The following is a 72,089-nucleotide window of genomic DNA, read 5'->3' on the forward strand; positions in this document are numbered from 1 at the left end:
CATGGCATATACGTGAGTAGGAACAACAATATCATGGGAGGCGGTGGAGACGTTGTTTTTGTTGGGGTTGTCATCTAGTCGATATTCGTGTATGATCCAATCTGATAGCTGCCCATAGTGTGCTCGACCTTACTAGAAAACAATAGTCTTCCGTATTCCAAATCTTTTAGAGTTGCTGTAAATGACCTTGTCCCGACCCGTTGCCTTCCAAAATCCAGCCGCAATTGCGCAATTTAGTCGAGTCCCTGTGGGGCATGATAAGAATATATTTTACGTATTTTTTAGTGTGTTTTATTAGTTAATTTTGGTTTGATTATTTAGTTTTATAACTAAAATAACTAAGATTTTGGTAAAAATCTACATTTTATGTTAAAGTGGCTAACATTGCATTTCTATTGATTTTTCATGGTAAAAACTTCATATTTTGTAGGTTTAATGATTCAATCATCAAATGAAGTGCATTGAGAAGATATTTGGATGATTGAAGATGGATTAAAGTGGTGAAAATAAAATATGAAGTGTAAAAGGAAAAATGCAATTTGAATCAAGAAAAGTCAGGTTTGACAACTCTGACACGTTTTGGTATTTTGACTATATATGGAGCTACACTGATCGGATCAACGTGATCTTGGTACCATTTTGAAGCTAAGAGATATATCTACATTTGGTATGAAGACATCAAAGTCCAATTCAGCCGTTTTCATAGTCCAAAAGTTGAAATACCGAAATTCAACTCAGCTGTCCAAAGTGGAAAACAGAGCTCTGACCAGTGTTTAGTATTTTGGTCATATCTCAGGCTACAAAGCTCCGATCTAGATGATTTTTAGAGCATTGGAAAGCTAATTCAAAGTGCTACAACTTTGGTGTTTTCTACAAAAGCCAGTTCAGCCTTTATGATAGAGAAAATCGTAGTTGAAGTAAGACAAAGTGAATACGCGAGTACACAAAACGTGACTTGTAACCGCGTTTTGTTTAGGCGCGTTTTCTGGACGCAATTCTGCAATTTGCTCAATCAATTTTCTTATGTTCAAACTACTTTCCAGCTACAATCTGCAAGAGAATTCGGTGCACATGCTTCAGAAGACAAAAGGGCAAACAAGGTGGCTTATTTTCAAGTCAAAAACCATTGTTTTATATAGAGAACAACCAGAGATCACTACAAGAAATTTGGCCATTTGTGACAACATTCTCTGTGACAAGAAAGAAACTTGTCACAATTGAAAACTTTACTGACGACTTTTAACGTCGTCATACTTGATCATGGGTTCACCCATCAACAGTGACAACACGGGATAAGTCGTCACAATATGGATGGCGCGCAACTAGCCGGTGTGGCGGGAGATCACCATTGTGACGACTGGAAAATAGGTTGTCACTGAAATTGGTCCTACAGTGATAACTTAAAATATCGTCACAATATGGTTGCCAGTTCTAAATTAGTGACAACAATTAGTCGTCACTGTCCAAAGTGTTTATTCCCAACTCACTTTCACTAATTCTACTATGTCACCCTAATTTTTTCAGTATGGCCCATATATTGTAAATAAATTTTATTAATTCTACTATGACACCCTAACTTTTACATTTTAATCCCATATGTCACCCTAATTTTTTCAATGTGGCCCATATGTTGTAAATAAATTTTATTAATTTAACTATATGACACCCTAACCATTACATTTTAGCCCCATATGCCACCCTAATTTTTTTTATATGGCCCATATGCTGTAAATAAATTTAATTAATTATGTTATGACACCCAAACTTTTATATTTTAGCCCCGTATGTGGTAAACTAATATCATTAATTCTACCATGACACCTTATCTTTTGCAATTTAGCCTCGTATGTGATAAATCGATTTTATTAATTCTATTATGACACCCTATGCTTTACACTTTATGTTGTATTTATCATTGGCAAAATGAGGAAGGTATTGTAAAAAAAATGTATACCTATTTTTTAATTATTCCAAACTTAGCTAATACCGTGTTACAAAGTTAAAAAATATAATGAATTCATTATCTAGTTCTCTTGACAACATATGGGAAATTACTGATTAACATAGTGTGAAAATAATGTCAACGAATAATAAAATTTAATATGAAATTAAGTAAAAATCTTGACAATTGCATGACTGGAGTTTGTTATGTATTACAATTTACAATAATCAAATTGTTTATGGTTTATGAATCAGTACTTGTATCAAATAGATTTAGTGTTTCATGCATGTATTAGTAAACCATTTTGGTTATTTGATCAACTAAACAGATTGTTTGGTCTTGTCAGACCACAATTCGTGCATAACTGATAAAATTATTAAATTGATACAAAAAATATTTGCATTAGTTCTATTATGGCACCCGATTGATAAATTGATAAATCAATTTCATTAGTTCTATTATGGCACCCGATGCTTTATACTTTAGGCTGTGTTTATCATTGCCAAAATGAGGAAGGTATTGTAATAAAAAATGTATACCTATTTTTTAATTGTTTCAAACTTAGCTAATACAAGTTAAAAAATATCATGGATTCATTAAAAAAAATTCCATTAATTCTATTATGACACCTTAACTTTTGCAATTTAGCTCTATATGTAGTACACCAATTTCTTTAATTCTACTATTACACCCTAACTTTTGCAATTTAGCCCCATATGTAATTCACCAATTTCATTAAGTCAACTATCGTACTCTAACTTTTGCAATGTATCCCCATATGTAATACATGAATTTTATTAATTGTATTATGGCACCCTATGGTGTTGCAATTTAGCCCCTTTTTTATTAACAAAATACATAAGGTATCTTAAAAAACTATGTATACATATTTTATAATTTTTCCAAACTTAGGTAATAATTTGTTATAAATATTAAAAAAATCATACATTTCCTATTTATCTTGATGGCAACATGGTGGAAAATTAATAATTATGATAATCTAAAAATAGAGGTAGTCAATAGTAGAATTTAACAATAAAACTGAATACAAACTATTTTGATTGTTCGATCAACTAATTTGGCTGTCAGGTTTGTTAGACTGCAAGTCATACATAATTGATAATACCATAAAATGAGTACCAAAAGGATTTTAATAAAAGAATGTTTATTTTTTTTCAAATCATAAACATATTTCTAACAACATTTTTAGTTTTTAAATTATTTTATTGTATAATAAATTAGAAAAGTCCTATATTAGTTAAAAATGCTAAAAAAATTTTGCCCAAACACACTAAATTGTCATATTCTATTACTTTAATGCAACTTGAGAGTAAAAAAAATAAAATTAAAAATAATAGAAAAACTTAATTACATAAAGATGAGAAAAAGAAAAAAGAGAGAGGCAGGAGTAAGGACAAACAAAGTGTGATTTTCTTGCATCTATATAGGAAGAATGTGTGTTATTTATACGTACAAAACAAAGAGCGGCAAACTAAAAAATTCAAGAGGCATGGCGGACTAAAGGAATTTTGAGGAAACGACATCGTTTGCTTCACTAGTATGCACTCTATGTCCAAAACACTTAGCCAAAATTTCAAACACTTTTTCCCTTTCTCTTTGTCCTTCTCACTTCCCCGAAGATGAACTCCTCTGTATCAAGCTCGCACTACCAAATCCATCATGAACTGAAGTTTGCCATTGTCATCAATTTGGGCAACTTTATCACGTTCGCACCGCCAACATACCTAATTCAGCTGTTACACTGGCTTCGTGGCAAGAAAAAAAAATTAGGGCTTGAAACTTTGGGTGAAAGCTGGAGTTTAGAGCTTGATGCTTGGGAAAAATAAGAAGTTAGGGATTGAAGGTATAGTTTGAGGTAATTTCAATATTATGTGTCCAATTTTGCAATGCATGGTATATATATTTGTGGGTACGGCTAGTTGCACCTTCTCTGTTTCGTCAGATTTAGTTTTTAGGTTCAATCTTGTTAGTCTCTGATTTAAGCATCAACAAGTTTTGAATCCCTTCTGTTCTGTTCTTATAGATTTGTTGGATTTTCATGAATTGATTCTTTGTTAGTGATTTTTGGCTAGAATGCTGTGAATCTTGATTTGGGTTCTAGCAAAATTTGGTCAAATTCGTCAGGTCTCTTTGGAAGTGCTATTTCTTATAGCTAAGAATAATGAACGAGCTGATCCATTTTGGCTTTTCATAAAATCTGAAATCTGAGTTATTTTTAAGAGGTGAACGCTTCAGTCTTGATTTGGTTTTTTGGTAAAAGTAAGAAAGATTGTTGCTTTTCATCCTTTTGTGGAGTTGGATATAAACGGTTGTTTTAAATGAAAACTTGCAGTTTACTTTTTCTCATCCCATGTGTCTGCTACTTCCAAATGTACTTTTATGATTGCTGAAGGGGCTAATTCTCTTTAAATGAAGGCTTTACAGATTTGGCTAGGGAACTTGCAATCATGCACTCACCGTATAATTGCTTAAAAACTGGCATTTGTCCTTGTAACTTCCGTAAAATAGGGTACCTTATATATTCAAGGACCAAGTTAGGCATGAAAGATCTTTTTGGCATATTGTTTTTGGTCATATCTGTTGCTCTCTCAGATTGAGTCAATCAAGGCAAGATATTTATTTACGGATAATAACTTAACAAGCACTATATCATACACATATGTGCAATTCCGTTTAACATAAATTATGGTCTCTCAAATAAGCTATGGACCAAGTCAATGAAAGAAACCCAGAAGAGGCATAACCATTCCATAATAATAATAACAACAATCTAAACTAAACGATTGCTGTGAGATGCGAAAGTTGGATGCTGTAAGTACCAGCAATCATCTTGCTTTGAACTTCCACCTCTTGAAAATGTATTTATCATCTTGCTCCAAATTATCTAGTTATTAACATTCTCTATTATGTCTCTTAAATGCTTGCTCAGATGGAAACTTTGATGGCTCCTAATTACTGCATTTTCTTTGGATAATCCTTTCTTGTTTAGTTTCATCATAGCAGAGTCTTTTTCATTCCCTTTGTCTCTGCTGACCAATGCTTCTGATTTCTTGTTGCAAATATGGTGCCTTCAAACTGTCAATCAGCTGTAGCATTTTTGGTCATGATTTGTGGCTATAATCCGCTGATTATTGTCATCAATTTGCTAATCTGTCTCAGATTCTTCATTTCTCGAATTAGCTTCTACTTAGTTGCAAAAAACTGTTGTAGTATCTTTAACTGTATAAACAGAACCACACTTAGGTGAAAAGCCTAAAGGAAATCTGCTCAACTTTTTCCGTGATGATTTTAACGTATTGAAGCTCAGATATGAAGTTAAACCAGGCTCGTATTTGGTGGAATTATGCTTTTAGGTTCAACTACAATGAGCTCTAGCCTGCGAGCATTGGAGTGAAACAAAGAGATGGAATTTTTGGCCGGATGCACTGATTGTTTATGTAGAACAATGAGAAAAAAAAAAGAAAGAAAGGAAAAAGAAGGTGAGATAAAAATTCTAGTGCCCTTAGATCTTCTATTTTTTTACTCTGCAATAATCCTAAGTAATAATAAACAATCCTTGAGATGCTTGTGTTCTGTAGCTTGAAGTTTGAACAAGCCAAGAATCAAAATCCATTGGAAATGGACAACATCAGAGGTCTTTGTTTTAAGTTTGGGCTAGTGTAGCTTACAGTTGAAAGTTTGGGTTTGTAAGTGTGTGTCCTTTACAATGTAGACATCAAAGAAAGGAAAAAAGCTGGAAACTTTCAAGCCTTCCCCTAGCTTGTTAGATATAGTTAAAATTTGAACTTCACCTTATGAATGTATCACAAATTTGACTCGGGTTCATACTTGAGCCCAAGGCAGATTCAAATCGATCAAATAAAATTGTCAAAATCATCAAAAGAGTGCTCAGATCAATTTGATTGAAGCTATACTTGGTGTTAAGTAGATGATTTTTTTTTTATATAACTAAAGCTTTTGGACAAGTTATAAATTTTTGTGGTAGTTACCATGAGGTGTACCCACTAGATTGCTCCATTTATTTGAATTGCATACACATGGGATCGCTTATACCTAGGGGAAACTTCATGTGTGATTAGGAAAAGGCCAGCCCTTTGTTTTGTCTGTTATTTTTCGATATAGCACTGTGCAGTTGTAGTCCTTGGTACCCTTTTATTTATTCAGAATCTGATTATGGTTATTTATGAAGGCTTTTATTTTTTTTTTCTTTACTTACATCCTCCATCAAAATGACATGGTGAAACTCAATTTGATGGCCTTGTTATTGTGTTTTAGTTCTACCTCTGGTTTGTATAAATCTTCCGTCCTATTGTTGGGGAGGCATTAAGGTGACAATAATGATTTTCTCTTTGGCAACCTTCTAGATCAATATACATTTCTCATTATCAGCTGCATATCTCCTCTCTTCTTGCTCCCTCGTTGGTTCTTTCATCTTCTAAGGAGATGCCACGTGCAGAGAGTTAAAGGATAAGTCCCGGAAGATTTCTTCATCAGAGAAGGCTTGTACTAGTTGGGAAGATGAATACGATGTTTCATCCAAGCAGGTAAACAAATTCCGACCTTGTGACTATAAATTTGTCTTCAGAACAGTTATCATGCTGGTTATCTGTTTTTGTTTTCTTGTTTGCTAAAGGATTTGGTGATATTGCTACAAGTGATATGACCAGTACATGAAGTAGAACATCAGTTATTTGATGACTGTCAGAAGTCCTTTGATTGTTAGATGGTTGTGTGAGTAAGTAATAGATTGGAGTTGCTTCTGATTATCGAATTTGGGATGGACCATAGCTAGCACTAAGAGTACATCTGTGCATCTGTGCTAGGAACCACACTTAGCAACAATCAGTAAATTTCCAAAATTACCTCTTTTTTGAGGAACTCCTTATGTATTTTCACAAGTGGATATTTACGCCGTATTGGCTAATTGAGATTACTTCATTGTGACAACCAAAGAGTTTGTGGACAGAACTCAAGTAAAATCACTTCAACTATGGAGCAACGCAAACTCACCCAATATGATCTAAACTTGTCCACTGACAAAAGTACTTGTTGTTCCAGGCCTCGAAGTCAATTACTTTGATAATCAAAAAGTTAGATGTTCTCATAATGTGATTTGAACAAGTTTTTTAATAAAGAAGATATCCAATATCACAATATAATGCTTGGGAATCATTAAAAATGGCATGTAGATGGTATGAAACTCAATTCATTGTCAGTTTCTAGTCCTTATAATCTAAACTTCTTGTTAACTTCTTGTACTTAGAGAATACACAACTTGTTAACCGTTTCTTGTACTTAGATAACTTGTGTAAGGTTGTAATAGCATATTTTTTTACTAAAGTCTATTCTAATGTATATAATATTTTATTCTCAATGCAGTCCAGTTTGATATTGATCACTAGGAGACTGTTGGATATGATGATAGAGATGGTTGAAGTCTGACATTGGTGGTGCAATCTTTGCTTTAGTTTAGAAATCTAGTACTCTATTTTTTGGGAAGGATACATATTGGCCATTAGTGCTTGAATTGATTATGTGGGTTTTGGGACACAATATTTCTGGTTAACTTCTATTTTGATGAATTTACAAATGTTTATGGCCATATATATGAATTTGTAGCTTCATTCTACATTAATTTTGCCTTTTGTCAAATTGAATGTTCTACTATAATTTGTTGAAATTGCTATGACAATGCTATATTCGTAATGGTCAATTTCAATTCTTCAAAACAAAGCTCAGTGTCAACCTTCGGAGGTTGTCACTGACATGCAAGTTCACTAAGTGACTATTATTTTTGTCACTAAATAATAAGACTGATAGTGACAAACTCAAATCGTCACTATAGACTTCAAATTTGTGACGACTTTTGCTATATCTATGACAAAAATATATGCGAAACAGTGACAAGAAAAGCCATCACAGAATGATATCCATTAGTGACGACTTTCTCCTCGTCATTGAATAACAAGATTCTGTGACGACTTTCAAAAGGTTGTCACTTGGACCCATTTGTGACATAGAATCTGTGACAACCACGTGACAACGGAAAAAGTCGTCACTATATCCATATAATGATGACTTTTTGGCTTTCAGTGATGACTTTTTATTGTCACAAAAGACCAATTTTCTTGTAGTGGATTCAGAATCATACGGGAGAAGATTGGAAGTGCAGAAATGTAGTTTTTCCATTCTCTTAGTATTAGATTAGTGTAGTATAGTTTAGCTAGTTAGTTCATCCACTCTTGTATATTGCTAGATTAGGATGAAGATTGAGATGAAGAAGGAGGAGTTGAAGCTCATGTGACAAGGGTTATCTCTTCTCCAATTCTTTATCTTTTGTACTTGATTCCAAATTTAGTTAATATGCAATTTCTGGATTTTATGTTATTTATGTGTCTTTAAAGTTTATACCTTGGGTTTGGTTGAACTTTCTATGATTGTTAGTGCTTATTATTTGGCTATTTAACTGCTATGATTTGAGCAAGTTATTTAGCACTTTGGCTCTTTAAATCATGATTAATCTGGTACCATTGATTGTGATTATCTAAGGTGTTATTTCTGCAATGAAAATTGAGATTTAACATTAGTTCAAGAAGTGCTAAACATAGAGAGTACACTCACGAAAGTAGAGGTGCATCTATGTGGTTTTTAGTGATTCATTTCAGGTAATTTCACTGAAGAAATGAACTTGTAGCTAATTTCATAACCATGAGAATAGGTATGGATTAGTTATAAGTATAATTGATTCACTACGAAAGTAGGATTCAAATGCATAAGGAAATTACACCATAATTAGCCTAGATGTAGTATTCAATGATCCAAATATAACACTTGCATGAGTAGTTAGGGATACCACAACCTAAGGAGCTTTTATTTGTTAATTTCTTGTATAAGTGCAGTAGGTTAAATTTCTTATCATTAATTGATAGTCTAAATAATAAAGAAACTTTAGTAATACCGGTAATTGTTCACTCTTCCCTGTGGGATCGACCCGATATATACCCTAAACTACTAGTTGATCTGTATACTTGCAGTGAACGGGTGTAATTCGGTATTTTTTAGCTTGCACGTATGTAAAATACCCGTCAGGGCACCTTTTGCCTTTCTGACTGAAGAAGTACCAGTCGTTTTGTGGGGTGGATCCTATTCTGCATCTCTCTGATCCCATAAAATTAATTAGTTAATTAGTGGGCAAGCAAAATGTAGTTAAGAAATTAATTAAGTTTATGTTGAGCAGGACCATCCCTTAACTACATTTTGTTTGCCCACTAATTAACTAATTAATTTTATGGGACCAGAGAAAAGCAAAATAGGATCCACCCCACAAAACAACTGGTACTTCTTCAGTCACAAAGGCAAAAACTTCCCCCACGGGACCTGAACAAATTGCACAATTGCGGCTGGATTTTGGAAGGCAACGGGTCGGGACAAGGTCATTTACAGCAACTCTAAAAGATTCGGAATGAGGAAGACTATTGTTTTCTATTAAGGTCGAGCACCCCACGGGCAGCTATCAGATTGGATCATACATGAATATTGACTAGATGACAACCCCTACAACAACAACAACAACAACAATGTCTCCGCCGCCTCCCATGAGATTGTTGGTCCTACTCATGTATATGCCATATCTTGCCTTTCCATGCAGTCATCATGCTTTTATATTTTCCCTGCCTCAATTGATTTCATGCTGCATGCCAATGATATTTTTAGTTAGTCTCATGATGCATCAACTTCCAGATTTACCACTGATCAGGACAATAGAATACTTATTTCATTTTCCTTTTGGAATAAAAATTAAAATACAATATGTATAGGCCTCCAGTTTAGTTGGAGATCCAACAAGTCCAGAAGAAGAGTGGGCCGTCTGCCTTGTTTACTAGAAGAAGAAGAAGAAAATTTACCAGAAGGCTGTGAAAAGTTGCCAACACGCAGCTGCCTCCATGGATTCAAGAAATCTTGGGTATAGTAGTCCAGCTTCAGATTACGATGGCATTCTCGACGGCATCCTTGTATACATGGGTAGAACCTCTAAGCAGGAAAGTGGGGCAATAAGTAGTAATATCTTCGACAGCATTGATGATAGCCATAGCATGCAACCTGTGATTACCAGTAACCCAATGAACACTAGTACCGTCATTATAAGATCCACATCGTCGATAACATCTGGATCAATCTTCTTGGAGCCTACTTTCTTCTTCAAGTAGTAACGAAGGAGCTCCTCCTTCGTAGGATGAAAACGGAATCCTGGAGGTACTTGAGACTGACCATTCACTGAAAGATTAATTTCTTCTAAAGGCACTTGAAATATATATATATATATATATATATTAATATATATATATAGACACACACATATTACGAGTTTGTAATCGCAGCAGAGACGATAAGAGCTCTGAGGTGTGAGTGAAGGACAGAAAGATATTAAGAAGGGGGAAAAGGAACAACGATAGGAAATAGTAGTAAACGAGAAAGTGAAGTGATGCGAGTGAGAAAATAAAAGGCAAGGAGAATTATTATTTATAGTTGTGTTACATGGTGTACCGTGTGGAGGAGGATAGTCCCAAAAATGTATGAAAAGCCTGTGGCACCATGGCCCATTTTGGGTACTCTAAGGCTGGGTCTATATATTGCTTCGAGAAGGACCAACCAACATGAAAAGAACGTAGAAAGGGGAAGTCTTTTTTTTTTTTTTTTGACGGAACGATAGGAATATATATATATCTTGGACCAAAAGTATTTACACTCGAGCAAATGCTCGATACATACATTGTGCATCTAGCGCATTAGATTGGGATTAACCCATTCTACATCTTGATGATTGCTCAAAGCTTGAGCACTAAATTGAACACTAAGATCATTACTATTGCCTATGTCTAGGAAAAAAGAGCATGTATGAAACATGGAGCTCAGCTCACGAATATCTTGTATCAAAGTTGCAATTTTTTCTGCCATTGGTTTTGTTCGCTGGATTTGCTTTAGAAGATTTCTGTCAGGAACTCCTATGTTAATCAGTCTCCATCCTTGTTCGGCTGCCTTAATTTGTGCAAGTTTGACGCCTTCAGCCAGGTGTTGAAGATGGTTGTTGTGAGGACTCGCAAATTCCTTGTATTTTTCCTCAAAAATACCCTTTTATTTGAAAATTAGTATTTATCAAAGGCCACTACCCAAATATTTCACATTAAGTGTAGATAAACCTAGAAAATAGGGTTTTACGCTTCGGTTTCAAGTTTGGAGCGAAATTAGGGTTTTCGCGATTTTTCGCCGAATGAATTTTCGGTACAGAGTAAGGATTATTTTGGGGATTAAAAGTGATTTTTAAGTGAGAAATAATATGTGACTAGTGGCAATGATATAAGGTTAGTGAATGGGAAGTAAAAACCCAAGTACGTGAGTTTTTAAGAAAAACGGCGCGATCCGGCGGGTCCCGCGTACTACCGATTGAACGCACCGTTTGACCACCATTTTTCTTACCAGACAAATTTATTGAACTTGAGCAAAAATATCTTCTCTCTTGGCAGCAAGCTTGACTGAATGTGAGGCTAGGAAATAACAAGAAAGAAAGAGAAAGAAAGAAAGGTGGTGGTGGTGACACTTGTCACCACCTCATGGCTTCTTAACCCAAGACAATTACCATCCATTTAACTCCAACACTTAGCAAATTTCTTCTTCATTTCTGCTGCTGCTGGCCGAGAGAGAGAGGAGGGAAAACACCAAAGGAAAACATTTCATTTCCTCTTCAATCCAACAACTTAGGAAGAAATCACACAAAGTAAACCGATTAAACTTGTTCTTGAGTGACTAGTTAGTGAGTTGTGGTGAGTTTTTTGAAGGAGAAAGCTTGGGCTACTCTTGGTGACCTCTAGTCAAGGTAAGAAAGCTTATCTCTCTAAGTTTTGCTTTCAATTTTGTCAAATTAAGCTTGGCAACTTGATTTTGTGGTGAGATTATGGATGATTATCATGTTTTAGTAGTTTTCCCCTTTTTATTTCATGAACTAGGGTTTGGGGAAATTCTGCCCAATTTGTTGTATGATGCTTATATGTTGCAATTGAGGTTTTATAAGGTGTTGTGGTAGTGATTAGACCAAGAAATTAAGGAAAGTTGTACTAGAAACTCAAAATTCCAGAATCTGGAAAATTTGTCCAACATTCTGTCCGAATTGTATCTGTGTGTTAGAGGCCGATTTGGCCTTAGGTCAAAGAACAAAAGTTGTATAGAATGGCATTTTATAGGTGCCTACAAAATTTCAGCTCAATCGGAGCAACGTAGAACGTGAAAAGTCCAAAATACCCTTACTGTTCTAAGTATTTCCCAGCAGTCCGTTTCTTCAGTTAAGTCCAGCTTATCACGTTTTTTGACCAGGATCCATTCTGATTTAGCTCTGGGCCAAAACATGAAAGTTGTAGTGTTCTGAAGTAGCTTTAAAATTCCTCTAAGAACACCTGAATTGGATTTTTGTACACTGAGTTATGACCATTACAGTGTTCTGCGTTTAAGCAGCCGACGAATTGGTTTCTGGTTTAGTAATTCGAGAATTTGACCAAGTTACATTAGAAACTGGACTAAGTGACCTTCATGAACATTATAGCCCTGTGTATTAGCTTCAAAACGGCATAGGTTACGTCTTAATCCGATAAGCGTAGCCTCGGATATGTTATTTCCGCATTCGCACGTCAAATCTGTCTTTTGCTAAATTGAATTTCTGCACTTGTTATTACTGTATTTCTTATTCTTATGATATTGTGAGCCTATGGAACGGCTCTTGACTTGAATTGCTTATGTGTGATGTTGGGTTGTGGTTGAGGAAAAATAATGAAGCCAAAATGGCTGGAAAATTAGGTAAACAAAAAGGGCGTGCTGCCCAAATTTTCGCCCGAGGGCTAGGTTTCTATTTGAATTTGTATACTTTTGTTTGGCCAATACCATGACCGATTTTCCATTTTAAAACATGATTTTTCATCCTTGGGTTCAAACAACCCTCTTCTTACTTGAAAGTCATCTTTACACGTTTTACTCCTAAATAGTCGGGTTTCTTTGTTTCCCTTAAATGTTTTGCTCGATAAACTGTAATACGTTCTCTTGTTCAACCTTAGGTTTCATTGGTGATTAAGGGTAATATCCGGAAGGATATTTTGCACGATATTTTGCATTTCTAGGTGAGTGTTCCTTATTTGATTCTATGGCTTGTTGTTATCATTTGCTAATGTGTTAAGTGCTTTTAATGATTTCCAAACGAGCTTCCTAGGCGAGTGTGTACTTTATCGCACTCGACCTAAATAACTGTGCAATTTTCAAGGATTTAATGATTGAAATGTTACTTGCGCATGAATGTAAGCCTTTTGGGCTGAACTGGCCATTGCCCCTTGTTACTGGTCGTCTCGAGCCAGAAGCGGACTCGGTCGGGCGATTAGGGACTTGGGTGAACGTTTGGTATACTCGAGTATTACCCTGTAGGTTGGTGGAGACTGGCCAACGGCCAGGACGGGGGTGAATGAATGAATGAATGAACGAACGATCGAACGAGGGTTATTGATAAACGAAAAATGCAGTTTCAAATGATTGGAGGAATAAGGGGAAATGTCAGGAGAACGAATGAACGAAATAACGAATTGCTCCTTGTGAGCCGTATCCTTTTAATGAATGTGTTACTATCGCTTTCCATTGTAAATGTTTCTTGAATTATTGATACTCCATGTTTAATGTATTGGATTGATTATCTGATTATGTGTTCGGAACCTCACTGGGCTTTTAGCTCATCCCTTTAGTTTTGTTTTCCTTACAAGGGAAGGCGAGCGAGGACGTGAGCTTGAGATAGACTAGCCAATCTAGTTTTGTTTCTTTTGTAGTGGTTCTCGCCTAGTGCTTGGCACGGGCTGGACGTATGAAGGATTGAGAACCCTTGTATATTTGATGTTTATATTCTCTTTTGGGTTGGCAATGTATATAAGTTCCGCTTTAAGTTTGGATCAATGCCCTATTTATTCTTGTGATTTATTTCAATTTTTAATTGAGGACTGTAGCGAACGACTGAGTCCCGGCGAGAGCTGGGCAGGCGGCCCGCCGAACCCTCTGGTACGCTTTAGGGGGAGGTGGGGTCGTTACAGTTGTCCACTGCCCTTTCTCTCATAGCCCAAGCCATTAGTTCCTGTTGTCTTCCATCACATGCTACAATGCCATACCCAACAGCTTTGTCCTCTTTGTTCCATTGCACTGCAATTCTCAAGCATGTTCTTGGGAGTGTGGAATGCTCTTGTTGTTCTTCCTCCTATCCCTTGTGTTGCTGAGCTACCCCTGGTTTCCCACAGCTCCATTTCCTGGCTTTCCCTGCTGCATTTTCAAATTCACACCATGCGTTGCATGCTTTGTTTACAACTGTAGCTGGATCCCTACCTTTGTTGTTGAAAACCTTGTTGTTCCTACTTTTCCAGATCTGCCACAAGATATATGCCGTGAGGCCTATATGAGCTTTCCCTTGAATTCTACACCTAGCTTCAGTAACTGCTGCCCACCAATATTGGAATTTATTCGACTTGTGTTCGATGCCATCCCAGTGGATAGGAGTTAATTTCCAGATGTCCTTTACCTTACAACATTTAAGTAACATATGTTCCAGAGTTTCCACTTCTTCTCCACACATTGTGCATATTGGATCTCCCACTTCAGTGACGAAGCCAGGATTTTTTTTTGGGGGGGGCCAAAATTTTTTCCTAATAAAATTATCTTAATATATTATGTTCAAAATAATTTTCTTCTATTTAAATATATGACATCTAAAAATATCAAATATTAAATTTAATTATAAAGGTATGTCTATTCATAAATATGCGGTATAATCATAACAAAAATTAACAAAAAAAATAACTTTTGATTAAATATCTTATAACATCACAAATCATCCAATTTGCACATTATGAGAAGATGCTCTCCAATATGTCACCCATGCAATTTATATATATATATATATAACCATGTAATATAAATGTAACTATTTTCAATTGAAAAAAGATAAAAGTTATGTTAACATAATTTGAAATTTCAATATCTTTTATTAGAAGTAAATTGAGTTCTACGCTCTTTCATAGAACTAAATTCATCTATGATTGAATCACTGCTAAATTTTTTAGCAACTTCCTTTTCTATATACACAGTTAGACAATCATTCAAGAAATTATCTTGCATCTTGTTTCGGAGTTTTGTCTTGATTATTTTCATAATTGAAAATGCCCACTCTGTAGTTGCAGTTGATATAAAAAGAGTAACAACAAGTCTAATAAACTTGTCAATAGAGGGATATCACTGATTTTTTTTGTCTTCACCAGCCTTTAACAACTCATGAATACCAGATAATTTTGCATTCATAATGATTTTGAATCGAAACAAAAATTGAAGTTCTATTTTTAGACGTAGTTTTGCTTTTAACAATTATGAATTGGGTCTTTTTAGCCCATTAACAATTATGAATTGGGTCTTTTTATTCTAATACATCACATTGGGTCAATTTACTATGGAACATCAAATTATATGTTTAATTTTTGAAAGTTAAATAATTAGTACCATAAAAAATAAATAACTTTTTCTAAGAAAAAAATTAATTCAAAGATGACTAATTATATATAATTATATATATATATATCTCAACTCTCATAATATAAACTAAAATTGTAAAAATTTAGGGGGGGGGCCAATTTTATTTTACGCACATATTTACATATTATGAATTAAAATTTTCAAAACTTAGGGGGGGCCATGGCCCCCCTCTGTCCCCCCCTGGCTCCATCATTGCCAGTAACCCAATGAACACTAGTACCGTCATTATAAGATCCACATCGTCGATAACATCTGGATCAATCTTCTTGGAGCCTACTTTCTTCTTCAAGTAGTAACGAAGGAGCTCCTCCTTCGTAGGATGAAAACGGAATCCTGGAGGTACTTGAGACTGACCATTCACTGAAAGATTAATTTCTTCTAAAGGCACTTGAAATATATATATATATATATATATATTAATATATATATATAGACACACACATATTACGAGTTTGTAATCGCAGCAGAGACGATAAGAGCTCTGAGGTGTGAGTGAAGGACAGAAAGATATTAAGAAGGGGGAAAAGGAACAACGATAGGAAATAGTAGTAAACGAGAAAGTGAAGTGATGCGAGTGAGAAAATAAAAGGCAAGGAGAATTATTATTTATAGTTGTGTTACATGGTGTACCGTGTGGAGGAGGATAGTCCCAAAAATGTATGAAAAGCCTGTGGCACCATGGCCCATTTTGGGTACTCTAAGGCTGGGTCTATATATTGCTTCGAGAAGGACCAACCAACATGAAAAGAACGTAGAAAGGGGAAGTCTTTTTTTTTTTTTTTTGACGGAACGATAGGAATATATATATATCTTGGACCAAAAGTATTTACACTCGAGCAAATGCTCGATACATACATTGTGCATCTAGCGCATTAGATTGGGATTAACCCATTCTACATCTTGATGATTGCTCAAAGCTTGAGCACTAAATTGAACACTAAGATCATTACTATTGCCTATGTCTAGGAAAAAAGAGCATGTATGAAACATGGAGCTCAGCTCACGAATATCTTGTATCAAAGTTGCAATTTTTTCTGCCATTGGTTTTGTTCGCTGGATTTGCTTTAGAAGATTTCTGTCAGGAACTCCTATGTTAATCAGTCTCCATCCTTGTTCGGCTGCCTTAATTTGTGCAAGTTTGACGCCTTCAGCCAGGTGTTGAAGATGGTTGTTGTGAGGACTCGCAAATTCCTTGTATTTTTCCTCAAAAATACCCTTTTATTTGAAAATTAGTATTTATCAAAGGCCACTACCCAAATATTTCACATTAAGTGTAGATAAACCTAGAAAATAGGGTTTTACGCTTCGGTTTCAAGTTTGGAGCGAAATTAGGGTTTTCGCGATTTTTCGCCGAATGAATTTTCGGTACAGAGTAAGGATTATTTTGGGGATTAAAAGTGATTTTTAAGTGAGAAATAATATGTGACTAGTGGCAATGATATAAGGTTAGTGAATGGGAAGTAAAAACCCTAGTACGTGAGTTTTTAAGAAAAACGGCGCGATCCGGCGGGTCCCGCGTACTACCGATTGAACGCACCGTTTGACCACCATTTTTCTTACCAGACAAATTTATTGAACTTGAGCAAAAATATCTTCTCTCTTGGCAGCAAGCTTGACTGAATGTGAGGCTAGGAAATAACAAGAAAGAAAGAGAAAGAAAGAAAGGTGGTGGTGGTGACACTTGTCACCACCTCATGGCTTCTTAACCCAAGACAATTACCATCCATTTAACTCCAACACTTAGCAAATTTCTTCTTCATTTCTGCTGCTGCTGGCCGAGAGAGAGAGGAGGGAAAACACCAAAGGAAAACATTTCATTTCCTCTTCAATCCAACAACTTAGGAAGAAATCACACAAAGTAAACCGATTAAACTTGTTCTTGAGTGACTAGTTAGTGAGTTGTGGTGAGTTTTTTGAAGGAGAAAGCTTGGGCTACTCTTGGTGACCTCTAGTCAAGGTAAGAAAGCTTATCTCTCTAAGTTTTGCTTTCAATTTTGTCAAATTAAGCTTGGCAACTTGATTTTGTGGTGAGATTATGGATGATTATCATGTTTTAGTAGTTTTCCCCTTTTTATTTCATGAACTAGGGTTTGGGGAAATTCTGCCCAATTTGTTGTATGATGCTTATATGTTGCAATTGAGGTTTTATAAGGTGTTGTGGTAGTGATTAGACCAAGAAATTAAGGAAAGTTGTACTAGAAACTCAAAATTCCAGAATCTGGAAAATTTGTCCAACATTCTGTCCGAATTGTATCTGTGTGTTAGAGGCCGATTTGGCCTTAGGTCAAAGAACAAAAGTTGTATAGAATGGCATTTTATAGGTGCCTACAAAATTTCAGCTCAATCGGAGCAACGTAGAACGTGAAAAGTCCAAAATACCCTTACTGTTCTAAGTATTTCCCAGCAGTCCGTTTCTTCAGTTAAGTCCAGCTTATCACGTTTTTTGACCAGGATCCATTCTGATTTAGCTCTGGGCCAAAACATGAAAGTTGTAGTGTTCTGAAGTAGCTTTAAAATTCCTCTAAGAACACCTGAATTGGATTTTTGTACACTGAGTTATGACCATTACAGTGTTCTGCGTTTAAGCAGCCGACGAATTGGTTTCTGGTTTAGTAATTCGAGAATTTGACCAAGTTACATTAGAAACTGGACTAAGTGACCTTCATGAACATTATAGCCCTGTGTATTAGCTTCAAAACGGCATAGGTTACGTCTTAATCCGATAAGCGTAGCCTCGGATATGTTATTTCCGCATTCGCACGTCAAATCTGTCTTTTGCTAAATTGAATTTCTGCACTTGTTATTACTGTATTTCTTATTCTTATGATATTGTGAGCCTATGGAACGGCTCTTGACTTGAATTGCTTATGTGTGATGTTGGGTTGTGGTTGAGGAAAAATAATGAAGCCAAAATGGCTGGAAAATTAGGTAAACAAAAAGGGCGTGCTGCCCAAATTTTCGCCCGAGGGCTAGGTTTCTATTTGAATTTGTATACTTTTGTTTGGCCAATACCATGACCGATTTTCCATTTTAAAACATGATTTTTCATCCTTGGGTTCAAACAACCCTCTTCTTACTTGAAAGTCATCTTTACACGTTTTACTCCTAAATAGTCGGGTTTCTTTGTTTCCCTTAAATGTTTTGCTCGATAAACTGTAATACGTTCTCTTGTTCAACCTTAGGTTTCATTGGTGATTAAGGGTAATATCCGGAAGGATATTTTGCACGATATTTTGCATTTCTAGGTGAGTGTTCCTTATTTGATTCTATGGCTTGTTGTTATCATTTGCTAATGTGTTAAGTGCTTTTAATGATTTCCAAAACGAGCTTCCTAGGCGAGTGTGTACTTTATCGCACTCGACCTAAATAACTGTGCAATTTTCAAGGATTTAATGATTGAAATGTTACTTGCGCATGAATGTAAGCCTTTTGGGCTGAACTGGCCATTGCCCCTTGTTACTGGTCGTCTCGAGCCAGAAGCGGACTCGGTCGGGCGATTAGGGACTTGGGTGAACGTTTGGTATACTCGAGTATTACCCTGTAGGTTGGTGGAGACTGGCCAACGGCCAGGACGGGGGTGAATGAATGAATGAATGAACGAACGATCGAACGAGGGTTATTGATAAACGAAAAATGCAGTTTCAAATGATTGGAGGAATAAGGGAAAATGTCAGGAGAACGAATGAACGAAATAACGAATTGCTCCTTGTGAGCCGTATCCTTTTAATGAATGTGTTACTATCGCTTTCCATTGTAAATGTTTCTTGAATTATTGATACTCCATGTTTAATGTATTGGATTGATTATCTGATTATGTGTTCGGAACCTCACTGGGCTTTTAGCTCATCCCTTTAGTTTTGTTTTCCTTACAAGGGAAGGCGAGCGAGGACGTGAGCTTGAGATAGACTAGCCAATCTAGTTTTGTTTCTTTTGTAGTGGTTCTCGCCTAGTGCTTGGCACGGGCTGGACGTATGAAGGATTGAGAACCCTTGTATATTTGATGTTTATATTCTCTTTTGGGTTGGCAATGTATATAAGTTCCGCTTTAAGTTTGGATCAATGCCCTATTTATTCTTGTGATTTATTTCAATTTTTAATTGAGGACTGTAGCGAACGACTGAGTCCCGGCGAGAGCTGGGCAGGCGGCCCGCCGAACCCTCTGGTACGCTTTAGGGGGAGGTGGGGTCGTTACAGTTGTCCACTGCCCTTTCTCTCATAGCCCAAGCCATTAGTTCCTGTTGTCTTCCATCACATGCTACAATGCCATACCCAACAGCTTTGTCCTCTTTGTTCCATTGCACTGCAATTCTCAAGCATGTTCTTGGGAGTGTGGAATGCTCTTGTTGTTCTTCCTCCTATCCCTTGTGTTGCTGAGCTACCCCTGGTTTCCCACAGCTCCATTTCCTGGCTTTCCCTGCTGCATTTTCAAATTCACACCATGCGTTGCATGCTTTGTTTACAACTGTAGCTGGATCCCTACCTTTGTTGTTGAAAACCTTGTTGTTCCTACTTTTCCAGATCTGCCACAAGATATATGCCGTGAGGCCTATATGAGCTTTCCCTTGAATTCTACACCTAGCTTCAGTAACTGCTGCCCACCAATATTGGAATTTATTCGACTTGTGTTCGATGCCATCCCAGTGGATAGGAGTTAATTTCCAGATGTCCTTTACCTTACAACATTTAAGTAACATATGTTCCAGAGTTTCCACTTCTTCTCCACACATTGTGCATATTGGATCTCCCACTTCAGTGACGAAGCCAGGATTTTTTTTTGGGGGGGGCCAAAATTTTTTCCTAATAAAATTATCTTAATATATTATGTTCAAAATAATTTTCTTCTATTTAAATATATGACATCTAAAAATATCAAATATTAAATTTAATTATAAAGGTATGTCTATTCATAAATATGCGGTATAATCATAACAAAAATTAACAAAAAAAATAACTTTTGATTAAATATCTTATAACATCACAAATCATCCAATTTGCACATTATGAGAAGATGCTCTCCAATATGTCACCCATGCAATTTATATATATATATATATAACCATGTAATATAAATGTAACTATTTTCAATTGAAAAAAGATAAAAGTTATGTTAACATAATTTGAAATTTCAATATCTTTTCTTAGAAGTAAATTGAGCTCTACGCTCTTTCATAGAACTAAATTCATCTATGATTGAATCACTGCTAAATTTTTTAGCAACTTCCTTTTCTATATACACAGTTAGACAATCATTCAAGAAATTATCTTGCATCTTGTTTCCGAGTTTTGTCTTGATTATTTTCATAATTGAAAATGCCCACTCTGTAGTTGCAGTTGATATAAAAAGAGTAACAACAAGTCTAATAAACTTGTCAATAAGAGGATATATCACTGATTTTTTTGTCTTCACCAAGTCTTAACATAACTCATGAATACCAGATAATTCTTGCAATTCATGATGATTTGGAATGTCGAACTCAAAATATTGAAGTTCTATTTTTAGACGTACTAGTTCTTGCTTTTAACAATTATGAATTGGGTCTTTTTAGCCCATTAACAATTATGAATTGGGTCTTTTTATTCTAATACATCACATTGGGTCAATTTACTATGGAACATCAAATTATATGTTTAATTTTTGAAAGTTAAATAATTAGTACCATAAAAAATAAATAACTTTTTCTGAAGAAAAAAATTAATTCAAAGATGACTAATTCATATATATATATATATATATATATATATATATCTCAACTCTCATAATATAAACTAAAATTGTAAAAATTTAGGGGGGGGGCCAATTTTATTTTACGCACATATTTACATATTATGAATTAAAATTTTCAAAACTTAGGGGGGGCCATGGCCCCCCTCTGTCCCCCCCTGGCTCCATCATTGCAAACATATACTCAATAGATAAATTAATGTTGACTTTTGATTTTTCTGCATATAAATGGTTTAAATGAAATAGGATTGCATTTGCTAGAGTTAGGTAGAGCACAAAAACTTTTAAAAGAGAATTAAACCTCAATGGGTGGCCACCTATCATAGTAGGTTAGTGTAGAATGGTGTGGTATAAACGGCAGATATATCATTCAAAATTCATAATTAAGAATTTCTTTTAGTGATGGTAATCTAGGAGGGTGCCCGCGGGCAAACGGGGCCCGGGGGGAGGAAGAATTTTTTCCCCTATTAGAAAACGGGGTAGCCGGAGAGGGAGTTTACACCCACCCCATCCCCCGCCCCATCACCCGTTAAAAACAATTAAATTTATATGTATATAATTATATATGTGATATTTAATTTAATTAGTTACAAATTTATAATAATGATATTATTAGTTATAAGTATTATATAATTTATATTAGTATTTGTAATATTATTGATATTATCAAATGCTAATAATTATACATGTCTACTAATAAAAATTATTAATTAGTTGTATCAAATTTACTAATACATTTATACTAAATTCCTAATTACACTTAACACAATAACACTTCTTTTCTCAAAAAACCACACAACAATGATTTAGTGATTGTATTTATATCCAAAGTGAAAACTTGACTACTTTAACTGTGTTTGTTTCATCATATTGGGCTGTATTTAAATAACTCTTGTTTGATTGTTTTTATGACACACAATTGTGAAATTACAATGAATAATGATTTGGTGATGTGTTGGCATTTAAGTATTTGATCCTTTGTTCAAATTTGACTACAATGAAATTGTATGACAAATTTTTATTCGCCCTGTGGGTGTGCCCATAGGGGAAGCGAGGCAAGGCGGGGACGGGGTTGGGGAGGAGTCCCCTGTCTAACCCCCACCCCATTGCCATTCCTAATTTCTTTTGCTATATAGTGTAATAATGGAAACCTTGAAAACTTGAAACACATTTACCAAAAAAAAAATGAAATACATTTAACAGGGCTCCGAAAAATGACTAACTCCACTTTGCACCTTCGAATTTGTACCGGTTTAACAATGTTCCAAACTTATACTCAGGAGATAAATCAAACTTGACTGTTGATTTTTCTGCATATGAATGGTTTAAATGAAATAAGATTACATTTCAAAGAGTTTGGTAGAGCATAAAAAAGTTTTAAAAGAGAGTTAAACCTCAATGGGTGGCCACCTATCAAAGTAGGTTTGTGTAGAATGGTGTGGTATACATAGCAGATATGTCATTCAAAGTTCAGAGTCAAGAATTTCTTTTGCTAAATATATAGTGAGATAATGAAAAACCTTGAAATCTTGAAACACTTTTACCTAAAAAACAAATTACAAAACAATGAAACACATTTCACAAGGTTCTGGAAAAGAATTAACTCCGCTTTGCACCTTCGAACTTCTACCACCTTAATAAGGTTCCGAACTTACATTGAGTAGCTAAATCAATCTTGACTTTTCATTTTTCTGCATATAAATGGTTGAAATGAAATATGATTACATTTCTAAGAGTTAGGTAGAGCGTAAAAAGTTTAAAGAGAGAGTTCAATATAAATGGGTAGCCACCTATGAAAATTGGTTTGTATACAGTGGTATACTCAGCAGATGTATCATTCAAAGTTGATAGTCAAGAATTTCTTCTATTGTATTGTGGGATAATGGAAAACCTTAAAAACTTGAAACAAAATTACCTGAAAAAAAAACAAGGAAACACATTTAATAAGGTTCTAGAAAAGGATTAACTTGACTTTGCATCTTTGAACTTATCCCACCTTTTCATTTTGTACCCCAAATTTTAATTTTGAACACTTTACACCCTAAGCTTTAATTTCACCTTTTAGTCTGGGGCCATTCATGTTTGCAAATTGCATAAGAGCCACTCATTTTCTTGTTAGTTACGTGTTGTAATAGGCTTTTAGCATCCTCTCATTAAAAAATTAATTTAAAAAAATGTCCAAGTATAGGTTTCAATTTTGTAGTTGAAATTGAAAATGTTCACGAATGTTTAGCTATTTACACGCCATATAGGCTTCCAACCTCCTAACCCTAAAATTTAGGGGGTTTGGGGGGAAGGGGAGGGTTGGATGAAGAGCAGAGATTGAAATAATAAATCTTTTGTAGCGTTCATCAAGACATTGATCGAATAAGAGAATGTCTGAAGAGAAATTAGAATGAAACAAATATCTTAATTGCACTAGAGAAGTGCAATTGAATATGGTTCTCGGGAATGTAATTTCCGTTGATTTCTATGTAGCAGATTGTTGTAAAATTTGTCTGAAGAGACAATCGAATACCCCCAAAACTCGCCGAATTCCTAACAGTTCACATATCTTTTGGAGTCGAATTACAAGTCCACGTATGTTTCTCCCCTATTTAGCGGTAAAAAAAAAAAAAAAAAAACTCAAACGTTGACTTTCCTGGTAATATGTTTTTGCTCCGTCCAATCCACATATGTTTATACACGATTCAGCAGTAAAATTGAAGAAAAGTGCGAAAGTTGACTTTCCTGATAACTAACCATTCTTCCCGTTTTATAAGGAATTAACTAACCATTTTGTGGCCAAACCATTATCCATCTTCACCATCTAAATGGTGAATTGCACTTTAAGTTTAATGCTCAATAAAACAGAAGTTCTTAACCATGTTAAGAAAAAATAGATGAAAAGGTCTTTTGTCACCTTTTATTAGTTGTGGTAGTCATATAGGAGAAGGATTACCATTTGTTAAACTGAGTAAAAGATTATTTTTCATAAAGCAAGTTGGATGTACATCATATGTAAGACAAAACTTATGAAAAATAAAGACTACCTTACAATTAGACTTGGTGTACAATTATCAGTTCAAGCGAATTCCACAATTAGGTGTAGATTTTATCGAAGTTTCAATACACATCTTTATTAGCAAATGCACATATCTTAGTTTAACACATTCACAAGCTTACGTAATTGAAGAACACCAATAGTGTAATTCACAAGCTTACGTAATGCGAAGCCACGTGTAATTGAAGAACACCAATAGTGTTTTTATTAAGACGGACATATTGACGAAACAAGAAGTGCACGAAGAAACGTCATACATTGATCACCGAGTACATATAAGTCCACAATAAAGATAAAAATCTATACTTGGTTTCCTTAATTTTTATTTTTCTTTTATTAGTTATTTTTTCCCATCCTCCTTGATGGATTTCTTAGTAAGATAGTCTAGTGAACAAGTAGTTCATAAGAAACATATATCACCAAGTACGTATATGGTATGTAATTGGCTTTCCTTATTATTAGTTTTTCCTTTATTATTCAAACTTTCCCTCCTCCTGGGCATGAGATTACGGTAATATCGCCCCTTATAACCGTATTATTCCGTGCCGGCCTTCGTAGAACTGTCTGAAAAAATGCATATCCCCGAGCAAACCTAAACGTTTTGGTGCCACCAACTATTGGATCTTCTCTCGCCGGACTACCAACTTGTAAGTTATATCCTGCTCCTTGGAATTCCAATGTGCTACTGTTGTATTGGGAGTTGGAGAAACGGAGGGAAAATATGCCCAGTGGCCTTGATCCATCACGGGATGAAGCTATCTCAATGCCTTGGGCCCGACCAATAGTTGGAGAATTGTTGCTGATGCCTTGTGTTATGTTAAAATCATTAACAATAATGGTTCCAAAATTGGAGGGAGTTCTCGGCTTACCAGGGGCGCCGGCAACTGCAACACTGGTGGTATTTGGTCTGCCCGTAAACACTTGAAGGTACACAGTAATATTTGTTTCCTTTCCACGGCAGCAATAGTAAGGGTCAAGAGGATTAGCTTCTGAACAAACAAAGATTGCCAGTAATAGCACAAGGGGAATTTGCATGGATGCTAAAGCTGAACCTTTTGCCATTTTGTATGTTGAAAGGCTAGCTGAAAAACAAGGAAGGAAGAAACAAAATAGTTAGATGGTGAAGATAATTTGTTCAATGACCGTATTTATAGGATGGAGGAGGTAGCAGTTGCAAATGGTTAAAGTAGAACAATTAAATCAATCTTGACTTTTGATTTTTCTACATATAAATGGTTTAAATGAAATAATATTACATTTCAAAGAGTTAGGTATAGCACAAAAAGTTTTAAAAGACAATTAAACATCAATGGGTGGCCACCTATCACATTAGGTTTGTGTAATGGTGTGCTGTACTCAGCAGATATATCATTCAAAGTTCAGAGCCAAGAATTTCTTTTGATATATAGTGGGATAATGGAGAACCTTGAAAACATGAAACACATTTCCCTAAAAAAAAATGAAACACATTCGATAAGGTTCTGGAAAAGGATTGACTCCACTCTGCATTTTCAAACTTGTACCACTTTAACAAGGTTCCAAACATACAGTGACGGAGCCAGGATTTTTTTTTTGGGGGGGCCAAAATTTTTTCCTAATAAAATTATCTTAATATATTATGTTCAAAATAATTTTCTTCTATTTAAATATATGACATCTAAAAATATCAAATATTAAATTTAATTATAAAGGTATGTCTATTCATAAATATGCGGTATAATCATAACAAAAATTAACAAAAAAAATAACTTTTGATTAAATATCTTATAACATCACAAATCATCCAATTTGCACATTATGAGAAGATGCTCTCCAATATGTCACCCATGCAATTTATATATATATATATATAACCATGTAATATAAATGTAACTATTTTCAATTGAAAAAAGATAAAAGTTATGTTAACATAATTTGAAATTTCAATATCTTTTATTAGAAGTAAATTGAGTTCTACGCTCTTTCATAGAACTAAATTCATCTATGATTGAATCACTGCTAAATTTTTTAGCAACTTCCTTTTCTATATACACAGTTAGACAATCATTCAAGAAATTATCTTGCATCTTGTTTCGGAGTTTTGTCTTGATTATTTTCATAATTGAAAATGCCCACTCTGTAGTTGCAGTTGATATAAAAAGAGTAACAACAAGTCTAATAAACTTGTCAATAAGAGGATATATCACTGATTTTTTTGTCTTCACCAAGTCTTAACATAACTCATGAATACCAGATAATTCTTGCAATTCATGATGATTTGGAATGTCGAACTCAAAATATTGAAGTTCTATTTTTAGACGTACTAGTTCTTGCTTTTAACAATTATGAATTGGGTCTTTTTAGCCCATTAACAATTATGAATTGGGTCTTTTTATTCTAATACATCACATTGGGTCAATTTACTATGGAACATCAAATTATATGTTTAATTTTTGAAAGTTAAATAATTAGTACCTTAAAAAATAAATAACTTTTTCTGAAGAAAAAAATTAATTCAAAGATGACTAATTCATATATATATATATATATATATATATCTCAACTCTCATAATATAAACTAAAATTGTAAAAATTTAGGGGGGGCCAATTTTATTTTACGCACATATTTACATATTATGAATTAAAATTTTCAAAACTTAGGGGGGGCCATGGCCCCCCTCTGTCCCACCTTGGCTCCATCATTGCACTTTGACTTTTCTCCCACGGATGCAGAAGGGGGAAGTCGCCGAAGCCAAAAATAGGGCTGCACTGGTAGAATATAGAGGACTAGTCTACTCTCTAGAGAATTTCACTTCATTGCATCTCTATAAAATTAATTAAAAATTATTTTTAGAAATCAATACTGTTAACAATATATTTCATTGGTTATGTTAGTTAGACGTCAAATCTAATGTGAAATAGATTAAATTTTGTCATCTAAATAATCATTATAAATTTTATCACAATTTTAGCCCATTCTTCACCGTTCAATTGTTTAGTGTAAATTAAATCAAAAATACTTTACCGTTCAAATATTTAGTGTAAATTAAATCAAAAATACTTTTTTAATATAATAACAGTTTTTAGTATATGAATCTAGAGCAAAAGAAAAATAATGATATAATTGGATGATTTTATATTATTATAATAATTTAGAGATAAATTAATGTGAAGAGAATCTCAAATGGAATATAGAGGGATTGGGGCTCGGGGCCCTCAAGGTTTCATAGTCTAATCCAATCTCAGGACAGTGACTCTTGAACTTAAAATCTCTAAGAAAAGTACCAGCCAAACTGCCAATGCCAACGACAAGAAGGGCAAACAGAGAGAAGTTTATTTGAAGTCGGGAGGGGGCGCTTTCATTAGGGAAGAAAGAAATAAGCTCATATGATCGTGCCTTCATCCGTGTAACCATGTATGTCTTACATCAACTTTGTCAATAGTATTCGAGATAAAAGTTACAAGCATATATAAAATTATTTGTATTGCTTGGGATGTAAAACAGTTGTCTAGAATTCAAGAGTTGAAATACCTTAAAATACAAGAATAACAAGATATAATAACGATAGATTTAGTTTGGGAATTTAAATTGCTAAAGTTGGTCTAAAACTTTCAAAATCACAGTTTCTGTAGATTCATTGTTTGTAACATTTCTATTTTCCTTCTCAATATACATAATCTAACTGTGTTGGATGTAAATAAAGGTGTCAAAATAGGTGATTTGGACAAGTTTAAGAGGGTCATAATTGGGTAATAGATATAATTAAGTCAACCTATTTATACCTATTTAATAAATAGGTATGGGTATACCCAATTACCCATTTATGAGTTGCTCAAAATTCTACTTATTTTTTTATTTTGCACAGGTTGTTTGACAAGAAATAATAGTATTTTATTATTATCAGATTGATAAGAAATTCAAATTTATTTTCTTAACACGTACTAAAAGTTGAATTTAAATATATAATTTTTTTTTAAAATAGGTGAATCGTGTAAACTCACTATCCATCAATTAAATAAGTTTTGCTGGATACCCATTTAGGTCCATTTAAAATTAATGGACAGATTTGGATGAATTATTGATAGACAAATTTAGACGAATAAATATAATTGGATTGTTATTGACACTAGTAAATGTAAATACATACATATTCCATACGCACCTTTTGTGGTTAGAACGGGTACATATGACTGCCAGCCGATCAAATGATTAATAGTTGTGTTGATGTAATGAAAAAGAACGAAGTCGGTTTTAGAATTTCTCATGTATCGTCCAAGACCTGCGTATCATTGGAGAGGGGCAGTATAATTGAGCCTATTGTACAATCGATAGAGTTATTGTACTTTTTTTTAAAAGGTGTCGTACATTTACAATTGTAATTGTATTAAATTATTAAATTTATGTACAAGAACGTAAATTATATGTACAACAAAAAAATATAAATATACACTATAATTGTACACATTATAATGTTAAAATTAATAATTTATACATAATTGTGAAATAATACATCAACATTAAACATGTATTATGTATAATTATATATTCAATTCTGAGCTTTGGTCGAGTCCAATTTATGCCTGAAACTCCGAAAATTTTGTGAGACTATGAGCCTTCTAAATATGAGCTTGAATCTATGGTTCGAAAGTTCGAAAGCTCTACTTCTTTTGCGAGCCGAACTTAGGCATGCTGATGGTTAGCTTACAAGCCCCGATTGAAAGCGCTACATAGAAGTTGAGAAAATCCTGTAAGCATGCCAAAATAACTCTTAAGTCAAGTTTTACAGTCCTTCTCGTTCAACTATCGCATGAGGTTATTGACCCCGATCAACCCCTTAAAAAATGACCATAAGAAAATCTTTTTTTTTTTTACCACCACTCTCACGTTAAAAAGCAAAAAAAAAAAAAAAAAAAAAAGTCAATTAGTGAAGCATATTTCTTATTTCAGAAAAAGCAGACTGTTCTTCTTATCACTTGCATACCAAGTTTAGTTGATTAACAAAAATCAAAGAAATTCAGTCGTAGCCTGTTCGGTTTATTATTTTCCTAGATAAAATAAATGAGCAGTAGCATATGATACATTTGAGTTTATATGTATTTATGGTTATTATGATGGTGTGGCTGTGGACCTGTAGCATTGAAGTTATGTTGCATAAACGTCTTTTGCAAGATACAAAATGTTATTCTAAAATAATTACAAATATGTAGTGCAATAAGACAATCATTCGAGAGTAAGCTATAGTGATATTAAAGGGTTAAAAAAAACAAGTTACACTGAAATTTGATAAAATGCTGTTGATAGTTGGTGTACTTTCTGTGCAAACGAAATAAAAATCTGTTGAACACTTATTTCTAAGTGTGATTTTTCATCTAGTGTCTACAGTCTAATTATACAGAGGGAATTATGGCCATTGTATTATTTTCGAGCTTCCAAAAGATGTAGATTTAATTTAGGAAAGTTTGGGTAGCCTCCATATTTATTCAATGCTAATTCTCATTTTTTTTGTCCATGACCAAGAATTCCCAACAACTTGTGTACCATGGTATTGAGGGTTAGTTTTACTTTGTACCCTTTAATTGGACTCAAATATCCATTTTTGGTCCTAAATTTTAAAATGGGACACATTAATCTCTAAATTATAAAATTTATCATATTTTAGTCCCTATAATATAAAACTTGTCCATTTTAGTCCTTAAAGTGTGAAATTTGCCTTCATTTAATCCCCAAAGTCTATCCACTTATGCATAAAGTGTCACTTCCTTAATAATGTTACTTTAGTGTGACAAATTTTATAATCTAAGGATTAGAGTGCCTCATTTTAAAATTTAGGTACCAAAGTGAAAATTTAAATATAGTCAAAGGATGCAAAATGAAATTATCCCTGGCATTGAGGTTCTCAAGAACATTAGGCAAAGTGCGGGAAAAATCATTACTCTAGATATTAACGTGGTGCTCGGCTGTCTCTTTATTGAACAAGTTTTGCGATCGATTAGCTGGCCTGATTCGTCGGACGCAAGATCCTTTAATGACTCCAGCAGTTTTAATTGATACAATCGGCCAACTTCATGATTCTTGGATTCTTTCCCGTAATTTTCTGTGTGCTTCCACAGTAGATAATGAATTCTTGATGGATCTATATTATCGGGATCCGTCAATTATGCGTACCCTGTTCAGAAACTACCGTAGATAAGGGAGCTTCAGGAAACCAGAAGGATGATACGTTACAAAAAGTATTAATGCAACTGGCTAGGGGTCTGAAATACACAAAGAACAATGGCCGAGATCCACGAGCTTGTGGGGAACTAGTGGATGATCTAGATAAAAAATTATAAATAAAGAAATGAAACAAAGAATACAAAGAATACAAAAAATACTCACTTATAGTGGAGGGAACATGTAAATAAATACAAACGAATATGAAAATAAAAACTACTCCCTCCGTCCCACTTTGATAGTCTTGTTTTCCTTTTTCGTCTGTCCCAAATTATAGTCCACTTTCCAATTGAATAATGTAGTTATATTTTAATTTTTCTAAAATACCCTTATTCAATGTAAGTTGTTGTTACTATAAACCTACCTCATTTAATAAGAGTTTATTCTTTTTTTACCATCAATTCAAGTTCCCATAAAGTTGTACTCTAATTAATGTGAGGGTATTTTAGGAAAATAACTACCTAAATTGATTGTTCCAACAAAGTTAACTACTTTTTCTTAAACTGTGAGAAAAAAGAATCAGAACTATCAAAGTGGGACGGAGGGAGTATTAAATATTGGATACATATATCACTATGCATGACCATCGCGAAGGTTGCATATTTAATAGCTTATATTTTTCTTTTATTTGTTAATATTGCATTCATCACCTTCGAGGTTATTGCTCCGTCAACCTCTCCTGTAACTGTAGTTATTAAATTCAACCTGACTCGCCCGGCATGGCAATTGAATAGATTAGCCTGATGATTCGGGCGGGTCTCTAGTTTGAATAGATAAGGAATTGATTCATTAAAACTCATTTGAACTAGAGATTCAATCAGAATTCTGTCTAATTTTTCAATTGGTCCGATTTACATTTTCTTTTTTTATTTTACAATTGTAGATCTTTTTTTTCGAAATAAAGTACATATATGCTTTTGATGAAATTCGCGCGTTGGATCTTCATTTAAATGTGCATAAAACTTTATCACTTGCTTAATTTTTATTTGATAACTAAAATTTTTAATAAACTTTTTTTACTTTTTCATTATACAATTAATCCTTTTAACTTTAAACTGACAATATTTGAGTACTTAGAAAATTAATTTGTTTTTAAACAAAAAAAAAATAATGAAAAATAATGCTATATTTTTTAAAACAAGTGATATAATTTTCTTTTATACTTGATTATATTATTTATTTATGTAAAAGTACGATAAAATGAAATTAAATCTTCTATTAATATCTATATATATTCATTATATATCTTTTTAAGTACAATAATTAGTATCTAAAAGCACTTTATTATATATTTATTTATTAAAATTACTATTTTATATTTATAATATTAAATTAATACTCACCAGTTCAACCAATAACCAGTAACCAGTGAACCATTGATCCAATCCCACTGCCGAATTCTTTATAGGATGGGTTTAATAATTATGCCAATAACTGCAACGAGATTCCCAACAAGTTGCACTTGGGTACTCTTTTGTATTACACACCCACACCTTATATTTTATGCATTCATTTACATGCTCGGATGCTTCCTCCACTGCCAATGAGTATTTTTTATTCTCTTTCTCATTTCTTTGTTTATAATTTTTTACCCTGGTCATCTGAGCGCGAATCTTGGCCAGCTGTCTTTGTATACTTCAGACCACCAAGCCAGTTGCGTTAACACTTTTCATAATGCGTCGCCTTTTGATTTCTCTATGCTCCTTTATCTAGGATAGGCACGGAAGAGGATGCCTACAATAGACGAATCCATAAATCTACCTTGTATATAAGAAAAAAGTCAATTTATTGTAGCAATCCATCTTTTTGATACATGTACTGTCTATATTTTTAACAAGTGGCAGTTTTCATTTTTAGTTGAATTTTTGCTCCTCTATTTTCTTTGGTTAGTCAAAAATCATATACATCACTCCCCCTAATTCTTCTCTTCTTCCTCTTTCCGCCTCTGCCTTCAACCCTTATCTCTCTCTTTTTTGTTCATCTCTCCTTTTTCCCCTTCAAATTTTTTCTTTATAATTAATTATACTAGGATTATTTTCTTATTATTTTTTAGGTGATTATTGTTAACTACGGAGAGGTATCGCAACAATCAACTAATTTATACTGTCACTTTTTCTTCTATCAATTTTGACTCTTTAATCCAGTATTTTGTTTTTCCTTTTTTTCCCTTCATCCTAATTTTTCTCTGCATTTCCTCCTTCCATTTAGTCGATGCCTCTTTTCCTTTTTCCTCTAAAATTAACTGAATGTATTTTTTTTCTTGTACGAGAATGGATGTTTCTTTTCTTTCTTTGTTCAAAAATCATAATTCATAATCATCTCTATTTTTTTAAGAGAAACATAGGCAAGATCTTTTACCACCACTACTCCTACTATTTGGTATGTTCCATTTTTTCCCTATTTTTTTCCCATTTCACACTGCCAAATATGGATTTAAGTTTTTTTCATTAATTGTATTTTATTTAGCCTTTATCATTTTTCTTTTTTTTTTTGCCTCTTTATCATGTTATCATGGTGTATTTTTTTAAATTTTAGTTTGATCTCCTTGATATTCATCAACCTTCCATTATTTTAGTTCTGCAAGTCGATTCTCCTTTTGTGAGGTTTGTTTTAAATCTAAATGCAAAATTTTTATTTTGCAATTGTGATGTTATAGTTCCTTTTCAATGTATAATTGAATCTTGCACTTTTTTATTAATTCTTTGGTACTAAATTTTTGTACCCTTTTATGCATTGAAAAGCCTTCTGTTCAAATTTCTTACAAGTTTTGTTGTGAATTTGTAAGATGAAAGTTTTTACATGATGATGTTTTATTTGAGAACAAAATAGTGGTGAAATTTTATGTATTTGTAATTATAAGGGCAAATTATATTTTACCCCCCGTGGTTTAGCATTTTTTTACACAACTCCCCTATGGTTTCAAAAGCTATACATAACGCCCTCATGGTTTGGATTAAAGTGTCAAAGTGACAGAAATAGTCATGCGTAACGGAACTTCTAGAAATGTCGTAATTACCATTATAAATACATGACACACTAATCCCGTATGATTTTTATATTTTATTATATAACCCCCTTATGGTTTAATACTTTATCATATAACCCCCTTATGATTTTCAAAATATACACATAACCCCCCTTAGTTAATAAATAATTTTCAACTTTACATAAGGATATTTTTGACATTTTAGGTGACTCGTTACGAATGGTCATTCCCGTCACTTTAATACTTTAATTCAAACCATGAGAGGGTTATATATAGCTTTTGAAACCATATGGGGGTTATGTAAAAAAAGCTAAACCACAGGGGAGTACAGTGAAATTTGCCCTAATTATAATAGCTTGATATTTGAGTCTTATGAAGCATATATCACTTATGTTAACATTGAACTGGTTTTGCATTTCTCAATTCTCATGTATTTGATTATTGAATTCTTTGTTGTTGTTTGTCTATATAATACAACAAGATATTATCTATACAATACGACAAGATAAATCTCTACTGCATCACGATAAGCAAGTTGAAACAAACTTTTGGAACATTCCACTAAAAACAAACTTTATTTTTTAGACTCATTTTTTGGTAATTATAATTGCTCTTTATTTGAAAACAAATTATAATGTGATGAATTTTAGTTAGAGTTTTATAGGTGGGCCTAGGCTGTGCAAGCACAGCCTGATTCCTTCTAGTAATATATATAAGAAAAAAGCCAAGTTACTATAGCACCCCATCTTTTTGACACATGTATTGCACATATTTTTGACAAGTGGATTCTTGGTCATTTTAGCTAAACTTTTCCTTCCCTTTTTTGATTCAATTGGGCCAAAATAATTAAAATATTTTTTCTCTGAGCCAAGTTGCTATAGCACCCCATCTTTTTGACACATGTATTGCAAATATTTTTGACAAGTGGATTCTTGGTCAATTTAGCTAAACTTTTCCTTCCCTTTTTTGATTCAATTGGGCCAAAATAATTAAAATATTTTTTCTCCTTCAGAAAATCAACTGTGTCGCTTCTTCTTCTTCTTGCGGCAAGTGCTGTTATTTTTTATTTTTTAAAACTAATCTAACTAAAATTGTTGCCATGTTCTTTTTTTTTCGTCGAGACGATTAGCTACTTAACAAAGAGCAGTTTTTATTATTTTTTTATCCCATTTTACATTTTCTTTTCTTCCTTTTTTTTCTTCATGTCTAATTTCTCATATTTGCTCTATTCTTCGATCATAATGTTATAGTCAACTGGCATTTGTTTGTTAAATTTATAGGATGATGCTATTATTTGGTATTTTTCATGGATAAAAGGTGAAATATTAAAATATGTAAAAAGATCTTAGAATTCATTTTATACCAATGATCATTTTCTATGAAGAATAGAACAATAATTCTTTCTTTTCTTTTCTCCTCCCACGATTTGATTTCTTACTTCACTTTTTTTTTCTTTTTCTTTGTTTTTTGGTTACATTTTGTAATTATCTACAATTTTGTGTATTTTTTAAAGAGAAAAGATATATCATGTTATGCTTCCACCAAGATAAATCTAGTTAGGCATTCTTCTACCTCTGTGTTCTATAAGATTTTGTATATATTTAAACTAACGTTAATTTTTGTTTGTTTTTTAATTATTCAGGTTCTGTAGTATCAATTGGGTTGGCATATAAAAATTGTAGTTGGTGGTAGAAGTCACAATTAAAAATTGTTAGAAAATTCAATTTTGATTAGGAAGATGTTTTTGCAATAAAAAAAATGGTTCAATTCTAATTTGTATATGTAGATCTGGAAACGTAGCAATTCATATTTTTTATCTAACCTTGCTATTTATATTCTGGAGCTGCAGGATAATGTTGTCACCTTTAAACGGGATTTAAATAAATAAAGAAAGAAAAATGTGAAACTTTAGAGTAAGTTATATTGATGTTGAAGATTGTGACATGTCTTAGTGGCTTTCTAAACTTTTTCTCATTATTAAAATACTGGAAGCATTATGACTGCTTTTGATTTAGTTACAACTAAGACTATGCTGCTAATTAATACAGCAATGCACTTGTAGTGTATTGATTTTCTCTCTTTTTTGGGTATTATCATAATAATAGTTCAAAAATCTTTATTCAAATCACAATAAATAGGGGTATTAACTTCATAGATGGAATTTCTCTTCACAACAAATTTTGAGGGAAATTTTATTTATACTCCATATTTTATTAATTGTATTCCTACAATAAATAAAAACTATATGATAAAAATAATAGTGAAAATGTGATTAACAAAAATGAGAGTTCAAATAACATTTGTTAATTTTAATTGTTTTGAGGCCCAATTTTCTCCTATATTTCTATTGATTTATCATGTGCCAAAATAATTTGATGTTATGTGTTTGACTAAATTTCTAGGGGGCCCAAGCTGTGCTTTGCACAGCTCAAGTACCTCTAGTCCATAAATAAGAAGGCAGATTACGTATACGTGGGACGCAGATTTACTGCAAATTTTGTCCAACACGTGGGGTGCAAAATGCATATTTCTCAATGACTAGGAAAGGGTCAAGTATAGCAGGGTATTCGACCAAGGGGATGGCTTTTCGGCCTTTCTTAGTAACGACAAAAATAATTGACATAGAAAAGCTTGACGAAGACATTGGTATATTCTCTAAGATATTGTGCTGACATGGTAAACCAATTCAAAAACAATTTATCTAACAAGTATTTGCTAGGCACTTGTGAAAATGAATTTACATTTGAGCAGTGGGTACTTGTCTTGCGCCTACCCCTAAGTGTCTGGCGTGCAAGAAAGCTATAAAGTTTTTTTTTTTTTCATTTTTAAATTAGGCCTTGTTTAAATTGTTATTTTTCATTCAAAAACCTTTATATTTTTTGCGAATTTATTTTTAATCATTTTTTCTTTTTTGCATACATCATCAAATTGTACCAGTAAATTTTTCTATAAAAATCCTAAAAAATAGCGATCAGAATGGGTTCTAACTTCTTTTGAAACCTTCTGCATTTTGTTCCCACAAAATTTGTAAGATTTTGCTCAAAAAAAAATAGAGTGTTGCATAGTCATAACTTTTCTAATTAGCAAACCGAATGATAGAAAAATATACTTATAATGATTATATGTATGTAAAATAGGAAAATAAATTAAAAAATGTGATTATGAAAAATGTAAAAAATTTTCTTCAAAAGTTAAGACAAGACATTCCCTAGGCTTGTTGACAAGTTGCCCTCTATCTTAGGAGTATTAATGAGTCGAGTCGAGTCAAAATTGAGTAGTGCTATGCTTGAGCTCGAATTCAATGTTACACAGGCATGCTCGAACTCGATCTCAACCCGAGCAAACAAAAAATTATATAACTCAACTCAACTCAACAATATGCATTTTCAACCTCAAACTCAACTTGTTAAGGCTGAGACTAGTCTCAAGCCTTAACAAGTACTAGCGCTCAAAATAAAACTCAAAATTTTGAAAAAAAAATACTTCAAAATTTTATGGTAAATTGTCTAAATTCTCATTTTTTTAGATTTTACAATATTACATTTTTGCCTTTTATGAATTTTATTGAGTAGACAACACTTATGTTATGTTACTTAAATCATAAACCCTTATTAGTCATTTCATAATTAAAATAAAAATATAATACAAATAATATACTAATAATCAAGCTACTCGATGAGCACTCGAGTAGCACAAATGGAGACTCGAATTCGACTTGGTATATATGTATCTAGCTACTCGAGATTGAGTTTGAATTCAGTCAAACTAAGTTCGAGCCGAGCATTTGACTGAGCTGCTTATGAATTACTTACGAGCGGTTCGACTCGCCAGCAACCCTACTCGGTCCGACAAGTTTGCAATGACATAATCAACTAGTTGGCCAAATTTGTGGGGTCCAAGATTCCTTAATGACTCCAAATCTTTTTTATTTTTTGAAGAAAATGACTCCAAAATTTTTAATGGCTATAATCTTCAACTAAATTTATGAATCCTAGTTGGCTTCCACCCTAGCTAGGTACTGAATTCATTATGGATCTGTCATCAAGAGCGCAAATTACAAGGGATACAAGGCACAAACAGTCATTAGAAGAACAGTTCAGGAGTAGTCCTCTCACATCGCCAAGGAATAATTAAAGCCAAAACGACCTCGTTTCAATTAGTTAGGTTAATAAAAAAAAAAGTGATTGCGTACCCTAATAGACTCCGTTAGAGCCAAACGGGTTTTTTCAAAATTTCAATTTTTGAAATGGAATTTTGATTTGATTTGTGACTTTGAAATGAAACCCGAAAAAAATCACTTATCATAATATTATACAAAACATCATTCGCTATCTAGCTAGGAAAGGAAAAAATCAGTAGAGAGATAAACTTGCGTACATTAAGTTTTGGGAAGGAAAGGGGGAATCTGTTGGAAAAGATGTGTGGGGTTATTTGAACTAAAGAAGGAAGGTACACTTTGTCTTTCATATATTAGGGGTGGATTTCAGCAATTGAACAATCCTTCTGATGATGACCGTTTGTGCCCTATATCCGATTAGAAGTCTGTGCCCCGCAGAATTCCAGTTATTTTGTCAGGGTCTAACACGTGCGGTGTAGATTTCTCACTGACATTAATAGTTGGTCATTCGACCAATGCTATAAACATCACGTCCTCGCAACTAGCCTATTTCAAAACCATTTGGCTTTGCTCTAATGGTTTAGGAGGGTCCCTTTTAAATTCTCTGGTGAATTAGACGGCATTCCATCACACAAGAACAATAATATTTATTATTCTTTGAAAATTCAAAAAGCGCAATAATTAGTCACCTCCTAATCTCTACATACAGTTGTTTAGACTCTTCCATAGAATAGAAATAGAAGTCAGTTAAATAGTTATCGTTAAAAAAAAAATGTCTAGCCGATCTGGAAGACGATAGAATGGTCTGTCTCTATCATCATTATTGTCTTTTATTTTATTCCTTCTATCTTTAATATCATAATTCAGGTAAATTCTGTAGTGTAATTGGATATTTGAAGACAGGTGTGGAAAGTAAAGCATATGGCAAAGAAGGTGGCACGTTGCAACCTGACATGTATGGACCAAGAAGGGAATATTTGTACAAAAGCAAGTAGAGACCTACAACCGGGGTTTGGAAATATTGTGTACTGCATAAACTCAAAATGTGTTGGGGTGTCACGGAATTAACATAAATATAAAGGGTCTAAGAATAAAACATTTGTGAGGAAGCGTAAGCAGTACTAATTACTAAACAAAGCCATCCTGGGGCCACCAAAGAGGAAGCGTATTACTTACTAAAGGGAAACTAGTAAATTTTATATTTAACAAATTTTAAATATGTGAAAGTAAAAAATTTTTGCCCATAACATACCAGCTCTTTATGAGTTTTTCGCATTACATCAACAAAATACTAACTATTTATGGGTATTTTACTCTGAATCATTACATTTATGTAAAATACATATATGTTTGTAACTAAAATTGAAAAAGTATTATACTTATACTTTTACGAAAGGAAAACTAGTAGATTTTGCATTTAACAAATTTTAAATATTTGAAAGTAAAAAAGATTGCGCCCATAATATACCAGCTCTTTATGGATTTTTTTGCATTACATCAACAAAATACTAGCTATTTATGGGCATTTTACTCTGAATCACTACATTTACATAAAATACATAAATGTTTGTAACTAAAATTGAAAAAGTAATATACTTATATTTTTACAAAAGAGAAACTGGTAAAATTTGTATTTAACATAAATTAAATATGTTAAAGCAATATTAAAGGTGCTTTTATTAGTTACTTAATTTGTTGGTAAGAAACAAGGTTTCTTTTTCAAAATTTGTTCTTTAGATTTTTTTTCAAATAATTAGGATATAAAGGTAAATTTTCACAATCTTTTGTTAGCAATAGACCCCAATTTCCTCCTAGGCAGTGACGAAACCAAGATTTTTTCCTTGAAGGGAGGGCCAAAATGATTGATAAATAAAATTATTTTAATATGTTATGTTCAAAATAATTTTCATCTATTTATTATATGGCATCCTAAAATATCAAATATTAACTTTAATTATAAAGGTATGTCTATTTAATAAATATGTAGTATAGTCATAACAAAAATTAAGACAAGAAATAACATTTGATTAAATATTTTATACGAAAAAATGCACTTTTCATCCTCAAAGTTTGGGTGGTTGGCCAATTTCATCCTCAAAGTTTCACCCCAAACATATTGCATCCTCAAAGTTTCGTAATTTTGGCCAATTAAGGACAATTGACGGGAAATGAAGAATTAATCGTTAGAACCAACGATTTTACCCAACAAAAAATGGGTAAAACCGAATAGAGTCATTTTTAACGGAACAATTGCAACGGACAAACAACTCAATTCCTTTCTGTAACCCCAAAATTTTTTTGCCAATCTTTGAAATTTTAACAACCGTTATACAACTTTCAAAACAAATTAATTCATTCTAAATTTTTATTTGGGATTACTTCATAAACCAAATCGCGGTCACTTTGTGTAAAGTATCACTTTCCCAAAAAAGACCAGCTCTTTATGGCTTTCCTCCATTATAAGAACAGAGTACCCATTTTTTCATAACTAAATTTATTTATCGAATAAAATAAAAATAAAGCCATTTTCTAATAAAAAACCAGCTCTTTATGGCTTTCCTATATTATAAGAACAGAGCACCCATTTTTTCATAACTAAATTTATTTATCGAATAAAACAAAAATAAATTCATTTTCTAATAAAAGACCAGCTCTTTATAGCTTTCCTCCATTATAAGAACAGAGTACCAATTTTCTCATAAATAAATTTATTTATCAGATAAAATAAAAATAAATCTATTTTTCAATAAAAGACCAGCCCTTTATGGCTTTCCTCCATTATAAGAACAGAGTACCCATTTTTTCATAAACAAATTTATTTATCGGATAAAATAAAAATAAACCCGTTTTTTAATAAAAGACCGGCTCTTTAGGACTTTCCTCCATTTTAGGAATAGAGTACCCATTTTTCCATAAACAAATTTATTTATCAGATAAAATAAAAATAAACCCGGATTTTTTCAATAAAACACCAACTCTTTATGACTTTCCTCCATTATAAGAACAGAGTACCCATTTTGAAGGCAAAAAGGAATTTGTTTATCGGATAAAATAAAAATAAACTCATTTCTCAATAAAACATCAACTATTTATGACTTTTCTCCATTATAAGAAAAGAGTGCCCATTTTGTCATAAACATGTAACTTCTTTAATGAGAAACCACTACCAAAGACGATCAAATGCAGCTAGATGATTTTTTTGCAAGAAAGTTGCCAAAAGCAGCTTTGTGACTGTAGTTGCTACTTTTTTTTTCAACCATTTTTTTAGCAAAATGTATCATTAATGTCAATATTGAGATATAGCAAAAATTTTATATGAAATAACAAACCAATTTGTCATTACAAATACAAAACGAGCAACAATATATTACAACCAATACTATCAACAGTACAAAACACAAAGATACTCAAATCAAATCCTAATTAGGCTTTAATATGTACAACCAAAATTGTCAGGGATAACAAATGCTAAGATAGACCCTGTGCCGATATACAATGAGTATCATGTTTGCATTAATTGGTGAAGTCCATAATCGAAGTAGCTTGTAAGAGCTTCATAGCCAGGTTTACTACAATCCACCATCAACCTACAAAGTCCAATGGAAAAAAAATTATTAAACAGAAATTTACATTGGTAGTTAGATAAATTAAACTTGCATTAGCCTACATATATCAAAGACGTTATGTTTTAATTGCTTTAAAAGATTCACTCACTTAGAGTTCAAGTCAACATTCATCTATTATTTTAGTAAATGGAAAATTAGCCTTTGGTTCCCCATGTGTGAGTTAACACAAGGAACCTCCTCCATAGTCGCGGGTTGCTTACAGCTTCCATCAATTCTTGTATTTCTTCTTCTGAAAGCTTGGATCCCAACCTAGATAACCCAGTTTTGAGCTCTTCATAAGTAATGGTACCACTTCTATCCATGTCCATGTTGTTGAACATTTGTCTCAACCCCTTGATTTCTTCTTCTGAAAGGTTTTCTGCAATAACCTTCCAGTAATTTCATGTTCCAGCTATCAATAACTCTAGAAAGAGGAATCATAAAGAAACTATAGAAGGGAAAGCACTCTTATAAATGACTGTCAAATGTATTCACTAGTTCATTATGGAAACCGTGTTGTCCAAAGAAATTTACATATCGATTCATTACCTTTAAAGCCAGCTTTTTCAGCTTGTTCATTGCTCTAAATTGCTTCATCCTTATTTGCACAACACTATCAATAGGCGTATCTGATGCTTCACCACCTTCCTTGAGCCATTGATGTTCTGGTTCATATATGTTTAGCCAAATTTAGATGATGATCTGAATTATAGGTATGCAATTATTTGGAGGATGTAAACATTATATACTATTTTCTTTCCAAGAAGCGCAATACAGACAGTGTTAACTACTGCCACTACATGGAGTGTTATACTCCATACGCTATTTACTCTCTGTACAATATATAATAGTTTCTTTACAGCAACAGGTAAACAGAGCCAAATGACTTGAGAAGGACAGAAAATAATAATATTGAAGGTCAAAAGTTTTTACTATTTACCAAGGGCTTCGGCAGCGGTGATCCTTTTCCGAGGATCCATTGTTAACATTTTCCTAACAAGATCCTTTGCACCAGACGATATTGAAGGCCAGGGAGAGCTTTGGAAATCAAGGCGCCCCGCTAGGATTTCATCAAAAAATGCCTTTGTCGTTCTCTGAAGCACAAGCCAATATCACTCAGTATAGCAACTTAAAAGCTAAATAGCAAAAATTAATTCCAGGTGCTAGAATTTAATTCATTCTTCATTGCAGCGTAAGAGAATTAGGGGGTTTGGGACAGCAAAAGGGGGTTTGGGACAACAAAATGGGACAATTAGGGCTGGGCAACGAGAGGTACGGAGGAATGAAAACGAGAGTGGTAAAGGAGGAGATTGAACAATACAACAAAGCAGGGAAAAAATCAAATCGTGGAAGGAAGAATTCTAGTATGAAAATATGTTGGAGACTACCTGAAATCTTAGATCTGAAATTTTGACGGGCCATTTTCATTTTGCCTTCCAGTAAGACCCCCTTCTCTACTCCAACTGAGATGCCCATTCACTCTAATCCACTGAGGTAGAAGCCTACAATTTTAAAAAGTTTATCTTGCGATTGTTAAATTGACCAAAAATGCAAGAAACAAGCAATTGACAAAACAGAGATGAAAATAACATATCTGCTTAAAAAACCTACACCATCACTTTTCCTTGAAGTCTGCCATTGCATCAGAAGGGTCTTTAAAGTGTGTCCATGATTGTATAAATTCAGATCTGGATGCTAGAGAGGAAGAGAGGAACCATATGTCTACGGGAAACTGAAAATTGATAGAGAGGGAAAGAGAGATAAAAGGAGAAAGGTGTAGGGGAGGTTGCGATTGAACTTTCGAGGGCTTTGATCTGAGAACAATATTTGGGAAAGTAGCCTTGCAAGTATGGAAGGCTTGGAATTCATGTGGTGCTACGCTTGACAAGTGTTGTGCCGGGAATGGTTAAAAAATTTTCAATGCGCGGCTCTGCTAAAAATTGGAAATGAGCAAAATTTTGAAATTTTCACAAAAAAACACCTATGATTTCTCACCAATAACATAGAAACTTTGGCCCACTAGAATCAGTATTTGGAGGGAAGCTTTCCCGCACTTCTTTTGGCGAGAATTTTAACCGAAAAAAGTCCTTGCCCTCGCAGAGTATATGATGGCTCCAATTTTTGGTGAAGTATTGTTCTTTTCCTTGCTATAAGCCTCTTAATAGCGTCAACCTTTCTACTTCTTGCTAAAGTTGTTGTCGCTAATACCCTTTTTTGTTGTAGTGAACGGAGGAAAACTATAAAGAATTGGTGTTTTATTGAAAAATATATTTATTTTTTCATCCAATAAATAAATTTATTTATGAAAAAATGGGTACTTTGTTCTTCTAATAGAGGAAAACTATAAAGAGTTGGTGTTTTATTGAAAAAATGGATTCATTTTTATTTTATTCGATAAATAATATTTTTTTAGAAAAATGGGTACTATATTCTTATAATGGAGGAAAGTCATAAAGAACTAGTTTTTTATTGAAAAAAGAGTTTATTTTTATTTTATTTGATAAACAAATTTGTTTATGGCAAAATGAATACTCTTTTCTTATAAGGGAAGAAAGTCATAAAGAGCTGATGTTTTATTGAGAAACGGGCTTATTTTTATTTTTTCGATAAATAAATTTTTTTATTCGATAAATAAATTTGTTTATGGCAAAATGGGTGCACAGTTCTTATAATAGAGGAAAGGCATAAAGAGTTAGAATTTTATTGAAAAACGTTTATTTTTATTTTATCCGATAAAAATTTTTTTTAGGAAAAGGGGTACTTTGTTCTTATAATGGAGGAAAGCGATAAAGAATTGATTTTTTATTGGAAAACGGGTTTATTACAATTTTATTCCAGCCAACTGTGACCCATTTTCCCACTAACCTAAGGTAGACGGACTAAATCATTGAATTCGTTAACTACAGTCAAAATTAACACAGAAGCAACTGACTCAAATCACTCAATCCTTTATGGCTTATACCAAATTAATACTAGAAAGCTTATTTGAAATAACAATAAAATATTTTATAAATGATTAAAACTTAGTACATTAGTTAGTAAGTACTCGTAACATACTTGTATAATGCATGATTATATGTATAATTTAATATTCTTTTGTACTTATATATTTTAAAATATTCTGTGAAAAATATTTTGACCTTTCACATAACCTTAGAAAATAATAAAATTTTATCGTATTATAAAATAATAATTTTATTTTATTATATTCATAGGTGTTAAATTATAAAAATTGTGATATAGAAACAAGTGATATTCTACGTGTAACTAGGAAGATTTGTTGTTATTGTTATCCAAACTTTCAAACTTTTCAAAAATTGAAAATGAATACAAACTTATGATAAGACAAAATTTTATTATATATTTTACAAGGTTACTTTTCATAGTATTTTAAAATATATAAATACAAAAAATATTAAATTATACCTATAATCATTTATTATACAGGTATATTATGAGTACTTACTAACTAAGATTTATCCCCACATTTGTATAGTTTGTTGTGAGAATCAGGTTTATCACCACATTTGTTTGAGTTTTGATTACAATGGATATAAGCTATTCCTTCCAAACCCCAAATTTTGAATTATAACATTCAACCAAAACATGCTCAAACTCTCAGGCTCGGTCGTACAAGGACAGCTAGTGTGAATATCCGTACTACACACGGTGCTTACATTATTAAAATAAATCAAAAGATTATACCATTTTAATTTGAAAAAAGTTAAAAAAATTATACCAACATAATTAAAATTTAAGATTTGTCTAACAATAGTTAAAAGTATGAAAAAAATTGTAAATCATTCAAGAATTGTGTTTTTACAAAAGATGGATCTTAAAATAATAATAATAATTTACATTAGAAAATGAATGATATATGGATAGAAATAAATGTAATTGCATGTTTTTTATTTTAAAATGAAATACTTACAAATATTATGCATTCGATTTGATAATCTTATATATATATATGCATTACGAGAATATATATATATGTATATGTGTGTGTGTGTGTGTGAATTAACTACCTTTGAATTAATTTTTATTAAAAAAATTATTTATTTTTAATGCCTTTATAATTTGTGAATGATTGTGAGAGTAAAATATATTATGACAATAAGATACGTTGAATTGTGAAAATTGTAATTTAAATAGGCTCCTAAATTTTGGATATTTGACTTTCATAGTTGCGAATTTCTTAAATTAACGGTTAGTTATTACTCTAAGTGATATGATAAGTGTCAGTAATAAATGTGAGATGTGAATTGGAATTTGCAGATATATTTTACAGGGGTGGTTATTATCCGTTAATTAAAGTTTAGGAGTTTGAATTTTATGGGGTAGTGGAAAAACATGAGGAAAATGTGGAAAAAATATAAGCATGATTATAGGATTTGTAGGGCCGGTTACATGATTAGTCAAGAGATAAATATTTTTTAATTATAAAAATGTAAAATTCTATTAAAATAGCATTCAGACTTTTGATAATTTTGGAAGCTCCTTATCCAAAACCCCCTCAGCAATACATATAGATATAGATACTAAACGATAGTTATGATAGCGAAATAGTTTTTACCTGATATAACATGTTGTTGCACTTTTAGCGATCATTTGATTTATTGTTGGACCTATTCACCTAAATAAAATAACACCTAAAATTATGGAAGTAAGTTTCCTATCTAAAATAGTAAGTTAAGTGTAATAGATTAGTAACTTTTATACCTCAAAAGGTAAATTGGAATAAATATTAAACTTAATTTTTAAATAAATAGATTACTACTTGATATCCCAAACTTACTTTTAAAAGAGTAAGTTTAGTTCAAATAACAGTAAGTTTTTATACATAAATAGTAATTCTTACTAATAACATGGCAATAAAAATGATTAAGGATCAAAATTTACCATTTTTTGGAATGCATGTACAATTTTTACATTAAAACCTTATCTCAAAGTAGCATTAGGAAGTTTATTTGAAATAATGATAAGATGTTTTTATTAATGATTCAAACTTAGTACCTTAGTTAGTAAGCACTCATAATATACCTTAGTAAGTTTAATTCAAGTAATAGTAAGTTTTATACATAAATAGTAATTATTACTGATAACATGGCAAATTTGATTAATAATCAAGATTTATTGATTTATGGGACGCATGTACTATTTTACTTTAAAACTTATCTCAAACTAGTATTAGGAAGTTTATTTGAAATAACGATAAGATGTTTTATCAATGATTAAAGCTTAGTACCTTAGTTAGTAAGTACTCATAATATACTCGTATAATACATGATTATAGGTATAATTTAAAATTTTTTGTACTTATATATTTTAAAATACTATTGATAAGTTCCTCGATCAACTTGTTTCGAGACACGTAGCACGTTTGCCCAAGGATCTAACGAGGATGTCCAACGTTTGAAATTGCGGGATCTAGAACCAAACGGACGACACGATTGGATTCAAGACGATAGTATGACAACTCCAATGAAGGTGACTACTCCACGGGATAGGTCGGTAGAACAATCTAGGACGAGACGCAAGATTGCTCAAAACCCTTGGCAAAGCAAGTAAAAGGCTCGAATTCTCTCTCAAGAAGAAGAATCGAAAAATAACAAACTTTATTGATAAAACGTCTGACCCTTAAACCTTACAAAGCAAGCCTATTTATAGGCTAAAGTGACTAAAACCCTAAAGGGGCTAGGAAAAGGAAAAAGTCGGCCCATGCTCTTGGAACAAGATGGGCCGGCCTATGCTCTTACTAATCATTAACTAATTGCTAACTAATTGATGGGGCCTAAGGCCTTATTCTCTTGGTGGCCCGCTTGATTCTTCGTGGGCTTAGATCATGGTGTAAATGGCTCGATTGTCTCTCTCCAAGCCCTCAATATCTTTGTGAACTCCATGTTGGTCTTGGACAACTCTAACCAGAACTTGGAATGATTCTTTGAATAGCTTGGCCCATGCATGCGTGACTGGGCCCAATGGGACTCGAAACATGTAAGTCATTGCGTGGGCTTTGACCCGTACACACATCAGTCCCCTCCTCTTGAGAAGGATTTGTCCTCAAATCTGGATGGGAATGAATGAGACTAACAAGAGTTGCTAGTATGACACCTCAAATCTCCACATATTGGCCCTCTTAGATTGAATAACACTTGCATATGTTATGATTAAAATAATTCGGTGCACATGTCTCTTAGTCAGCTTCAAGAGCCTCTCGAACAAGGACATTCGCCAAGGTAAGAAGGAACGTGTGTAAGGCTTGTGAACGTTCCAGGTTGCAACACAAAGCTCTCTAATTTGTCTTCGAGTATGGGCATTCACGTGCACTTTATAACGATGTTCGTTGGGACTAGGGAAGCCCCGAATCTGGTTGTGCAAGATGGTACAGTTCGGCCCTAGGCATTGTTGAATCGGCTCAACTTTCCAAGCTGGAGGTAGGACACTGAACCACCCGTGTTGTACACCCATATAAACATGACCCAGGGAGGTAAGGGTAGCATTCGGATTGTGATTGACACACTTGTGTGCATCACCCAGCATAAGCGGCAACAATGAAGTGAGACGCACTCCATATAAATCACATGCGTTCGCGCCACATGCATCTGGAACAAGCACGAAATCAGGTTGCAACTCTTTAGTCATAGTTGGGAAATTTTGGCCAGCTTTACAACCTACAAACACAAAATAACCTTCAACTTGAAACAATTCAGAAATTGGATAAAGAAATAAGGGAACGTTATTAACTAAATAGTAAGAAGGTTTAGAGCAAGATTTAAATGTGAGAACTCCCTTTGACACTTCAATATTTCTTCCACCAATTGATTCAACTTGAGAGTCCAGTGCTAGTCCTTCCTCATCAAGATCTACGTAAGAGCAACAAGAGTTAGTGCTAGTAACATGCTCAAAATAAGGCAAAGGTGATGAATGAACCATAGGTAAAGAACAAGAAGTAGAATCTGGAATTTCCCTTTTAAGATGAGCTCGAATGAATCCTCCAATGGTGCGGACAGATTTGATTGGACGTTGTTCCATGAATTGATACCAAAGAGATTTAGTTCCTAGAAGACAAACTCCATGGAAACTCACAAAGTGTCCAAGTGACTTCGGGATGGAACATGCCATGACCAACTCTACTTGACTTTGTTTAACCTGCACAAACGAGGATATACTAAACAAAACACATGTTATCCGGTTAGCAAACAAAGTGTTCACACGTTCAATGTTTGCAGACATGGTCAACTCTTTTTCTTGACTCTTCACTAAGGCCAAATTGTTCTTGCTTATCCCCACTCCCTTCTTCTCGGACCATTGATCCTTCATTGCACTTGAGTTTTGTTTTTCATTGGGGAGCTCTTGTTCACGGCTCGGCAGCAACTCATTCGTACGTGGCTCTTCAATCAACGAGGGACTAGACTGAATTTTTCCTTTATTACCACCGGTTGGCACATGGTTAAGTTGCTCCAAGTGTGAATCCAGCACTTGGCTAAGTCTTTCCATCATGTCATCAATCAATGCTTTAGTCCGACTTCGGAATTTATCCTTTGATTCACGAAGCTTTGACTCAATTCGAGAATTCTCAAACTCCTCGTCTTGATTGTCAAGACACTTCTTAGATGCACCTCGTTTGCTTGAAGTTGACCTCGATTTAGATGCTCTACGCAGACTTCTTTGCTCCTTCTCATACTCATCACAATCTTGTTTATACCTTTCATATACACACAAAGCACGGTGGCGTTGCATCTCCTCTCGGAGTGAATGATACCCATGTTGTGAACTGGATTGCATGGAACTAGAGTACTTGTGAGTAGGCATCTTGAGACCCATCCTCTTGAGACGCTCATTCTCCAAGAATTCTTGGTTGTATGGGTAAGACGCAACTTCTCTAGGCATGAGTGCGTGACCTGCCAAAATGGTTAGCAAAGAAAAGGAGATTCCTCACGTCACACAAGCTCACGTGTATGTGCTCATCCCTCGTGTATCTCTCGAATTTTCACTCTAATGGTCTTACCAAAATTCCTTACCTGTCGGGTCAGGTAGTTGAGAAATGTTGCTCAAGTCCAATAATTGTCACCAACTTTTCCAAAGAGTAAGCAAGAGTGTAGGACACAAACGTCGGTAAAAATTGAAGTGGAATGGAGGATTTTTATTAACGCCTAAAAGCTTCCTAAAAGGTAGGAAGAATGTAGGAGAGTATTCCAAAAAAGTAGGAGAGAATGTATGAGAGTGTTCCTAAAATATAGGAGAGAATGTAGGAGAGTTTCCTAAAGTGGATGAGAGAATATAGGAAAGGACCTAAAAATGGATGAGAGAATTTAGGAGAGTTTCCTAAAAATGGATGAGAGAATTTAGGAAAGTTTCCAAAAAATGGATGAGAGAGTTTAGGAAAATTTCCTAAAAATGGACGAGAGAATTTAGGAAAGTTTCCTAAAAATGGATGAGAGACTTTAGGAAAGTTTCCAAAAAAATGGATGAGAGAGTTTAGGAAAGTTTCCTAAAAAATTGATGAGAGAATTTAGGAAAGTTTCCAAAAAAATGGATGAGAGAGTTTAGGAAAGTTTCCTAAAAGGGTAGGAGAGAGAGTGTCCAAGTGAGTACAAAGAGTTATCCAAGTGCTTTACTTAGTTTCTTAATTGATTTTGGAAACAAGTTAGTTTTTGGAAACCTTTTGAAAATCCTTTTCCTCTTGAACAACTTTTGATAACCTTCTTGAAACAACTTTTGGTAATCTTCTTGAAACAACTTTTGGTAACTTCCAAATTCTACTCCAAGAAAGATTACACAAATCAGATTTGGTTCCCTATCCAAACAATTCGGTTGCCCCTTTCTTTCCTTTCCTTTTTTTTTTCTCTTGCCAACCGATTCCTCTTTTCTTTCTTTTTTTTCGTTTTTGTTTTCTGTTTTTTTTTCTTGACTACAACTATCAACCACGACACAAAACAAGGAAGTCCACAAATAATAACTACCAAGAACTCCAAGATCTTTCAAGAACTTTCAAGGAAGTTGTCAGGAACTTCAGAAATTTCAAGATTGTGGTCAAGAATTCAAGAAGCTCAAGATTATTGTAAGTTCTCTTCAAGATTCACAAAATTCCAACAAGTTTTGCCAAAATCCAGATTTGAAAACCAAGTAAACAAGTTGGATAACACAAACAACAAGGCTGGACAGATTTGTATTCGGATGAACAGTAACTATGAACAGTGTCAGTGAACAGTAATTATTATTATTATTATTTTTTGAACAAGGCAGCGGAAAGTACTAAGAATTCTACGACACAATTACGAAAAATATGGATATAACGAAAGATACCTCTACCAAAGCTCTGAAGCCAACTGATACGTTCCTCGATCAACTTGTTTCGAGACACGTAGCACGTTTGCCCAAGGATCTAGCGAGGATGTCCAACGCTTGGAATTGCAGGATATAGAACCAAACGGACGACACGATTGGATTCAAGACGATAGTACGACGACTCCAATGAAGGTGACTACTCCACGGGATAGGTCGGTAGAACAATCTAGGACGAGACGCAAGATTGCTCAAAACCCTTGCCAAAACAAGTAAAAGGCTCGAACACTCTTCTTAGAAGAAGAAACGAAAATAAGACAATTTTATTGATAAAAGTTCTCACCTTTAAACCTTATAAAGCAAGTCTATTTATAGGCTAAAGTGATTAAAACCCTAAGGGGCTAGGAAAAGGAAAAAGTCGGCCCATGCTCTTGGAACAAGATCGGCCGGCCCATGCTCTTACTTAATCATTAACTAATTGCTAACTAATTGATGGCCTAAGGCCTTATTCTCTTGGTGGCCCGCTTGACTCTTCGTGGGCTTGGATCATGGTGTAAATGGCTCGATTGTCTCTCTCCAAGCCCTCAATATCTTTGTGAACTCCATGTTGGTCTTGGACAACTCTAACCAGAACTTGGAATGATTCTTTGAATAGCTTGGCCCATACATGCGTGACTGGGCCCAATGGGACTCGAAACATGTAAGTCATTGCGTGGGCTTTGACCCGTACACACATCAACTATGAAAAATAGTATGAACTAAACCTACTCTCCAAAAAATAAATTTCGGATATGCAGTAGTAATTTATTTTTAAAAAATTTAAGTTGCGTATTTATTTCAATTTACGCTTGAACATACATCGATCGGTGCTCTCTGGATGCATCCAAACTCCAGTGAATGTCTTTAAACTAAATTCTAATCAAAGTAGTATCCAAATGTAATGATTCAGAGTAAAATGCCCATAAAACTTAGTACAAGGACAGCTAGTGTGAATATCCGTGCTATCCAAAATATTTATGTATTTTACATAAATGTAATGATTCAGAATAAAATGTTCATAAATAGATAGAATTTTGTTGATGTAATGCCCATAATCGGTGGCCCCAGGATGGCTTTGTTTAGTAATTAGTACTGTTTACGCTTTCTCACAAATATTTTATTCTTAGACCCTTTATATTTATGTTAATTCCGTGACATCCCAACACATTTTGAGCTTATGCAGTACACAATATTTCCAAACCCCGGTTATAGGTCTCCACTTGCTTTTGTACAAATATTCCCTTCTTGGTCCATACATGTCAGGTTGCAACGTACCACCTTCTTTGCCATATGCTTTACTTTCCACACATCTTCTTTGACTACTAAACATACCGCAGCAACATCCATTCATAATTCACCTTTTTGGTCAACTCAAAAGTTGAGCCACATTGTACTTCTTTCTTTCACATTCTCAAAAGTTATCCTTCAATGACATCTTAAAAAACTTATCAAAAAAAAATGACATCTTAAAAAAGATAAAAACAATTTTCATGGGACCCATTAAAGATATTTCCAATCAATAACTTGGTGAGCGCATAATAATAAACACTAAATTATTTGATGGATAGTGGTGCGTAATTCCAACTAATCCAAAGGTAGTTTGAAGTTTCTATCTTGGAACATTTAATTTGGATGACCCAATCATCATTTTGTCAAATCCAAATAACCAAAATACAACTTTATGCAAAGATAGAAGTTGAAAAAGAATATCTCGACAATAACCTTTTACTATTATAGATAAAAAGTTAAAGTTTTGAAAAATGACTCTCAATTTGAGACAAAGGAAATATTTGTTAAATTTTCTGTTTAACTAACCTTTTAGTCCCAAGAGGACTAAAGGAAATTTTTAAATGGTATACCCCAAGGGAGGTATTTGATAGAATTATAGTTAAGCAAAAGTATTTGCCTTTCTTATTCATGAGTTTTTCGTATCCTCTATTTTTTTTCTTGATTTTTTTTACACAGTGAGTACTTTTCTTTACCATTCATCGTAGCCTCATGGTTGCTTGTGTTACATAACTTAGATACTTTCTCCTATTCATCGTTCTCGCATAGCATATTATTTGAAAGGGTTACTAGCAATAAATCCCTTGATGTTTGGATAGATTTGCACTTTGTGTTCTGATGTTATTTTTGAAGTACTTTGTCTTTCTGTCAATCAAAATTATGTTTGACTATTAGACAATATGTTTTTTTTCCCTCTTTGAACTGAACTATTAGACAATATTGCCCTGTTTGGAACCCAAGTTTTTTGGCAAGTTTTTTTGTTACAAGTTTTTTAAAAATTTTAAATACAATAACCTCAAAAAATTTCTCAAAAATTTTAAATTATACATTTCAAAATATTAAAAAATTTACACACTTTAAAATTTTTTTAAAAAACTTCTACAGTGCGCTACAGTAAAGTTTTTGACAAATTTTCAAAAAACTCACCTTTCAAACGGGGTAATGTTTCAACAACCAATATTGTCCTTATATTCAGTCGTAATCAAACATTAATTTATAGTTTACCCCCGTGAGTTATGAACCATCTTATTTGGACCCTAATAAAATCATAAAACAGCATGTTTCGAATTTTTTATTTTTATATGGGAGATGACAAGCGGTGACTCCGAACGGGCTGATGCGTGTGGATCCCATGCAAAACTTGTCAAATTCTAATATCGACTCTTAAGGACAAATTTGTCATTTAAATAAAAAGTCTTATGTGCCATCAAAATTAGAGCGGTGGCAATGTCACTGCCTAAAATGTCCCAGGAATGAAGGGATGGATGCCCACCAAAAAATTAAAAAAATCACATTGGGAGAAGTAATAAACCAAATAATGAATTACATCTCATCAAGCCCAAATTCTCTAATAATAGCTAAGACTAGGCTATTTGATTGAACGGAAACCCCACGCTTCCCTTCCCCAAATCCCTATCTCCTAAAAAAATAAAATAAAATAAATCTAATCGTGGTGCAACACGTAAGACCTTATTTAATTTCCTTAGTCAGCAATCATGCCTCTGATATCAGCAATAATTAATTGCAAGATTGATTCTTTTTTCGGATTTCAAAATGTTTGAATGATTTTGGTTTCAATTACCATCAGCAGTCAAGTCAAGGCACAATCCTAAAATCATATCATAGATTATTTATAAAGATATTTAGGCTTTATCCACCAATGTATTTATTACATAAAAACTGAAATTTTAACACAATTTTTTATTAAAAAGTTATTGATCTATATCAATCACATAACTTTTTATTAAAAAGTTATTGATATATATCAACTAAGCGTATATGTGATAATCGGTATATTTTGTTAATGCATGCCACTCATCTGGCACATAGGTAAAAGAATTCATTTTTGTTTTCTTTTTTGCCCTTCGTTTAAATACCAAAGGACCAACAGTGGATGGACAAAATATGATAGCAGGATTCACATATAGTTTCTGTTCTCAGATGGAAAGTCCTCGCCGAATTCAACAGATGTTAGTAGTACCGATTGAGGTACAAAGGTGGCCCACATTCCTTTCACCTAGTGAAATTAACCAAATAGCCGCTCGATTAGGACCCGTTGGGGATTTCAAGGATATTAAGTCCGATGGCTATTTGGTAGAAGCCTTGGTGTATTTATGGGATTCCACTTGTTCCGCATTTAGACTTGGGAAAAAGGAAATGACCATAACAATTGAGAAGGTTGCCGGATTTCTTAATTTGCCGATTTAGGGAACTGCCGTGATATTTCCAGTAGTGTCTAACAAGGCCGAATTTTGTCGTTTCACCGGATTAAAGGAATCAGCAATTCAAGGGTCGGACCAAAATGTAGAGGTAAAGTTCTTATTTGATCGATTCGCATTAAGGGATGGTTTTGATAGGCACCTGGAAGATTTCTTGTTTACTTCCAAGGAAATATGGGAACGAAAGAGAGTTTGGGTGTATGGATTGGTTATGGCTGGAACCTATTTTTTCCCTAGGAAAGACAAAAAGATAGCCTTCAAGCTCACTAAAATCTTGTAAGACCTATTTCTAGGAGTAAAAGATAAGCAATGTTCTATTGTTCCAACTATTTTGGCCGATATCTTCGTAGCTTGCACTACCTGTCAGAGAGGGGAAAAGTTCTTTTGTGGTTTAAATTTGATCTTACATGTGTGGGGTATGGAGCACTTCATGAGACGATCGTCAATTCCCGAGAGTCTGCCAATGTCTGGGTATAACTGGATAATCACACATCACGAGAGGATTAATAGCAGTAGTTTGCCGTGTAATGCATCCGAGTTTGTGGATTTCTTGACGAATATGACCAATCAAAATGTTAGATGGGTATTGGATTGGACCAATTGTGTCAAACCTGTTCTTCGCACTAAGGCATCCGAGTTCGTTCCTTTATTGGGTACTCAGGGTATCATGGCATACGATCCGAAGAGGTTTCTCCGACAATTAGGGCGTGTCCAAGATGTGCCACCTACAGTTGATCTGACTACATTTATCATCATTTTCGACAAAGGGATATATCCGAAAGAAATTCCGATGAAGACCCCTATTAATGAGGCCTGGGAAACGTTGTCCGACGACGAGCGTGTCAAGTACATTCCGGAACTCAAACAAAAGGGTTTAGTCACACCACAATATGAAGATTGGCTCAAGGGTTTGGAGATGCTAGGACCGCAAGCTCAACCATCCGAGGAGGTCAAGAGATTGAGGACTATTATCGGGGCCAATGATAGAGAAAACCTGCAACTGAAAGAATCCGTCAAAGTTCACCAAGAGAGAGCCGAGAAATACAAGGAGCCTGTGAGAAGATGCAAGAAAAACATCGGGAGTTGAAAAGGAAATGTGGAGAATTGTAGGATGAAGCTGGACGAGTGAGAAACCCGTACGCCAGAGAATCTAAGGATGCTGTAATAGATAAGTTAAAGAGGTTCAGTGATTTTGTACGAAACCGTCTCCAAGAGATGTTGTAAATGATGTTCGTTAATGAAAAGTTTGATGTTTTGAGATGATTTCTCTTCTGTGTAAAGTGGTGGTTAAAAGCAGGTTTAGTAAACGGGTCCCACTTTGAAGGTGTTGCATCATACTAGGCCTACCCCTAGCGTACAAGGGGCCCCCAATAGGGCATGCATCCATGTTACTCCAATTGTTACTAACTCCTGCCTTTTCCTTTTTCTTTTTCTTTCTTCTTAATAACAGTCGATCGAGATGGGCTTTTAACAGGGATTTTCCTACGTTTTCAGGTAGTAATTGCAAATATAGCTATCCGAAGAAGCCCCATTATCACCCGATCGCGTAGTCGAGCTTCAAGAGATAGTGTAAACATGAGTACCCATCCAGAATCATCTGACAGGCCTGCAACGACATCAGCAACTGACTTGGCGAATCTGGGAGCTCAGTTGAGCGAAGTCCTAAACCGATTTAATGAGCTAAGCATTGAAATGATGGCCCAACGGCGCGTGATCGACCAATTGGTCACTAGTGGTGCCAGCGGCGAGCAGCAACAAGAACCCTTACCCCCTGGCCAATCTGAACCCATACTCTTGCCTTATACCCAAACCTCTGTTACTTCACAGGTTATGAATCCACCTGAAGAAGCCTTTACTTATCCCACTCACGGCCCACCACCTACTTATGCACCTCACATCCAAACTAATCCTCCTCATGTCCAAATTTCCCAGAATTATCCGTCCATTACTATGAGCATGCCTTTCGAACCACAGGGACCACATTATTACTCCACCGTTGAACCATTCACCCTAAACACTGCCGTTCAAGGGAAAGCTGAAGTTGGGGGGTCATCCGTGCCCGTGGACAAGAATTTACTAAAGAGATTGGATAAGTTTGAGGAATTTATAAGGAAAAGCCAAGGTTTGAGCAAGCAAAGAGGTCTAGACTACAACGAGCTGTGCCTGTTTCCGGATATGCAATTGCTGGTGGGTTTCAAAGCACCTAAGTTTACCAAGTATGACGGAACTGGCAATCCCAAGACCCACCTTCGGATGTTTGCAAACAAGTTGGGGAGACCAATAGACGATGAGAATCTGCCTGCGCGCTTATTTCCCGAGAGTCTGGAAGGCGACGCCTTAGATTGGTACGCCAATTTGAAGCCTGAGGATGTGAGATCTTGGATGGATTTATCGACCGCTTTTGTGAGGCAGTATGAATATAATTGCGAGCTCGCTTCGACGAGGACCACGTTGGAGGGAACCAAGAGGAAACCATCGGAGGACCATAAGACGTATGCGAAAAGATGGAGGAAGCTGGCTGCTAAGATGGAGCCTCCCATGACCGAAAATGAAATTGTTCGCACATTCATTAAAGCTCATGACCCGCCCTACTTTGAAGAGATTTTCCGTATGACTGGGTGCTCCTTTACTGAGATTGTCAACAAATTGGAAGAGTATGACGAGTTCATGAGGGCATGCAAGATTGTTAATGTTTCAGCTTTAAAGTCGCAATTGGAAGCTATGCAAAGCCAAAACAGCAGCAGTAAAAAGTCTCAGTTTAAGAAGAAAGACGAGGAAGCTTCTTTTGTTTGGAACCAAGGTTCTTCTTCCCGGCCTAGATACCAACAAAATTTCGCCTATCCACCCCGTTACCTATACCAACCACGCCCTCGACCTGTCTACAATACCACAATTAACCACCCCCGTCCTCAACCAAATTACCCAGACACACCGCCAACGCCATTTCACATTTCTCCACCAAACTTCCAAATTTGACGCGCCCTCCCTTCAACCCAAGACCTATTCCACCCTCCAACCCAAATTACCACCATCATCAAGCCAGTGACACCCAAAATCCAACCCCATACCGAACCTTCACCAATCTAGGTCGGTCCGTTGACCAATTGTATGAGCAATTGAAAGCCGCTGGAAAAATTGGCACTATACCTCCTAAAACCTATTCCAAAGGATTTCCCATTGGTTACGATTCTCAATCATTTTGTGCCTACCATTCAGGAGCCCCTGGACATTCAACTGCCAATTGCTGGACGCTTAAGCACAACATTCAAGACATGATTGAATCCGGAGATATAGTCCTGAGGAGGAGGGACGAACAAGGTCCAAATGTTAGCAAAAATCCTCTTCCTACACACAAGGACACCGTGGGAGTTATTACTATTAATGAAGAGATTGAGGAACCTGCACAATTCATTGTAGACGAAGCCGAGATAATGGAAGTCATCGGAGAACCATTCATACTGGAGGAGGAAGCCTATGAAGTCAAAGAAAATACCGATCCATTTATTCTGGAAATGGTGCCTTTCGAATGTGAGCCTTCGGAGCTTGTGGTACTTGAATTGCATGAGCAACCTCCTATTCTTAATCTACAAGAGGTCCCGTGGAATTATAGCGAGCCCACGCTATTAATTGGAGGAGAAAAGGTGCCCAGAAAGGAAGTGGACGCCATTACTAGATCTGGAAGAATCATAGGGGAACCCGCAGTTGAAGAGCCCTCAAAAATGAAAGAAAATGTTGTTCCGACAAAACCAATTGTGACTGATGAAGAGGCCTTCAATTTCCTTAAGATGCTGAAGAAAAGTGAGTATAAGGTGGTCGAACAATTGGACAAGATGCCCGCTCAAGTTTCTATATTGAATTTGTTTCTAATCTCGGAACTTCATGAGAAGCTTTACTCAAGATCCTAACTGAGGCTCAAGTGCCTAAGAATATTCCTGTGGATAAATTCACTCACGTAGTTGAACATGTTTTGGCTTCAAATCAAATTTCTTTTTCTGATGAAGATTTAACTTCGGATGGGATTGGACACAATAAAACATTGTATATCTCAGTCCGTTGTAATGGGAAGTTATTGCCAAGGGTCTTGATAGACAATGGATCTGCTCTTAATAACTGTCCTTGGAACACTTTGGTTAAGTTGGGATTTCAAGAAGCTAAACTTCGGCCATCTGCCATTGTGGTGAGAGGATTTGATGGCGCGAAAAGGGAATCAATGGGGGAAGTGGATTTGGTGCTGGAAATCGGACCTGCCCAGTTTCAAGTTATGTGCCAAGTCATGGACTTCTCAAGTGTTTATAATGTTCTTCTCGGACGACCTTGGATTCATACTTCAGGCGCTATACCTTCTTCACTCCATCAAATGTTGAGATTTGTGGTGAATGGCCAGTTGATTACGATATTTGCTGAAGAAGATTGCACTATGATCGTTAATCCTGCATTGAAAGATGATGGCGATAGAAAAGCACTGGTCTCCCCTCACCATGTAGTTGACATTGTTTCGGTGGGTAGGGCATCCAAGGACAAGGCAGCAGTGGAAATGAATTTACCTGAAACCAGCGTTATGATGGCCAAAGAGCTGATTCGAGGAGGTTATGAAATAGGCAAGGGTCTTGGGCGCAACCTACAAGGGGTTTTGGAGCCAATAGAACTTCAAGGAAAGAAGGATACCTTCGGATTAGGGTTTCAACCTACTGCCAAGGATAAGAAAGAAATGATGAATCGTAGGAGGGCAGAGAAGGAAGGGAGACAGCTTATCATGAATATCCCACCATTGTACTGTACTTTTCCTTACCCATCAGAGGTGATTAGATCTGAAGTAGACCCGATCGAGGAAGTGGAGGTTGGATTATCTGAGCTATTTGTGGGGGTTATTTCTGAAGGGGAGCCGTTGGAGGACCCAGGATTTCCAGAGGTGCCTATTGAAGCAATGAAGAATTGGACTAGTGATCTCCTTCCCTCCTGCAGGGAATTTCGGTAAATTAGGGGATTGCCTTTGGTCGACATGAGACAAATCGTTCATACTACTTATCTTTTGTCTTTCAAGTTTATAAATAGTTTTTAATCAAATGTTTTCCAATGCAAGTCTTGCGTTAAAATTCTTGTTAAGTAGCATGTCATGATGTTATCCTTTACTTTGAATTTCAATGAAATGCACAGTGTTTATTGTCCAAATTGTTTTAACTTACTTACTATTGTACTTATTTTATTCTTTTTCAGATGGCCAAAAATAAAACACATTGACCCTTTGGATATCACTATTCTGAAATTTGATAATTGTGATCTCGATATCCCTCACGACTTTGAAATTTTGGAATCCGAAATTCAAGACGAGAGCGATAACGAGGAAGAATCTGAGTCTTTATTAAAGGATTTTGAACAGTATGAGGAGAAATCCAAACCGAACTTAGAAGAAACAGAAGTTATTAATATTGGCACTGAGACTGAGGTTAAGGAGATAAAAATTAGCATTCACTTGAATAAGAAACAGAGAAGAGAGATGATTGAGTTTTTGACGTGTTTGCCTGGTCCTATAATGATATGCCTGGAATTTCAACAGATATAGTGGTCCATCGATTGCCAACCGATCCGAATTTTCCACCAGTGAAACAAAAACCTCGCAAGTTTAAGCCAGACATGAGCCTCAAAATTAAGGAGCAAATCGAGAAGCAGCTCAATGCTAGAATCATTATGGTATCTCATTATTCCATTTGGCTTTCAAACCCTGTACCTGTTCCAAAGAAAAGTGGAGAAGTGCGAGTCTGTGTCGATTACAGGGATCTTAATAAAGCCAGCCCGAAAAATGATTTTCCGTTGCCGAACATTCATATTCTTCTGGACAATACCGCAGGGCATGAGATTGAATCATTTACCGACTGTTTCGCTGGGTATCACCAGATCTTAATGGCAGAGGAAGATAGGGAGAAAACTGCTTTTATCACGCCATGGGGGACATTTTGCTACCGGGTAATGCCATTTGGATTGAAAAATGCCGGAGCCCCTTATCAAAGGATCATGACCACCCTGTTCCATGATATGATTCATAAGGAGATGGAGGTTTACGTGGACGATATCATCATCAAATCCATGAGAGCGGAGGATCATCTGATTGATTTGGAAAGGTTATTCGAAAGATTGAGAAGATATGATTTGAAGCTAAACCCTGCAAAGTGTGCGTTTGGGGCCCCTGCCGGAAAGTTATTGGGATTCATTGTCAGTAAGAAGGATATTGAGATAGATCCGGCAAAGATTAAAGCCATTCGTGAAATGCCAGTACCAAGAACGCAAAAGGACGTAAAGAGTTTTTTTAGGGAAGATTAACTTATCGGGAGGTTCATCGCTCAGTTGACCCATACGTGTGAGCCTTTGTTCAAATTATTGAAGAAAAATGTACCATTGCGTTGGAGTGGGAAATGCCAGTAGGCGTTTGATAAGATCAAGGACTATTTATTGCACCCTCCAATTTTAGTGCCACCCAAACTTGGACGACCTTTGATCATGTATCTATCGGTGTTGGACGAAGCTATGGGGTGTGTATTGGGACAACACGACGAATCGGGGAAGAGGGAGCAAGCCATCTATTACCTCAGTAAGAAGTTCACTGCGTATGAAGCCAACTATTCTTTTCTGGAGAGGAGTTGCTGCGCTCTAGCTTGGGCCGCTCAAAAGCTGAGGCATTACTTGCTCAGTCATACTACTTACCTCATTTCCCGCTCCGACCCTTTGAAATTCTGTTGGGAAAGCCTATGCCGACTGGACGTCTGGCGAAATGGCAGATGATTCTTTCAGAATTTGACATTATTTTACCACGCAGAAGGCTATCAAGGGCCAGGCTGTGGCCGATCATTTGGCTGAAAATCCACTGAAAGATGATTATCAACCGCTTCACACTTATTTTTCGGATGAGGAGGCCCTGTTCGTGGGTATAGCAGAAGACATGAATGATCAGTGCCCGGAGTGGAGGTTGTTCTTTGACGGTGCGTCAAATTCCTTCGGAGCCGGTATTGGAGCTGTTCTAGTATCGCCTGAAGGAAAGCATTACCTTGGTTCGGCCAAACTCCGATTTTTCTGTACTAACAATATGGCAGAATATGAAGCGTGCATTTTTGGGTTAAAGATGACGTTAGAAATGGAGATTAAGGATTTACTAGTGTTCAGCGATTCAGATTTGCTTGTACATCAGACTCTTAAGGAGTAGATCACTCGGGATTCAAAGATCTTGCCTTATCATTGCAACTTACTGGAGTTAGCAAATAAGTTTAGGAGTTTGGAGTTTTGGCATATTCCCCGTGTCAGAAATGTCTTTGCCGATGTATTGGCCACTTTATCTTCAATGATTCAACATCCAGATGAGTTGGTAATTGAACCTATCCAGATTCATCTACAAGAAAAACCCGCTCACTGCCTAGTTGTGGAAAAGTCTTCCGATGGCCGTCCTTGGTACAACGATATCAAGGAATTTCTCAAAACAGGGTCCTATCCCCCTGGGGCTGATACAACTGCTAAGGGCTTCTTGCGCAGATTGTCTTCCAGATTTTTCCTAAACGGAGAGGTTGTATACAAGAGGACGTCAGATTTGGGCCTTCTAAGGTGTGTTGATGAAGACGAAACAGAATACCTAATGAAAGAAGTACATAGCGGAGTGTGCGGATCGCATATGAATGGCCATTTATTAGCAAAGAAGATCATGAGGACCGGATATTTTTGGCTTACTATGGAGCACGATTGTGTAGTTTTTGTCAGGAAATGCGTAAAGTGTCAATTGCATGGAGATGTTATGCGCACTCCCCCCACAGAATTACACAGTATGACTGCTCCCTGGCCATGTTCGATGTGGGGTATGGATGTAATCGGAGCAATTGACCCTCCTGCTTCAAATGGGCACCGGTTTATTCTGGTGGCAATTGAGTACTTCACCAAGTGGGTCGAAACTGAATCTTATAAGCATGTGACTAAAAAGGTGGTGACGGACTTTCTAAGAAAACACATCATTTGTCGTTTTGGAGTACCAGAGACATTAATCACTGACAATGCCAAGAATCTCAACAATGATATGGTAGATGGATTGTGTGAACAGTTCAAAATCAGGCATAGGAACTCCACTATTTATAGACCACAGATGAATGGAGCGGTTGAGGCCGCGAATAAGAACTTGAAAAAGATAATCCGCAAGATGATTGAAAGACACCGTGATTGGCACGAGAAGCTCCCTTATGCATTAATGGCATATAGAACTGCTACACGGACATCTACTGGGGCAACTCCCTACAACCTCATGTATGGGATGGAAGCAGTATTGCCAGCTGAGGTCGAAATCCCTTCATTGCGCATTCTAATGGAAGCCAAGCTAGATGAGGCTGATTGGGTTAAACAACATCATGAACAGTTGTCTTTAATTGATGAAAAGAGATTAAATGCCATTTGTCATGGTCAATACTATCAAAAAAGGGTAGCCCGTGCTTACAATAAGAAGGTCAGACCACGGATATTCACAGAAGGAGATAAAGTGTTGAAGCACATTTTGCCAGTGCAAGAGGAAGCTAAGGAGAAATTTGCACCAAATTGGCAAGACCCTTTTATTGTCCAGAAAGTTTTTCCCGGAGGAGCGCTCATTCTCGCAGAAATGGATGGGCAAGTGTTCCCTCAGCCAATCAATTCGGATATGTGTAAGAAATTTTTCATATAATAAATGGAATTTTCCTTTTAAGGTTGATATAAAGAATAGAATAAAAAGTCAGACTTCTTCCTTTTCAATCAAACATTCTACCCCTAGTTATCCCTTTTGAGCCTTCAGAGCAAATTATTTCGCTTGGCAACCCCTGAGAATCGCAAACCCCACACTGGGGCAAATTTTGAGTTGAAAAAAAAAAGGGTAGAAGTGACAGAGGAACAAAATGAAGAAAATTAAAGGAAAATCTCAATTGAGAATAAACTGGGGCAATTATTAGTAGAGTTAATTTGAAAATGCGATCTCAGGAAATCTAAACATTCGTAAATTCGCCTTCAAGTCTCAACCTTTTCTAAGCACCCCACCAGACCCCATTGCAAAAACCTAAAAGTCCTGACTTCTGTTCTTTATATTGCCTTTTTAGGACAATTTCTAATCAAATGGCACATGATGTCAAGAACACCTTCACCTATTTCGCAAGGGAAAGGTTGTTATACTGATGCCATTGTTTTTCAAAACGCATTTCTGAATTAGTGCGGGCGGTAGACAAGATTTGTCTATTAGGTGAAAACCCGTAAGGGCACCTCAAAAAAAATGAAATGATGAAAAAGAAATGATGGAAAAGAAAAAAGAAAAGAAAAGAAGAAAAGGAAGAATAAAAAGGGCGGGGGCAACGTTAGTGAAAACCCGAAAGGGCGCTGAGGTAAGGGTTTTGCAAGCAAGAGTGAGTTTGGATCTGAAAAACCGGTGACTTAGTTCGTTGGAATTTCTCCTCACATTGTGGTTCTATTTGTCAAGCATTGAACTTCCGAAGATTGATATCCGAAAGGTCAAAAGTGGCATTTAGTTTGAAAACTCAAATGTTTGATCTATCAAACACAAGTTTTTGAATTTGAGTATATAAGTTTATTTATTTGAAATGATTTTTTTATTCAATAAAAGGGGATGGTTGTGTTTATATTATTAGAATTTTCATCATTATATGCAATTAGAATATTTTTTTTATGTGTTTCATGGTCCCATTAGTTTTTCTCGTTTTATCAATGGCAATTCTTATAATTTATTGAATGTAAATAGATACTAAATGATATGTTGGGTTAAGTATGAGAAATTATGGAAGTTTGACATTGTTTGCAGGGCAAGGTTGAAGTACTCACTACGTCAACAAAGAAGTCCAAAATACTCATGTTTACAGATCTTTTGAAGAAGGGGTTGATCGAATGGTGGCGGTGTCATCTATCCTTATTTCTTTTCTTGCAGGTCCGATAGTTCAATCGCATTACACTGGGACAATTCTTAGAAGAAATCGTTTGTCTCTCCTTCTGAAACTCTACAGAAGTCTTGCACAACGCTGACTAATTGAAGGCAGGCTTGGGTATTCTTCCCACTAACCAATTGAAGGCAGGCTCGGGTATTCATCCCACTGATCAAAAGGAAGGCAGGCTCGGGCATGGATCCCACTGACCAATTGACCAATTGAAGGCAGGCTCGGGTATTCATCCCACTGACCAAAAGGAAGGCAGGCTCGGGTATGGATCCCACTGACCAATTGACCAATTGAAGGCAGGCTCGGGTATTCATCCCACCGACCAATTGAAGGCAGGCTCGGGTAGCCATCCCACTGACCAAATGAAAAATGAAGGCAGGCTCGGGTATTCATCCCACTGACTAAGTGAAAGCAGGCTCGGGTATTCATCCCATTGACCTTTTGAGTTTACAGGTTCCAACTCACAGCGGAATAACTGTAGGTAAGTGTTTGGTGTCTACGTTTTTGTCTCAAATTTCTTCGAAACTCAGACAAAGAGGGGTAAGCTGTAGACACCAAATTAGCTTTATTTATCATTTATTTCTTTTTATTGATATTTATCTAGTTTTACTTATTAATTTAATGGTTTTTGTTTTTAGACATTTTTATTTTTATTTATTATTTCATTTTATTATTCTTGTTTTTATAGATTAAATGATGATTATTAAATGATTTTTGTTCATTAGTCTCTTAATTTCATTAGAATTTGTCGAAAAACGAAATTTGTTCACACAAAAATATATATACCTTAATTTTTTTAGATTCAATTATAGGATTTTGTTGCGTTTTAGCTTCAATTACAAGTTAACATTGTTTGTTCGCTTAAATTAAATGTTAGTTCAAAAACAAAAAACAAAAAAAAAGAGAAAAAGAGAGACTCACGCGCGCGTGCTAGGTATGCTCACTGCTTCTCCTTGATATCGTATTAGCAGAAAATAAAGTCGCAAGTTTGCAGCTGCATTTTTCAGCTATTTTTCTTGTTTTTTTAGCTCCCTTCGATCATGTTAGTACTGTTACACCTGGCTTTCATCGACAAGCCAAAGAACAATTTAGAAGTTGAGGCCAATCCGATGGCTGAGAGAGAAACGGTGACTTGAAGCTGCTTCTGAACCATTGAGATGAGGTTAAGTCTGGGAATCTGATATAAAAGGAATAGCCAGCCAAGAAAGGGGGGAGGTTTTAGAGAGATAGAGGGGACGGCGGAAGAAGGAAAACCCACGGAGGAACAAAAAGCTTCAGGCAGTAGCAAGAAAGATGGCTGAGGAAGCTTTAGGGTTAGGAGATAAAATGAGAGAAGAGATAGGAAAGAACTAGAGAGAACTGAGAGTGGAACAGAGAGAGAGGGTTTCGTGGAAGCAAAGGGAAGAAGAAAAGTTACAGGAAGGGGACCGAAGCAAGGAAGAAACCAGGAGGCTTCTTTTTCAGAAATTCCATAGAAGTCGACACCGGCTCATCTCCTTTGGCCTCAGCTTCATTGAAAAAATCATCATCAGGTGATTGTAAACTCTTGGTTTAATACGGCTTTTATAGAGTTTTGGGTCCCGTATGCACGAAGATGTTCATTTTTTTTTTTCAAAGTTTCTGTGATTGTCAATGCTGGATAGCGATGATTGTGAATCTGCTTGTTGATGTTGTGGTGTTGTTGATAAACCTGGTAACGCCCCCCTTTGTTCATTTAAAGTGAATCTGAACCAAAGAAATGCAATCGAGAATCCATGAACAGATTTTTGTGTACAAGTTGGGTCTGAGAATTCTTAGGAGTACAAACTACAAGATTCAATCTTGATTGTTGTCTTGGGTTGGAAATTTGGTACTTGTTTGGATTTTTGGCATGAAACCCAGTAATTGCAGTGTAGGAAACCAGGTTTCTGCTAAGAAGATGCATGAGTTGTCAAACCTTTTTGCTGCTGGTTTATTGAGCTTGTTCCATAGCTTTATCATGTTTACTCTTTGCTGTCTCTCTTGGATTTTTTTTTTCTTTCCTGTCCTGTGTATCTTGGGCATGAGTTTTGAAGTAAAAAGCATCGGCTGCATGATTCGGCTGGGGGTTGTGCACGAAAATCTGCTTCAACAAGCAACAAGTTCGAAATCGCTGGTTTGTTGCAGCGATTAGGCAAAACTGCTGACTCCCTGTTTGATTTCCGTGGGGTAAACAATGGCATTTGGTTGATGTTAATAACATGGTCCTGAGGTCATTGCACTTGTCTTTGTTTTGGTTTGATTTGTTTCATGTCCGTGAGTCTCGGTTGGAATGAGAAAATTACAGCAAGCTTTCTTTTCTGTTGCAGTAGCTTTTCTCGCAACATTTGCATGAAAACTTCAGAAAAATGATTGTCTTTTGTTGCTTGTTTGGATGTTGAAGAGATGTATCTTGTTGTTTGGCTTCCAACTATGATTTTTGTTTGAAAAATCTTCGAGCCAGGTTGCATTTTTAGGTCCAAAAAGCTGCATTTCATCCTCATGATTTGCTGCTATCCTTTCTCCCCTGCCCCTAGCTGTTATGTGAGCTTTTCCAGCAGCAGCGTTTGCTTCAAGCTGTTTTTTTTTGTATGTCAAACATTGTACTTTCATGGAGAGTTCAGAGTGTGGTTTAGAGTTGGGTCGCTTTCTTGAATGCTGCAGTTTGGCGTTTTCAAGCAAAACAATAAGGTTTCTTTGCTACATTTTGGTTGTTGTCCTTGCTTTCATGGACCTGGAACTTTTTGTTTGGGATAATTAGGGGAAGGTAATCATGCCTGAGCTTTGATCAATGGATGTGTGTGGGATAGGTCAATAAAACAACAAGTTTTGTACGATGTTTTGATACTTTGTCTGCGTAAGTTGAAGCTGCAAAGCTTGCAACGAGCAATTGTAGAAGAAAGCTCCTTAAGTTGCCGAATGTTTTCTTTTGTAGCAGACAATTTGTATCGTGGGTTTGCATGGCTTACATGCAATATAACTTTCAACAATTGCACTTTTGCCCACATATCCCTCCTCATGCTACTAAGGCCCTATTGTGTTCCAATTTGTTGCAATTGAGTCCTAGAGTAACTGCATTTTGAACCATTACTTGACCCTTTCTTGACTCTTGGACCCATGAATTTCCCAAAATATGCTCCAATTGGACCTGAATGATTGGTCAATTTTGCTATTGAGTCCTTGGTAGTTTTTTTATTTGATCAATAATTTACTTTCTTGGTAATTATGCATTATGTGATTTCATTTGAGTTGCAATTGGGGGGAATTTTGGTGATTTTGTTTATATTTTATTATTTAATTGGTGCCTTGACCTATTTATTGTTTTGAAGCTAATATCTCATTTACTCGATTTCCGTTGCAAGGGAGATAATCTCTCTCCTTGATTTTATTTTTTCCTATGTGCTCCTATGTGTTTTGTGTGAATATGTATGCTTTAATTCGCTTTTCATTGTTATTAATGATTTAATTGCTTGTTTGCTTGCTTTTATATCGCTTTCTTTAATTAAGCAAGTTATTCGTGGGCATTTGAACCCCAATTTGTAATAGTTTGGTATTTCTTTTAATCATTTATTTATTTATTTTCCCTTTTAGATTGTAGTAGGCCGTCCCCCCTAAAAATGTAATAGTTAGGGCCTTAATTGCCTTTTGTGTTTTGCATGCTTAGGTGCTATGTGTTTAATCGTTTTCTTAGGTTTTGGCATCTAGATGTGCATGCTTATGTGTTATGTGAATTACGTGCTCACATGTCTACTTGTTTTAATTATGCACATTACTTATATATGTGTATGATGGATGCAAATGCACGTAACCGTGGCTAGTCCAATGCTAGTCATGGTTGTCCCCTCGAGCTCTTGCAAGTCCAATGCTTGTGAAAGAGCGTAGATGTGGGCTAGTCCAACGCTAGCCCTTAGGAGCCCTTCGAGCGTTAGATCATGATTGTGTGATCACTTCATCTCATGCATATCTTGACTTTTAGGGCCTCTTTCACCATGTCGCATGACACTTTCCTTATATATGTATACCCCTTCCCCATATTTTCCCTTATATGTACATTACTTGCCCCTTTCGTATGAAACATGACATTAGTTTTGCATTTCATTTTAGAATTAGGATTAGGATAGGGCATTTGCTTGATTAGATTAGGGAATATCCCTTGGATATGGGATATGGACGAGTTTGGCTTTTCTAGTCTTAGCACGCTCGTATTCTCTCTATTAAAGGGAAAATTGAGTCACGAACATTAGTCCCCCGTACCCGACATGATGCATTCCTTTAAAACATGTATATTTCTATAATTATTTTATTCTTTTCCTCTTCTTAGAGTCTCATATTTTTGCATTATTCGTGACCTCTCCAAAGAATCATTATTGGGCATCACAATTAATGTGATTGGCACCACTCAAGTTTTGAAGAGAAATTTTGCCCCCGATACCCTCATAGGTCTAGGGTTTGCATTCATATAATACATCCAAATGTGATAAATCTTTTGGTTAAAATAAGAAAATCCTTGACTAAATCACGCAACTAGCCTTGGTTAGGTCGAAGGGGTGCCTTGAATTTTTATCCTTGCCTTCCCCTTCGTCAAATGTGACTCCCGAACCTTTTTCGTTGGTTTACGTAGACTAGGAGTCGTTTAAAAGGGGTTTCTTTCTGCCTTTTCCTTTAAAAAAATTCATTTTAGGTGACTTGGTACACCTTAACTCCATATCAAGTGGCGACTCCATTTTTCATTCAATAAACCCTTTTTAAACTATATTTTGGGTCAAATCGTCGCATTTTCATGTTCCATTTAGACCCATATTTTTCTTCATTTTCTTTGTAAATCAAAAATTCATTTTCAAATCAAAAATTCACTTTTATAAACCATTTATATTTAATTTTCTTATAAAAAATGGGGCGCGACACTAAGTTGTTTTTCTTTGGATTTGTCTGGCACATTTTTAGTTTATGCCTCGTTCTTCTCGTACAGGTGAATTGATTTTCGACCCGGAAGTAAAAAAGACACCGCGTCGAACTAAGAAAGAGACCAAATAGCTCAGGGAGGAGCAATCTAGCATTGCATCTCAAAGACTGGATCCTGAGGTTGAGTCAACAAATTCAAGTAGTGAAAATTTAAGTGACTCAAACCAAGAGGACATCCCTATGGCGAATGCAAGAACACTAAGAGAGTTGGCTGCTTCTGAATTGCCCCAACAACCTTTGTGCATCACATTTCCAGCTTTGGCTGAAAATACCTCATTCGAATTGAAGTCAGGATTGATTCACCTCCTACCCATGTTCCATGGCCTCTCAGGTGAGGAGCCCCATAAACACATCCAAGAGTTCGATGTGGTATGCTCCAGTATGAAGTCTCCAGGAATTACTAAGAAGTAGATCAAACTCAGGACCTTCCCTTTCTCCCTCAAGAATGCAGCGAAGGATTAGTTATACTACCTACCCGCAGGTAGTTTTACAACATGGGCCCAACTTAAGAATAAATTTTTGAAAAAATTCTTCCCTACATCCCGGGCTGCCATTCTAAGAAAGGAGATATGCAACATTAAGCAATATCCTGGAGAATCCTTATACGACTATTGGGAGAGATTCAATAAGTTGTGCACTAAATGCCCACAGCATCAAATTAGTGAACAGTTATTGATCCAATATTTCTATGAAGGCCTCCAGACGTCTGATAGAAGCATTATTGATGCTGCGAGTGGAGGAGCATTGGCGAACAAAACACCAAAGGAAGCATGGTTGCTCATTGAATCAATGGCGAAAAATTCTCAACAGTTTGATTTCTGCGAGAGTAACCCTACCCGTAGGGTTAACGAGGTAGAGATGTCGTCCATTCAGCAACAGATATCAGAGCTAACATCTTTTGTTCGACAATTAGCTGTGGGAAACATGCATCAAGCTAAGGCCTGTGGAATTTGCACATATGTGGGCCACCCCACTGACTCATGCCCCATGTTGCAAGAGGATGGGGTTGAACAAGTAAACATGGCCAGAGGCGTGCCCGCATCTCGTAGGCAGTGCGATCCATACTCCAACACGTACAATCCAGATTGGAGGGATCACCCTAATTTCAGCTATGGAAACAGGTCACAGAATTCATTTTCAAATCGTCCACCAGGGTTTCAACAACCATGGCAACAGAAGCCTCAACCTTCGTCCTCCAATTCAGGAGGCTCTTTGGAGGATATCGTCAAGAGCCTGGCCACGAGCACTACTCAGTTCCAACAGGAAATTTGGTCCTTGGCCACGAACACTGCTCAATTTCAGAAGGAAACTAGATCGGACATGAAAAATCTGGAGACTCAAATAAGTCACATGGCAACTGCAATTAATCGTTTAGAGTCCCAAGTTTTTGGAAAATTGCCATCGCAACCAGAGACAAATCCTAAGAATGTAAGTGCCATGGCACTGAGGAGTGGCAAAGAAGTAGAGGGGCCTAAGGCCACGAACCTAAAGAGCAAAAGTGAAGAAGAGATCGAAAAGGAGATTGAAGAAGAAGGGCGCATTCGCGACCCTAAGATAAAATTTACTCCTTCAGCTCCTATTAAATCTAACTTACCTCCTTTTCCTTGCAAGTTGGAAAAGACAAAGAAGTAAAATAAGGAAAAGGAGATTCTAGAGATGTTTCGAAAGGTGGCAATCAATATTCCTTTGTTGGACGCTATTAAGTAAGTGCCAAAATACGCTCAATTCTTGAAAAACTTGTGCGTCAACAAGAAGAAATTGAGAGGAGATGAACAAATTGTGGTAGGTGAGAACGTTTCAGCGATTTTACAAAGGAAACTACCACCTAAATGCGGAGATCCAGGTATGTTTACTATCCCCTGTAAGATTGGATGTTCAAATATTGAAAATGCCATACTAGATTTAGGGGTTTCTATTAATGTGATGCCTAAATTTAGAACCTTTAAAAGAAACAGGGATAATAATTCAATTGACTGATCGTACATTTATTTATTCAGATGGGATAGTTGAGGATGTCTTAGTGCAAGTAGATGGATTAATTTTTCCTGCTGATTTTTATGCGCTTTACATGGATGATAGAAGTGCCCCAAATTCATCACCCCTTATATTAGGAAGGCCATTCTTGAGTACTGCCCAGACTAAGATTGATGTTAGTAAGGGTACTCTCACGATGGAATTTGATGGAGAAATAATCCACTTTAATATTTTTTATACAATTAAACATTCTGTTAATTCTCATTCTGTGTTTGCTATTCATGCTACTAATCTCTCTGTGCAAGAATTTTTCGAGTTTGCTTGTAGGGGTAAATTCAAAGTTGCTGCGAACAAGTATCATGGAATGAAAGCAATTCGTGAGGTGAAAATGAGTAAAAAATTAAGAAAAAATGTTGCACTCAATGGCTATTTGGATCCCGGAGGAGGGCCACCGATTACAAGAAAAATTGAATTACATCCAGACTGAAGAGTAGTGTATAGTGTTTAGCCAAAGACATTAAAGAAAGGCACTGCTTGGAAGGCAATCCAAGGATTTCAATTGTGTTTTATTTCATATTTGTGTGTTCAAGATCAGTGGGTTTAGGTTCCTATTGACAAACAATCTTTATTGTAGGTCATGGGTGTTTCTGTGCAGTTTTATTCTGGCTTGGGGGCAAAAATTTGTGGGCATAAGACTTCATGTTACAAGGCGTGCCCATGCCTTCCAACCTTTGCGACAACGAAAGTCAAAAAAATTAACCAGGACCCTCTCTAACTCCACTTTTCTGCTTTTCTGTTTTCTTGTCTTGTCTGATCTTTTCAATTTCCTTTGTCTTAGTTTCTACTTTTCAAATTTCTTTGTTTTGTCTTAGTTTCAGTTTCTTCTTTCCTCTTTTCTTGTTAGTCCGCCGCCGCGCACTCCTCCTACCATGCTCCTCCTGCTGGGGATTCTCAAT

The 72,089-nt window shown here is 35.3% G+C and overlaps 2 protein-coding genes and 1 non-coding gene across 3 annotated transcripts; 1 reads left to right on the top strand and 2 right to left on the bottom strand.

Annotated features, from left to right (window-relative positions):
* Positions 1–24,563: 24,563 nt before the first annotated feature.
* LOC113771600 (dirigent protein 2-like) lies at positions 24,564–25,380 on the bottom strand. The gene has a single exon (XM_027316173.1). It carries the CDS (start codon positions 25,378–25,380, stop codon positions 24,796–24,798), a length of 585 nt encoding a protein of 194 aa, XP_027171974.1. The 3' UTR covers positions 24,564–24,795.
* Positions 25,381–69,339: 43,959 nt separating this feature from the next.
* Positions 69,340–70,791, top strand: LOC113771601. The gene is made up of 2 exons (XM_027316174.1): positions 69,340–69,490; positions 69,854–70,791. Exons 1-2 carry the CDS (start codon positions 69,340–69,342, stop codon positions 70,789–70,791), a joined length of 1,089 nt encoding a protein of 362 aa, XP_027171975.1.
* On the bottom strand, positions 69,712–69,818 carry LOC113772659. Its single transcript, XR_003468622.1, has one exon. It is a non-coding gene; the product is annotated as a small nucleolar RNA R71 (small nucleolar RNA).
* Positions 70,792–72,089: the final 1,298 nt, after the last annotated feature.

This window comes from Coffea eugenioides, chromosome 5, assembly GCF_003713205.1.
Source record: "Coffea eugenioides isolate CCC68of chromosome 5, Ceug_1.0, whole genome shotgun sequence".
In the NCBI taxonomy this organism is placed as follows: Eukaryota; Viridiplantae; Streptophyta; class Magnoliopsida; order Gentianales; family Rubiaceae; genus Coffea; species Coffea eugenioides.

Bases quoted from the DNA above. Each gene is read 5' to 3' on its own strand.
- LOC113771601 (XM_027316174.1), top strand. From the start codon at position 69,340: ATGGCGAATGCAAGAACACTAAGAGAGTTGGCTGCTTCTGAATTGCCC. The intron at 69,491-69,853 runs GTGAGGAGCCCC...ATTTCTATGAAG, and splicing joins CATGTTCCATGGCCTCTCAG to GCCTCCAGACGTCTGATAGA.
- LOC113771600 (XM_027316173.1), bottom strand. From the start codon at position 25,380: ATGGCAAAAGGTTCAGCTTTAGCATCCATGCAAATTCCCCTTGTGCTA.